General features: G+C 35.6%; 5 protein-coding genes and 1 non-coding gene across 8 annotated transcripts; all 6 read left to right on the plus strand.

Moving 5' to 3' along the window:
- The first annotated feature begins 6,211 nt into the window (after window positions 1-6,211).
- Window positions 6,212-13,383, plus strand: LOC113782882 (pyrophosphate--fructose 6-phosphate 1-phosphotransferase subunit beta-like). The gene is made up of 16 exons (XM_027328828.1): window positions 6,212-6,491; window positions 7,764-7,919; window positions 8,082-8,203; window positions 8,795-8,848; window positions 8,946-9,052; window positions 9,202-9,307; window positions 9,593-9,656; window positions 10,513-10,601; window positions 10,858-10,989; window positions 11,216-11,386; window positions 11,475-11,590; window positions 11,768-11,879; window positions 12,068-12,152; window positions 12,319-12,363; window positions 12,567-12,635; window positions 12,863-13,383. Exons 1-16 carry the CDS (start codon window positions 6,305-6,307, stop codon window positions 12,937-12,939), a joined length of 1,692 nt encoding a protein of 563 aa, XP_027184629.1. The 5' UTR covers window positions 6,212-6,304; the 3' UTR covers window positions 12,940-13,383.
- Window positions 13,384-13,977: 594 nt separating this feature from the next.
- LOC113748551 lies at window positions 13,978-14,128 on the plus strand. Its single transcript, XR_003464404.1, has one exon. It is a non-coding gene; the product is annotated as a U4 spliceosomal RNA (small nuclear RNA).
- Window positions 14,129-28,306: 14,178 nt separating this feature from the next.
- On the plus strand, window positions 28,307-29,871 carry LOC113782823. The gene has a single exon (XM_027328752.1). The coding sequence runs from the start codon at window positions 28,551-28,553 to the stop codon at window positions 29,634-29,636; it is 1,086 nt and encodes a 361-aa protein (XP_027184553.1). The 5' UTR covers window positions 28,307-28,550; the 3' UTR covers window positions 29,637-29,871.
- Window positions 29,872-35,639: 5,768 nt separating this feature from the next.
- On the plus strand, window positions 35,640-42,282 carry LOC113783731 (ATPase family AAA domain-containing protein 1). 2 transcript variants are annotated; one of them, XM_027329947.1, is made up of 14 exons: window positions 35,640-35,851; window positions 36,698-36,837; window positions 37,144-37,311; window positions 37,533-37,663; window positions 37,867-38,005; window positions 38,141-38,400; window positions 38,850-38,974; window positions 40,099-40,142; window positions 40,407-40,538; window positions 40,633-40,710; window positions 41,208-41,290; window positions 41,372-41,494; window positions 41,888-41,948; window positions 42,035-42,282. In XM_027329947.1, the coding sequence occupies exons 1-14, from the start codon at window positions 35,734-35,736 to the stop codon at window positions 42,218-42,220; spliced, it is 1,788 nt and encodes a 595-aa protein (XP_027185748.1). In that variant the 5' UTR covers window positions 35,640-35,733; the 3' UTR covers window positions 42,221-42,282. The 2 variants fall into 2 exon arrangements, with proteins under 2 accessions (XP_027185748.1, XP_027185749.1); XM_027329948.1 differs by having other exon boundaries at window positions 41,399-41,494.
- Window positions 42,283-43,165: 883 nt separating this feature from the next.
- On the plus strand, window positions 43,166-47,705 carry LOC113782945 (plant UBX domain-containing protein 4-like). Of its 2 annotated transcripts, XM_027328927.1 has the most exons (5): window positions 43,166-43,411; window positions 45,959-46,244; window positions 46,492-46,587; window positions 46,991-47,399; window positions 47,433-47,705. In XM_027328927.1, exons 1-4 carry the CDS (start codon window positions 43,251-43,253, stop codon window positions 47,369-47,371), a joined length of 924 nt encoding a protein of 307 aa, XP_027184728.1. In that variant the 5' UTR covers window positions 43,166-43,250; the 3' UTR covers window positions 47,372-47,399; window positions 47,433-47,705. The 2 variants fall into 2 exon arrangements, with proteins under 2 accessions (XP_027184728.1, XP_027184727.1); XM_027328926.1 differs by having other exon boundaries at window positions 43,167-43,411; window positions 46,991-47,705.
- A 13,494-nt stretch (window positions 47,706-61,199) lies between these two features.
- Window positions 61,200-66,147, plus strand: LOC113748446 (homeobox protein knotted-1-like LET6). The gene is made up of 4 exons (XM_027292001.1): window positions 61,200-61,646; window positions 62,117-62,360; window positions 65,403-65,647; window positions 65,944-66,147. The coding sequence occupies exons 1-4, from the start codon at window positions 61,200-61,202 to the stop codon at window positions 66,145-66,147; spliced, it is 1,140 nt and encodes a 379-aa protein (XP_027147802.1).
- Window positions 66,148-68,284: the final 2,137 nt, after the last annotated feature.

A 68,284-nucleotide genomic window follows, 5' to 3' on the forward strand; every position in this document is an offset into this window, starting at 1 on the left:
AAAAGTCAAATCCTACTTTTTAATGGCAAAAATGAACATAGATTGGTTTAGATCTTACCTTTTTTTTGGGAAAAAAAATGGATATGGTTTGAGTCAAATCTTACTTTTTGGGGCAAAAATAAAGATTGATTAGGTCATTTGTTTAATTACAAATATGATCTAATTTTTTTTGCTCCTAAAAAAAGACTATGTGTGGATCACATAATAGATTTAAGATAAAAATGGTTGAAAATCTAAGTTGGAAACAAATTTTACTAACCCGATTTTGTAAGAGACGTAAATTTGTCGTTTTAAAAATGAAAGACAAAAAAATTCATTTGATAAAATGTGATAAACATTTTGAATAATTTTTCTTAATTTTAAATACTAAAATGATTAATGAATTACAAATCCAAGTTGCTGTCAAGTCATCTATACAACCTAGAGAGACTTAATTAGAAGGATTTCACATTATTCTTAAAACCCTCAATCGAAATGTTTAATGCATTCACGAATCAGAAGTTGAATGCCAATGCACTTTGTTCCTGGTTTTGGTTTAGTTGATTGGATGATACGCAATTACTTGCAGCGTGATGGGAAACTCAAGATTCAAAGTTCAAACAAATGAAACATATCTTAGGCTTAGAGCATTCATAAAAAATATTAAAGTTGCGGTTGAATGAGCTACTAAGCATATAAATCCTATGCCGGCATTTGAAACAGGAGTAGTCTGCCTATAAAGATCATTACAAAGTACCTCTACACAAATGGTGTTTACAAGATAGGAATAATCTAGTACATACTTCATGAAATACCTCAAGTATAACACCTTGATAGTCTTCAGAATTCATTGAGACATAATAATTCAAGAGGCGACGTAAGTCCCTAGGTTCATAAATCCGATTAGCTGTTATCATCTGCTCAATTGACTCTCTAAAATCCTCTCTTGGATCATAGGAGGACTTCTCCATGGCTACCATTACAACGAACTTCGTTCCTTGAACACCTCTTGATCGTCGCCTCCTCTCCTCGTTTCTTGTTTCCTGCCTCTCTTTGATCATTTGGTCTAATCTTTCTTGTACCATGGCATGTGCAAGGCTTGAAATTGTTGGGTATCTATCAGAACTGGAAGAGCTTTCAGCTTCTTCGGATGATGAAACACTCAGCCTACAACTGCAGCACAAGGCCTTGCATCCTCTAACTTGAAGCTTTTGCTTCTTGGCCTCTCTGGTGCTTTGCATTCTTAGGCATTACTGCAAAGCCCTGAAGAAGAATGCCAGCTAAAGAAATCATTTATGCAATGAGAAAGTGGGGCGCACTAATTGTGATTATGTCTCCACAAAACTGTAATTTATATCCCAAAAGTTGCAGTCTGGCCGTAGTGTGAAGGTCAGGTGGGGAAATATGTAGAAGGGCTTATGATCATGATGCATCAGGATCTACTTTAATTTTGCTGCTTGGAGTGCATTAGATGGGAAGCTTTTGTACGTGAGGTCGAGATGGAAAGAGCACGTTCCATTAACACTAAAATACTACTAAATAGGGAATAGAGGGAAAAGGAAAAAGGGATGATCTATCGGTTGATCAGTCTAAACTATCATGCACTTGTTGATTTAATATAGTCTAAGTTGGTATCGAAGTTGTAAGTTTAAGTTAGGGGAGACACTTCTGACGTTAAACCACTTGGTTTCATCATCAAAGGCACGATGAATTACACCCTCTTTTATCCAGTTCTGGAAAACCTTCATAGTCCTCCATCTTGCGTCGCTGTTTTGATGCTCAAGCATGAATACCTACTGGGGATGCCTTTGAATCCAATCTACTAGATATCCTTGCTTTGTTTTGAGCCTATTATGATTGGTGATAGATCCAGGACCATTTGAAGTCTAGGCAACAGTAATAAAAAATGGTACATTAATTATTCGAGATCTTCAAGGATAGCCATTTGAAACATTGAATAGCAAAAGAAATGTAAGCTTAGTAGCATTTTTGCAGTCCTCAAGTCCAGCAGTAATTACATTTGTGGTTCCATCAGTTTTTCACTGCTAAACTTAGGGATTTATGCTAGGTTCAACGCCAATTGACATCTTAGTTGGACTTATGTAGATACATTACATGATTTGACATGCATATCACTGAAAGACAAATGCTGAATATGTCAAAATTTCATGTACCTGGTATACTACGATTTTCAACCCTGAATTTTAAGAGCATGCCGATTGAAGTGGCTGCTCAAGGAATCTATATGTGGGAATATATCAAGATCATTGGACATGACGTAATCTTTGATTCAGTTGACTTAATTGGTTTGGCAACTTGATCCCTAATCATTGATTAAATTAGCGTAGAAACAGTTTTGAACACTCGGTAGGTGCAAAGATGATTGCTGAGAAACATGTTCATGAACAGGAAAGGACCACATGCATAACACTTAGGCTAGTTAAATGAGCAGCAATTTAAAGTTGGAATTTGAGAATGTAGCCTTGTCTGCCTTTAGGCATAAATCAATTATGATGGTGCTCGTGATTCAGTACTATTATTAGTAAGTTTTACCCTATCATGTCTTCGCTTTTGAATATATTAACTAAAGAAGAAGAGAGAGTTAGTTTATCTTGATGTCCTAAGAGTTGATACAGTTTAGGAAGCCAGAACAAATGTTTAAGCAATTGTTATAATCATGGAAAGAATCGAGGCATGGATTTCACAGCTCAAGGGAATTTCCACTTTACAGATCCTCTTTGTACTACGGTTGCTTCATGCGGACAAGAGGAATAAAACAAAGTATAGCAAATAAAGATTTAGGCTTGTTTGATAACTCAATTCAGTATTTGAATTTAATAGATTCAGATCTTAACATGTACAGATCATTTGATAACCAAAAATTGAACATCTAAATTAATTAATTGGCACTGAATTTCTTAAGCAAAACTCGTTCAAATGTATTAGATTTAATACTTAATAATTCAATAATTTAATTGATTGAGATTTCAATTTTTACACTTCAGTTTTATCAAACGCACCCTTAATATATGTGTCATTGTTTAGTGGATATCACTCATGATACAAAGCATGCATGATATCAAATGTTTCTATCCACTAATTAATCTTCCTATTTTTCTTCCAACCAAGTTGTTATACAGACATGGATTCTTGGTGGGTGCAATGATCTCAAACTAAAAGCATACCCAATAGGAAAACTGTCTTTTGGCTGAGGGTTGGGGTGGGAGAGGACATGAAATCAACTACTTGGACTAGTTTTATCGGAATTTGGTTATGATAAACAAGAAGTTGATTGTTTAACCCAAGTTGTACCTGCAATATATATGTACTTTCAAGCTTTAGCCTTACCATATAGAAGTTGCTAACTTATCACTATAATTAATACAGGAACGTGAATTATAGGCGACTTAGTTGCACCTATGCAGCAAGCAAAGGTACACTAGGATTTCGAGTGTTTGTTTTTTGGTTAAAAGGAAGACAATTATCATATAGAGTATTTCCAGTTTAAGCAAGGACCCGTTCTGCATACTGTAACTTTTTATTCGTTTAACAATTCCGAATCAGCAATATAATGTCGAAAGGGTGATAGAAGGGTACTTCGTTGTTTCATCTATTCAGGGAAACATATCTAATACATCATACATAATGGGCTGAATTTGTAAACGTGTGGACCGAACCGGGCATTAGTTTAGAAATGTAGGGGGTGGGGGAGGAGGGGGGGAATAACTAAATACACAGAAATAAAAAAAATAATTTACTAACTAAAATATAACAAATTTAAATTCAACCATTAGGGTTAGCTCAGTAATTAGAAGAGGGTTTTCAGAGTTTTTTTTCCACTATCAGGTTCAGAATTCAATTATCAGAATTAGCAATTGAGGGGTAGGAAGGGTGTGAGAAGGGTTGAGAGCATAATAAAAAATAAATAAATTCAAAACTTACAACACAATAACTAGCATTCAAAAGCTTATACTAAAAGAGAAAGTACAAATCCAAATAACAAAACTTAAATTCACGAAGTGAAGATACACTAATTCTATGGTAGTTTATTAATGATTTCCATATCAATATGGAATGTGTAAAATGACATATTAAAATAAAATTTATAATTTTCTTTAGTTCTTCTACATGAAAAAAAGGTTAGTTGTACCTTTATATCTAAAGAAAAACAATTATTTAAATAAAAAGTAAACTAAGACTTTAATACAATAGAAGAAATTATAAAGAAAAATAAAAGGGTCCTCGCAACAAAAGAGTTTGCACGAATGAAGAAAAGCCGATACTTGAAAACAAACTACATAGGCATAACAGTTGGTCCTCCCATTTTACATTTTATATAATTTCACAGGCTAATAGATATAATTTTTCTAATTTTGATGTAGCACAAATAGATTTCCCATGGAGTTGTATTTCCTTTCATATTTCTTTCTTTTTTTCAATTTCCTTGCATCATGAATTGCTATGCTTGCATTGTACCAATACGATATCAGATTAGCAGTTTGGTTGTCATACACAACTTATATATATATATATATATATTATATAACCAATAATTAAAAATTTTGCAGGGCACTAAAGTACTAATACAATTTAAATAAAATCTTGGAAGTCTTAATATGGTATTTAGGATTTGGATGGACTGGTGGGATCCCTCCGACCTCTGTGCATGTCAACAAAATCTTGGATTGGAACTCGATTAGTGAACTATACATCCCTATGGGCTATGCGGAGTGGCTAGGGTCCAAATGGAACCCAGTTCCATGTTCGTCTGATCTAATACTTCGAGAGGCCGAAGGCCCATTAAAGGGATCATGCTAATGATAAATTTTAAAGTATTGAACCTCGAGGACCGAAATGTGTAAGTTGGGAACACATGAACAGCTTGCTTCCCCAGTGCAAATAGGCCTGTCAAATTGTGCAATGAACAAGTCCATTTGAAATCTTAGAACACTCCCTTTAACATTTCATTTTTTTTTGTCTTTTTCTTCTTTTTTTTTTTTCGATATGAGTAGAAACTCCATCGAAAATGATCAACGAAAACCGTCACATATTGTGACAATTTTGGTGGGAGGCAAGAGTCGAACTCTTGACCTCCCAACACCACCAAGCCTTAGAAGGCTGGACAGTGACCACTTTCTTTTTCAATAAATGTTATTTGCACTCTATTTTTTATCAATTACAGTCTGACTATTTATTTTATCATAAAATGTAATAAATAAAAATTATATGATTTCATTTTTTGTCAATTACATTTTCACTATTTATTTTGTAATATAATCTAATAAATAAAAATAATATGATAAAATAATGATGGGAGTGCAAAAACATTTTTCTTTATTATTTGGTTGTTGGGTCTGTTTTCTAGTGTTAAATACCTACCCATCAAATGGGATCGAAGTTCCTCTGTTGGATGGGACTGTTTTTCAAATATAATAAAAATTTTTAAAAAGTACTCTAAAAGGTAATCTAAAAATTAGTTTAAATTTTTTTAAATTTTTAAAAAATATCTCAAAATATATTCTAGAAACTCTTTTACTTTTAAATATTCCAAAATATTTTCTGAAAATATTCCAAAATATAATCTAAAAACTCTGTTACAGCAAAATTTTTCAAAAACACTCCAAAAAATAGCTAATCTAAACGGACTTGTCTTTTGGAATATCCTTTCACACCCACCTGCACTTACCTACCAACCACAACCAAAAGAAAGCACCACCTTTCCTAAACAAAACCCTCCATCCCCACCACCAACCACTCCCCCATCAAACCAAAAAAACTCAAGAAAAGGTTTGGGTATTGCAACAACAATTAATCAATTTAAAAAGGTATACTATTAAAATACTATGATAAATATTTCAAATAATAATCTATGCAATTTCAAACGCACAAAAGTTAAAATGAGATGCTTCAAAAAGTAAAAAACTTAAAATGAGAAATTAGGAGTAAACATATTATAGCCTCTTCTTGAGTCAGATCATACTACTAACATTTCCGTACCACTAGCACTAGGAGGCATAGACAAACAGTAACAGACAATGAAGCGCGTGTTCAACTCGCGTGCGTATTAGGGTGATTGATTACGTAAAAGCCCTTGCTTCGTTTCCCAACTATACAGGGAATCCAGCGGAGACTTTGAGGACGTTTTTGCCATTTCGATGCGTGTCAAGTATAGTATTCACAGGCAAAGAAAGAGACAAACGGCGCAAAGCAAGCCCCAAAAAGCTATCACTTTCTTCTACTGCTAAGTTATCTCCCGAAAGAATCTGAATTTGGTCCTTGCTTTTTCAAAAGCTCACTTCTACTCCTCCTCACCCCTCCGATCTCAATGGCGGCCGCTGCGGCTACTCTCCTCTCTAACGGCGACGCCAAGCCTCAGAACACTGGCCGCTTCACCTCCGTTTACAGTGAAGTTCAGAACAACCGTCTTGATCACTCTCTCTCCCTCCCTGCTGTCCTTCGCAAATCCTTCCAAGTCGTCGACGGTCCTCCCAGCTCCGCTGCCTGCAATCCAGGTCAGCACTACTCCTGTATAGGAATCAGTCTTTTGTTTATTAATGCGCTTATATTAAAAAGTGATCTGTTCGTGGAAGCCAATTAGTGGTGGTGGTAGTAGTAGTCGGATTTATCTTCGAATCTGTTTTGTTTTGCTGAGCTCGAGGTCTTGGCGGCTTGCTTGCACGCGCCAACACTTCTGACTGCGTGTAGAAAATATAGCATTTCGTGATCTGCGCTAGTGGTTATGCTTAGCTTGGTAAATTATGGGGGAAAAGTAGTGAGTCCGGAAGTTCTGTGGACTTGTCTTTTGCTAATTGCAGATGTTTGACGACATATTTGTTAGTCTTGTTCTGCACCTGAATCTAATTACTTTGTGCAACTGGCGATTAGTATGTTGCAGTAGCTTAATCCGTGGTCATTGAGAGCAGTGAGTGATTTGTTGATCTAAGACTGTTCACTAGAGTGCTGAATGAAGTCAAAGTTTTGGATTTATTTGTCTAGCAAGGTAGAAAGAAAAGACTTCTAGGATTTGACTCAAAACTTGCACGTGAATTATAGATATTACCGTAAAGCTTTCAACTTTTCTGAAAGACTAACGTGGATTGCAGCAAGTTGGATAGGAATAAAGTCAAAGTCAGGCTAATGTAGATTTGTCTCAGTCATTAGGCCTTTCCTTCCTAGTTTTTATATCTATATGATTGTATATTCTTACAGATTTGCCTTGATAGTCTCTCTGATGTATATGCGTGCGCGTTCTTGTCAAAAGCTCAATAAAAGTTGAGCTTACGAGAAAAAAAAAAGATTTTGAGTTTTCCACTTTGATATGAAACAATTGTAATTTTGTAAGTTTATCTTAGTCCATGTTTTGTGAAGCTAACTTACAGGAAGGGCAAGAGGCTGTTTAGACAAACCTCTAGCTTCTTAACAAATCATAGTTTAACAATGAACTAACATTATCGCTGGTATCAGCAGAAATCAAGTGCACCTTCCTTTTTAGGCCCTGTTTTGTTGGAGCATGAAAGTTGACTCAACTACAAAGCTAATAAAAATCAGATTTTTAGTTTGAAGCTCTGTTTGGGCTACTTTGGATGTTCAATTGATGAATGATTTGGAAAGTGGTTGAAACTCCGTTTCTTTCTTTTTGACATTGGCTGCTTATGCGATAATTATTATGAGCTCTTGTGAGCTGCACCAAGACACCCCATGCTTGAGTTTGAACATCAGATCCAGAGTTTGTTATGTTTTGAGGTGTTGCTGAACTGAGTCTTTTTCTGGCTTTGATGACATAGATGAGATAAAAAAGCTGTTCCCATGCTTGTTTGGACAACCATCAGCAGTGTTGGTACCAGGTGATGCTGGAAATGCACCACAAAGCTTGAAGGTTGGCGTGGTGTTATCAGGAGGCCAAGCTCCTGGAGGACACAATGTTATTTCTGGAATTTATGGTCAGAACCTTTTTCTTCTTTTAATAGTAAGAGGGAATTACCTGATTCATTACTTTTCCAATTGCCTAGATCTGAGAGTATTCTGTGAACATTTGACTGTTGGCATTTCTATGATCTTGGTACATGGATGATCGTTGGTTTGTCTATGGAAATTGTTCCTAGATTACTTGCAGGATCGTTGCAAAGGAAGCACGTTGTATGGGTTTAGGGGTGGACCAGCTGGAATTATGAAGTGCAAGTACACAGTGTTGAATTCAGAATATATCTACCCATTCAGAAACCAGGTAAGCTTAAACTTCTGTTAACCAAATTCTGTTCAATGACAATGTTAGGATTTTAATTCTCACACATCAGAGTGATGCAACATATTCTGATATACATAACGTTATTCATCAAATGTCGATACGAATAGGCAAACAAATTTTGGAACCTATGATTCCTTACTGTGTCACTGTGTTTTTCTTTACAATACAAGGCACCAGACCTGGCATAATGCATTCCACACTTTTCCATGATGAATGATTTTGCTCTTAGTTTTTATATCCCCTTCTCCCTCTAATCGAGCTCTATACTTTTCAGACGAGATGTCTGAATTTCTGATTGAGCCTGCACTCTTAAGGTATCCTTATTAATTTATGGTAGTAATATGGTTACCACTTTAAGTTGATAGTGTGGTCATTCCTTCACATCATCCGTGAGATGTTGTGTCTTGATCTTTGTTCCTAACTCTATTAGGAAATTTTTTTTTACTCGAAAATGAAAGTTGAGAATGATGTCTGCAATTGGTCAAACATTCTGCATTTTACTCAGAACACAGTTCTGCTGTACATTTGCTAGTATAGTAAATCTTCACTAACTGCATGCTTTCATATCAGGGTGGATTTGATATGATCCGTAGTGGTAGAGACAAGATTGAGACTCCTGAACAGGTATTGACTCGGTTCTCCATTAAACTATCTGCATTTGTATCCATGGGGTGTCGAGGTTTAGACTGATGAAGAGGTTACATATGAAACTCGTTTTCAGTTTAAGCAAGCTGAAGAAACTGCATTGAAACTTGATTTGGATGGGCTTGTTGTGATCGGTGGTGATGATTCAAATACAAATGCATGTCTCCTTGCTGAGAACTTCAGGTAAATTGCTTTTAATTGGCCATGATAGTCTTTTATTCTGAAATCCATTCAGGATGCTTAGTTTTCTTGATACTAGCCATCACTCTGTAGTGATTAGAAGTTGTTGCAAAATTTCGATATAGCTTGTTTAACTTTTTCCAATACTTCAGGAGTAAAAACATGAAGACTCGGGTGATTGGATGTCCAAAAACAATTGATGGTGACTTGAAATGCAAAGAGGTTCCAGCAAGTTTTGGATTTGATACTGCCTGCAAGGTAATATTAAATCTGATCTTCAATATTAAATCTTTTACATTTTTATGCATCAAAGTCTTTGTCAATTATGAAACTGAAATCATCTTCGATGAATTTTTTATTTTTCATGTAGTTATAATTTGATTTTAGCTTGATATGCTATCTGGTAATAGACGTCAGGTTGCATGCAAAATCTGTCATGTCTTAGGCACTGTATGTATTGTTCTGGTTACTCTCCTTGTCAGTCAAGATTGTGATTATTTCTCAACTGCTGATGATTGGTTTAAATATGTATTGTAAATGCAGATATATGCTGAAATGATTGGAAATGTCATGGTAGATGCTCGCTCAACTGGAAAATATTATCATTGTGAGTGATGTAGGCCTAAAAATTCATTCTATGACATTTTTTTTTTACTTTTATGGATATTATGAAATAGGAAGCACTGTAGCATGCTCAATCCATATTTGCGTTTAATATTTCCATTATTGGCCGATATAGAACTTTAGCTTGTTGCTTGGTCGTGACCACTTAAGTAATCTGATCTTCAAAAGAATTGTCTGCAAATTCCTTTAGCCTGAAGCAGAAATAGAAGCCTGTCCCTAATGTCAATTACACTCAGCATTTTTATCAAAAGCATATTCTGCTTTAGGATTTGTATGTAGTATATGCAACTTTGACTTTGGCTGGAAAAACTATTTTAGGAATCTGGGAAGGGAAAATAATGAATTGCCAGCATGGTGCCAGTATATGGTTTCTTGCATAATTTGTTTTGTCCATCTTCATGTGCTTCCACTCCTGTAAATCTTCTTTTACTTTGTCTTATCTCCTGCCTCTGACCTTGTCATCCTGGGTTGTTGGATGTCTTTTAATGCTTTTAATTTCTTGTGTATTTTCCAACCGCTGCTCAGTTATTTAAAATAGCATAAATTCAGGTGTTACTTGAATTGTGTCTTGGATTGTGTGTGGGTTTGCTTGTGTATTTGTTCCAGATGATCACATAACACTAAATACTAGAACCTTTTCATTCTGGCTGATATTGTCTATGTCCATATTTTTCTTGTCCTAAATATGTTTTTTGATCAGGCTATTACATATAAGTATTTAATGGTAATATCTGATATACAGTTCATGGCTGTGCATTCTCTTTTCAGCCTATGCATAAGCTTTTGTATTTCTCTATTATTTTGTCTTATACGTGTTGTTGACTTTATACCTTTTGCAGTTGTACGTCTTATGGGGCGTGCTGCTTCCCACATCACTTTGGAGTGTGCTCTGCAAACCCATCCTAACATTACTCTTATTGGAGAAGAGGTACTTCTTACTTAACCTAGCTTTATCTTGAATTTCCTGGATCACCATACTCGTTTTAATGCACTGCATATCTATCATATTGTGAGGGGGTGAATGTCTAATGAATCTTCTCTTAGTATGGTAAATAATAATCCTAAAAGCTTGAGCCTTAGTGTGATTTAAAGATCGAATTATTTGTTCCTATCCAGTTTATTCTGCCATTTCTTTCTCAAGTTAGAAGCTTGTAGCACTTGTTGAAAAAAGTTCTATTATGCAGGTTGCAGCTAAGAAGCAGACGCTTAAGAATGTGACCGACTACATTGTAGATATAATAACAAAACGCGCAGAATTTGGGTACAATTATGGCGTGATTCTCATCCCAGAAGGGCTTATAGATTTCATTCCTGAGGTAAAATCATCACTTGTGCTATTTTGATTGTTTGTTCTTTAGTTGGTGATCACAAGCTATTGAAAGTCTTTTTTGTAACATTGCTCTTCCTTCTGCACTTCAGTTTTTCTCTTCCTTAGCCTATCAGCTTGGCCTTTGATTGGCTGATTCTTTGCTTGCCATGTGCACTTTAGTTTTTTCTCTTGCTTGGCCTTGGATTGGCTGATTCTTTGCTCGCAAATTTCAGGTCCAGCTGCTCATTGCAGAGCTTAATGAGATTTTGGCTCATGACGAAGTTGATGAAGCTGGTCTTTGGAAACAGAAACTCCAGCCTCAGTCCCTGGAGCTCTTTGAACTTTTGCCTGCAGCAATTCAGGAACAACTGATGCTTGAGAGAGATCCACATGGAAATGTCCAGGTGCTGATAGGGTTCACTGCTGCAGTATGTCAATCCGTATACCTATGTTACGATGGGCATCTTAGTTATGGTTGTTACATGGATGCAGGTTGCGAAAATCGAAACAGAGAAAATGTTCATTCAAATGGTTGAAACTGAGTTGGAGAACAGGAAGCAGGCTGGTGCTTACAAGGGTCAATTTAAAGGACAATCTCATTTTTTCGGGTAATTGTCAGCTTTTTATATGTTGATGTCTCAACTTTCTTCTTCTTCTTCTTTTTTTTTATTTAAGGTGTTTTGCTCTTTGAGTTGTGTCGATTTTTACCATGACTATCACCTTGTCTTAGCAAGTTTTGACATTTCTAAATTGTTGGCTTTCTGTTCCGTTTTTCCACATCATAGATACGAAGGAAGGTGCGGTTTGCCTTCTAACTTTGACTCTACATACTGCTATGCACTGGGTTATGGTGCTGGAGCACTGCTTCAAAGTGGGAAAACGGGATTAATTTCATCAGTACGTATTTCTTGACTCTGTTGCCCAATTTCTTTTACTACTATTTGTATCATTAAGCATGTTTAGCTCCATTCTGGCTGGATTTCCTCACAATAGTCTTCTTACAAGTTTGTTTCCTACTGGTGTTCAGAACTTTTTATTTACCCTTGAACAGACTTTCATGTATCAGTGGTTGGTTGTTCTTCTAGGTTGGGAACTTGGCCGCTCCAGTTGAAGAATGGACTGTTGGAGGAACGGCATTGACTTCATTAATGGATGTTGAGAGGCGACATGGTATACAAATCAACAGCCATTTATAAGTTGTCTGACAGCTCGTGTCACAGAACATCATTCTACTAAGAAATTTGGCCTGCAATAGGAGCTTTTGCTTTTTTAACCTTGTTGACTCTGCCAAAATATAAAGCGTTACATTTTATATTTTACTTCTACTTCTGTTTAGGTAAGTTCAAGCCAGTGATTAAAAAAGCAATGGTGGAACTTGAAGGTATGAAAATCTTCACATACAAGCGTTTTTCTTTTTCCCTCTTGTGGTTCATCAGTCCATCATGCTGGCAATGTTCTACAACAAATGTGGTGGTTCTTGTTGCAAAATGCATGAACAATGAACTTATGTGATTTTCATTCAGTTTTACTTTCTTTTCTGACCTTCTGTAACAGTAAACTAATTTCTGATCGCGGATATTTCAGGTGCACCATTCAAACAATTTGCTTCGCTGAGAGAAGAGTGGGCTCTCAACAACCGATACATTTCTCCTGGTATGATTAAGATATCATCCTTTGTTCTGTTATTGAAGATAGGTTTTAAGTTAATCTCAATGTGCTTAGTCTAGTTATATCATTTGCCTCTGAAGAGATGCTAGCTTCTATTTTCCTCTAATCTGGCTTATTACCCAGGAGAACTTAATACCTGTTTTTGTTTATTTTTGCTTTTTCGCTGTTAATCGCTTAAATTTTATTCTTTTTTATTTTTTACTTGGTATCAGGTCCTATTCAATTTGTTGGCCCAGCATCTGACAAGGTTAATCACACATTATTGTTGGAATTTGGTATTCAAGCTTAAGTAGGTATATCACAGAGTATCTTTTTGCTTCTTTGAAAGGATGAACTGCCAGGTTATGCACCCTTCTAATGTTCAAGCAACATCCAATTGTTCACCGTTCCTTTTCGTTGCTTTCTTCTCAAGGACGCTTGTCCCTTATAATGTCAACAGCCTAGTTTTGACTTGTTTTTTTGTTGCTTTTTGATCTGAATAACATTCTAGATTTCAATCATCATATGCAATCAGAAGATATTAAACTGTTAATTAAAACCATCAACTGATGTCTTCTTTGCTTTCATTTTAGGTTCAGATTTCTTCTAGATATTGTGCTGTAATTGCCATTCGTGGCCCTAAAAAGATTTCTGCTTGGGGCTCTTATATATACATCTTGCAGTGACTGTTAAGATATCCCTTTCCATTTTCTTCGGAGGACAGTGAAATACCAAGTTCTGCGCCCATTTTTAATCTTCAGCGAGAGTCCATCTCTTTCTGTTAGCTTTTGTTGCACTTCTTTGCTTGATGTCTGGTTATAATGTGAAGGCTGAACCCCACTCTTGGTTTCGTAATATTGGTGTATGATCTAAACAGCGTTCTAGTGTACTGCAATCTAAAAGGATCACAAGAAATTCAACTGCTAAGCTTATCATCAAACTTTACTCCTTACTGGGGGTTTCTAGATATTATCAGTGAATCTGATGGCATTTTGGAATAGGAAGCTAGTGAAACTATCCTTATCTATGAGCGCTGGATGCAATCTTGTTCTCAATATAGTATCTAGACTGCGAAGTCACTGGCGCCCTTAATGTTAGAGTGCAGCCTGCTTCTTGTCGGTAACTTCATTGAAGGATTTTGCTGGAGAACTGATGGTTGCTTTAAATAATAAGCTGAACTTAAAATTTAGAAGTCTCTGATTTAGAAGCTTCAAGTGGGATTGATTGGTGTGTCTTGCCTCGATTACATCTATTTGTAGGATTTGTCTTACATCCCACATCGACTTGGTATGGGAGACCCAAGAGAGCAGTGCAGTATAAAAGGCCGCCGGGGGACTGGGTACTTTCTATCTTTGCGCTTGGGGCAATGACGCAGCTAGTGAGGTTCTAACCGAGGCGCGTCTATTGCTGGTTGAAAACTATTTCCAAACCCCCTCTTTGGCCTGGGTTTGGCCTAGGCCATTGAGAATTTCTGGAAGGGCTCCCTTCGGGGTAAAGCCCTACAATCCTAGTTAAAAAAGTTTTATGTATCGTATAACCTAACATGATTGATCATTGTCTGTCCTAATTTGATATGATCGTCCGTCTTAATTTCATAAGCATGAGAGGATGGGGTAAATTTTGGCAAGTGGAAGCACCAGGGTCAACAAGGATCTGTATTTACTGATGCTGCATCTTAGGGTTTAGGTGGAAGAAAGGGTTCAAATTGTCATGCAAAGTTAGATAGGGAGTAAATCACCACTTAGTATTTTGGTCACAAAAAGTCAATTGCTAAAATTTGTTGAAGCCAAAACATTCTCAGCTTATTATTTAAAAAAAAAAAAAAAAAAAACTAGGCTCTAAGTTCAGCTTATTCTCCAGACTATTCTATTTCTATTTGATGGGACAAGCTGTTTGGTAACATGGTGCATGGTTAGTAACATATAGGCGATCGAAGTAAATGCCCGCATTTGTGACTTGTGTGGGTCCCTTCATTCTCTTACCTGTTATGGATGATGTAGGTGGTTTTTTTTTAAAATTATTAGTATTATTATTTTAAGGAAATGTGGATGGGGTTGAATACCAAAAGGAGTAGGCTCTTTTCCAGAAAGGTTATCCAAAGTGGACTATACATGGGATATTCCAATAATCACATTTGTTTGTTCGGTTCGAGTTTCGTGCCTAAGTTAAAAAAAAAATTAAGAGAAACGCCTGTGAGGTCAAAAAAAAAAAAACTTTCGACGCGTACTTGTCTATTGCTAGTTAAGAGGAAAAGAGGTGTGTATCACTACTGTATTTCTGTAGAAAATGTAAAAAACCTCCCCTTTTTGTATCTTTATCCATAAGATGCATCTTATTCTTATGACGTAGTATATGATCGCTCGATTCTCCGTCTCGGCATCTCTCCTGTCTGACTCATTGATCAAGGTAATTTCTCCACAATTTATACCTAAGCATAGCACTCCTTTGACATTGGATGTTTGAATTTGACATTGGATGTAACGATTAGTGGAATTCTTCATTCCATTTCCATCTTCGGCAGAAACAAATCAGTACAACAGTTAGATATCAGTTAGGGTGTTCAGGTGGATACCTTTTCTTTTCTTTTCTATTTTTTTTTTCTGTCTGGTGGATACCTTGATTAGCGGAAGAAGTAATTAAAAGGTAAGAAAAATGGAACTCTAGTAAAACGCTAATTTGTGTATATTAATAATTAGAGTACTTTTATCAGCAACCCCACCACCAGGCGGCAATCACGACTAATTATTTTTAGAAAAGAATAGAATGAAAAGAGAACATGATTCTTCCTTAGGGCTCCAAAATAGATTAAAAGATAGGGAAGGTGGCTTGTGACGGAACATCTGTCAGTTGGATGAATACGGGCACAAAGCCTACCATAGGAATTAGTAAAAGCGTTTTATGGAAACGTGTTTCTCACGTACTAGTTCAGACTCCTCGTTGTACTCAGTACCCTTACTATACTTACTATTGCTGAAAGAGACCCATTTCTCTTTAATTTTGTAGATTTAACTTTCTGCCGTTATTCAAAGACCAAGTAAATCAGGCAGTTGAAAAAACAAGCCTGGCAGATGTAATCAAACCGATACCTTGATGAATTAATTACATGAAATTATCGGCAAGCTCTTCAAATAAGGAGGCAAATTCATTCACAAGTTTACTATCATATATGGATTTGCAACACTAGAAAACGTTCTACAATGATTAGAAAAACTGTTTGGATTGCATTTTTCTGAATTTTTTTTAGAAAAAATACTGTGGCGATTTGATATATGTGAGATAAAAAGGTGATAGGAAAATGTGTTCACGAAAAACGTAGTAATTTTTCTGAGGAAAATCATACCGTGGACTTGCTACTAAGTTCTGTTATGTCTACGATGCACGATTACGATCAATTTCCAAGTGGGTCTGGATAAGGAATGCATTCATCAAGATTACTGCATACGGTCGTAATCTGGATAGGTTCTTTCTTTTTTCTTGGGAAGGAGATTGGAGGACCTTTAATCGGTCTGACTTTAGCCATGCAGGCATAGGATCCTTCAAAATAATCGAAATCTTGAGTTGAGGACTGGAAAATGTTACATTGGCACGTCTATTTTTTTTTTTTTTTTTTAGCTCAGACAAGCAATAATTGATGGGGATGGTAAAGTCTACCAGCGAAATGCAGAGGTACCTTTTTTGCATGTGAGCATAGCACCGAGAAGAGTGAAAGGCAAATGGGTGCAACTTTAAAGAGAAATGCATAGTTTTTATGAAACAGGTACAGGTCGGTGTGCATCACATCCTAACAACCCAAATAAGAAGTCCCAACCAATAGTCGTGTTTCGTAAAGACAACCTGGAACTGCATAGAACTACAAGTACTTTGGTGCAATCAAAAAACATTAAAGAAAGAACTCCCACGCATTTTATAATAATTTCCTCTTCAGTCTTGATCATAAACAGTCGAGTCGAGTAGTAGAAACCAAAGTGAAAGTACCTGATACTGAACTCCACGAGAAGAGAAGCATCAGGTTCGAGATGCTACAGACGACACCAAGCAATGCACCAGAAATCTAGGGCATCTTGTGCTACGAGCCTAAACCCTAAAGGGTTGGGGTCCAAAGCCCAAACACCAGAATATTTTCTTTTTAACCAAGAAAATTGTTGTAGGCCTAAAAGAAATTATTTTTATTTGCAAGAAATTAATGGTGTAACAAAAGATAATATATTATGCGGTGATCAATGATCATGCCATTTTTTAAAGTAAAGTTTGTAGAGAATTAATTAGAAACGAAACATATTTGTATATTGACTAGTTTTTTCATATTTTGTGGAGTAATCAGACAGAGTCGTCGCAGGACATGCAAGTCCATCAAGTCTACCTAAGCATATGCTATGGTGGGTGCTTTTTCTAGATTTCTACTCCATCAAGTATTTATTAGATGATTTTGACTTTTGAAGAAGGAGCAAAAAATTGGGAATTGATTCATCTTGACACCCGCTTTTCGTTCACAAGTTCACGCCATATGATCCATCAGCTTTCCACGATTCTGAGTTCTGACAGCAGGTGCATTGGTTTGAGGAGAACAAAGACAAAAACAAAGAACCAAGAGAAAAAGGAAAAGCTTCTTCCTGCAGTTTGTGCATATATTTCATACTGGAATTCAAGTTATAAATTTGTTCCCCTTTTATGTCATTGATTCATTTGCATGGGGGCTGCTACTGATCTTAGTTAGTTTTAAGTTCCTAAGCAACTTTGTAGGAGTTCATACGATACACTACACCAGCTACTGAGGTCCTACATACTTCTTAATAAATTCCATTAATTTATTGCTCCTAATATATATATCAATCGAACCAAAAAAGTAAAGTTTCGGTGGTGGCCTTGTTTGGATTGCTTGTTTCCGTCGGAAAATATTGTCGTTTTCCGTGATCATATTTTCTTATCACCTTTTTCCCTCACATATATCAAATCGCTACAGTAATTTTTTCATGAAAAATGACGAAAAATGCAATCCAAACACAAAAATTTACAATTATACATTCTTGAAACTCTGACACCGGATGGACCTAGAAAGCTATTGGTACTTTCCAGCTCCATTTGGTATTACTACATGTTTTGTATGATTATTTTGCAAAAATCGATGATAATATCCTATTCTTTCCTCTCTTTTTTTTTTATCTTTTAGTTTTCTTTATAAACTTGCTTGAACTCTTTGTCCTTTTTCAACATTTCATGAAGAGATGAAAAAGTCACTTATCTAATCCCTAAAGTTTTTTACTAAAAAATATTTAGTCTCTAAACTTTTATACTAAAAGCTTTCCAAAGTAGAAAGCAATACAACAGTTACCAAAGTACATAAAGCGAAAACAAATTAATAAATGAAACTACAGTATACATTTAAGCGCAATCATTAGACTTGAGGGTGCATTAAGAAATAAATTAGCTTGTTAATTTTTTATTATTATTATAAACATAACATTTTAGATTTACCAATTTCTGCGCTGAAAAAGGCAATAATACTTCTGAACTTTGTGATGTGAATGTGATGATTTAATTAAGAGCATTTATCTATTAGATACTCATGAGGATGAGACGAAATGGTATTGAATTCTTTGAGAGATAGTATATGAGAAATAATGCCATTATTGTCATAGAAATTGACTTAGCTGTAACATCTTTGGCAGAAAGCACCAATGTTGCAGTAGGTACAAAATCAGCTTTAAAGAAGCCCTAGTATAAATTTCTGTATTTGCTAACATTCCTTGAGGATAGGTTCGCCCATTTCTACAACCAAGCCTACCTGCTAGAAAAAATCCAATTCTTTTTTCGGTCTGTTTAACGGGTGTCCATAAGGCACTCGTACTTAATATATATTTCGAGTATTATATATTTAGAAATGTAAAATTAATTTAAAAAATATATAAAAATTATTAGTTTTTGTATATACACGGCAGGTTGAGTGAAATATGGACGTGTTCATAGAATTTATTTTCACGGATAAAATAGGAAACATTACTGTAGATCCATTTTTCGATGCAGACATTGACCTTGACCTTAACAGCACATCCCCATATATATACATGTCTTAGCATATTCGAAATAGCTGCTTACCACTTCAGCATGGTAAGTCGCGGGAAAGCAATCCATGGTAATATCTCATTCATGGTAATATCTCATTAGCATTCGTAAGTCTCTGATCCTCTTATTAGAAAGCAATCCATGCGTCGCGGGACTTACCATGCAATTAATGTTGCCTTTTCAAACCTCTCGTGCGGCCTATTCTTTATTACTAAATAAAATTGTATTTTATTTCCTGCTTTATTATTTTGTTGATACGTGTTTGTCTCTTGTGTGGACAAAATTGTCTAGGGGAGGTTTCTCTGGCCACCATTATTAAAGAGTTAAATACTATATTAATGATTCAGGAGTTGGGAGTTGAATCTGGATTCTATAATTGGACAGACAAACAAAAGAAATCAACAATCTATGAAGGAATAATTTTTTTTAAAAAAAAAAAAAAAAAAAAGTGAGCAAAGCAGCCTCCCCCGCCACCAGCTGTGCACTTCTCGATCTGGAGAGTCTGTAGTTTGCCGTTGAAGTGTAGAGTATAATAATAATATCTTTCGTACTGAAATAGGCCAAAAGATGGTGGAATTTTATATTTGTTCGTGAATACAAGAAGGTAAAGTTTATGAAGAGAAGGCATCAAAGGCAACACCAATCAATATGGTAGGTTTTTCCCCAATGAAATATTTGTCATTCCGTTTTGGTAAGGTAAATTCGGTCAGAATTTCGACATTTGAGACCTCAAAGCCCGTTTTATATGAGTCGTCAGACTTGCAAATTTCACTCCAAAAGTGGAGTTTAATTTCTCTCTAATCCAAAAAAAAAATCCGAAATTAAGACCAGAAAAGAAAATTAAAAGAGGAATAGGTTAACCAAGATTACGTACGTAACGGTGTTGTTTGAATTGTAATTTTTTTTTCATATTTTTAATTACATTTTTACCTCACAAACAAATATGATACATCTAATAACTGGGGTACATTATTGTTCTACCAAAACTCCAAAAAAAAAAAAAAATTCCAAATGGGACCAAATTTGTAACAATTAATGCTAATAAGAACAAGAAAAAAATTGAGGAAGGCAGCAGCAAGAGGCAAGAGCAAGCACCGGAATGTGGATCTTGGGAAGCAAATTGCTGGCACGTGGCAGTTACCATCAAAGGAAGAGGGGCTGTTTGGTATGGGGGGCCCAAATGCATTAATGAAATAACGCTGTTTTTGCAATCACATGACACCGTACCATTTTACCTTTGCTTCCAAACAAACGCCATCAATCACACATCCTTCTCAACAATCCTCAGCCCCTCCAATCCCAATCCCAATCCCAATTCCAACTCCAATTCCATTCCTTGTCCGTTTGGATTCTTAGACCCTACCAAACACCGCCCGCTCCATATTGATCCTCCCGAACCAAATCCTATCCATCCACCCATCATCTCCTGGCCCCCACGAGAGCTGTCACCTTTGGACGATCTTATTTATCATCATCTTGTGTGCTTCAATTTCACCCGTTTTCTCCCGATTCATGGAATTACACCCATCTTGCTAAGGTCAATTCGTTTTGGGTTGTTTGATAAGGAGATTTGCTAAATCGACAATTCAATTAGATGGTGACGCATCATTTGGGAGGATTAAATGATTTGAACCCAAAATTAGGCTTAGGCCCAAAAAAACTATAGAATTCTCTTTCTTTTTGGTGAAGAAAAGTCAATTTATCCAGAGGGACATATATTGTTGTCTCTATGAGAGAATAATTATTATGGTATCAAACCTTTCTCCTGTGGGCATAAGCCACAAAACTATCCCTTTCACGATTTATTCTCAAAAAAAAAAAAAATCACCAATTTATGTCCATTTTTTCCCCTACCTTCAATTCTTCTCTGTCACAGGGTTTGCCTTATCCTCGTATTATTTTTCTGCTTCTTTGGCCTCTGCCGTCGACATTTTCGATTTACTACACCAACAAACTTTTAGTTAAACATATCCACGATTTTATTTTATTTTTTAAAGTTTCTTGCACATCTCTACTGCATTTAACTTATGATACATGCTTAGGGCTGTAATCGAACCGAATAACTTGGTCAAAAACTTGACTCGAATTCAAGTTGATCGAATTCGATTATCCAGAAATAATGTTCGAAGGCTCGCCGAACCTTATCGAACTTTTTAATTTTAATTCTTTAATATATTTTTAGTATTATGAAATTATCCTTATACCCAAAAGAGTGGTTGAATTCACGAAATGTTTTAGATCGTATGAAAATTTTTAAAGGACAATAATATCTTTTCACTCAAAAATTATCAAGAAAATGGAATTTTTTTACTCGAACTCGATAAAACTCGCGTTGACTCGAATCCATGCGAGTCAAGCTCAAATTCTGTGAGTAATGCATCGACCTCAAGCATGAGTTCCAATAATACTACTCCCTCGAGTTTAAACTCGAGCATCCATCTTGCATGTCGAGTCCAGTTCGAGTATGGTGATAGTCGAGTTCGACTCGACTCGATTATATCACTGTACATGCTTGTTATTTGACTTGAAAAATATTTAAATAGTATGTTGAAAAGAGTACAGAATTTCGATATCATCTTTCTTTTCTTTTGCCAAACTCTAGATTAACCTCAACACACGAATGAAACTTGGTGAATTCAACTTGCAGGGTCAGCCATTGGAGCTTAATTGAAAGCATTTAATCATGGTGTTACAACTGCAGAAGTAGTTGGCATAGATTACAGTTAGATCAGAGACATTTAGTTACTTGAGCCTTTTACAGACGGATTTAATTCTCTTTAATTGTTCATGCCTTTTGATCCTCACTGCCCCACCAGATTCTTCCAGCTCTGTCTCCACAGTAGTAATTGCATTCTGCTACACAATTAATTGCCTGAGTTGAAGTTAAACGCTCTGGTGAGTAGTGCCCTGTTGCAAATTAAAGTGATAATAATAACTGCTAGTGGTGGGAAATCTGTCAATTATCACACTTTATATATACAAGATAAGAAGATACTGTAATCAACTAGGGTGCGTTTCATAAAGTTGAAGTCTGACTAAAATCTGAAATATGAAATTTGAATCTGTTAAGTTATCGAATTATTAAATATTAAATTTGATATATTTGAGTATATATCACATTAAGACCATGTTTGATAACTCTATTCACGACTTACACTTAATAGATTCATGTTCAAATGTGCTCGATAACTAAAAATTGATCATCTAAATTTATTAAGTGGTACTGAATTTTCTAAACCAATTTGGAGTTGCGGTAATTTATTGAAAAATACTTCACCTAATAAAATTTTTAATAAAAGTGCTTATTAAGTGTTCAAGTACTTCTATATATATTGTCTGGATATATAGTTCAATAAGTACTTATTATATTGGATAATTTTTAATTTTTAAATATATTTATCTCTCTATTTGATTCATAATATAGAATAAGTGATTAAATAAACACAAAAGCCATTTTAAAAGGACCAAATTTTAGTTTTTGCTAATAGTGCTTTTGATACCAAAAATTTCACTGCGAAATTTATGAGATGATATTCACCAAACACCTTAAAAATAATTTTAGCATCCAAAATTGTTTTTTTTTTTTTTTATCAAAAGCACTGCATCTCCAAACGGAGCATAAATACTAAATTGAGTGATTAAACAGGCCGTCAGTTTCATGAACTGGTCCCTACGTTAGATTGAGAGGAAAAAGATAGCAACATGTTATTTGGATAGTAAATGATTTGAAAAAAATTCTTTTCTTTTTCATTTTTCCTTTTGGACCTAACGATTCAAAGGCAAAGAAAATTAATTAGGAATGTTTTCTTGAATTCACAAGCCGTAAATTTAATTAGGGATGTGGAGGAAAGGGATTAGTGAAATGTAAAATTCATATCAGCAAATCTGGAAAAAAAAATAAAATTTTTTTTCATTTTTTCTTTCAAACCTAATGATTCAAAGGCAAGGAAAATTAATTAGGAATGTTTTCTTGAATTCACAAGCCATAAATTTAATTAGGGACGTGGAGGAAAGTGATCCTTTTCGTAGTGAACAGAAAAAATTCATATCAGCAAATCATTGATTCGGCAACTAACTTCTCTCATGACAATCTTAGGTAAAGTAAATTATGATTATGTTCTTAATATCCTTTTTCAGAGGATAATGATTAGGTGAACATGGGAAACATTTTGAAAGACTTTTCTGGGAGATATTTCGGGGGACACCGCACAAGGCAATGACAAAAAACACAAAAGTGGAAAATGCAGCGACAACTTTTCTTTTTCTCGAAGCAAATTAAATATCGGGTATATTTACCGCGCCTAACTGCGGCATGTTAATTCATATTATTTAACCTAATTAGCTTGTTTTCATTTTTTAATAAAACAGAAGTCAATATTCTTAACACCAAAAAAAAAACCAGTTAGAAATCATTCCGCACGGTTTGCTTTACCAATAGCAGAAAATATATCACAGCTAGCATATTTTTATTAGTTCTCGGAATTAAAGATGCCTGAATCGTAAATGATTAATCTTGTCTTTTTCTTATTTCTAGGTAGAATATGATTTTCTTTTGTTTCTTTTTTCTTGAGAAAATACGAGTAATTATTAGGATCCATGGTCAGTAAAATGGACGGGGAGGTCTGGTCATCATTCACGTACGTTTGGTTGTGGTTCTGTTTACTACCAGATATTTTGGACTTTGGGTGGTTCTAACTTCTGACTGGGAGGCGCCATGAATGTCAGCACAATCCATCATATACTATCATATATACAATCTCTTTCTCTCGTACGCCATGTGAATGAAGAGTTATGACACAAAACATGACTTGACATCATCAGTTACTAAATTCCCTGGCGAGATAACTACAGTAGTAATCATTCGCGTGTCGTTGTTAACAACAACGCCGTATTTATTTTCATTTCATGGATGTTTCAAAATAAGAGTCACCGTTTCAAATTTATCACGTGATTTCTAATCTGATCATTTAAAAAAGTAAAAACATTTTAGAATCTCAATGCATATATAATAAAAAAAATATTTTGAGTTTAAAGAATATATATATATGTAAATTCATCAATCCCACCTCATCATCTTCTATATATAATACACTAATTACTATGTTATCAAAAAAAAGTTGAATTTCCAAAAATAGACTGTTATTTTGGTACGCCGTGGAGGGAGTACTAGCTTAGCTTGTGTGGTCGAGGTGCGTTTGCCCGCCATGCAATTTTGTTCACTAATATCAGGCATCCCTATGGACTTCTGGGAGTGGGGGGACGCTGTTTTTCTTCTGATTCATCATCAAAACCACTTTCCATGACAACACACAAAAATACAGTCCAAAATCGCACTAGCGTTACCGGCTTACAGAGACTAGAGATTTTTTTCGTCCTTTTTCTTTGTCGCCAAATATCCAGTGTGTTATCCAGATATTGAACATGCCCAGAATGCAGCGTCTAGTCCTAAGCGGTCTGGTTTTTAGATACATTTTAATTTGGTTGTTCCATCTATTTGGCCTATTCCGAATTTGTATAATAGGTCAAGATATGTAATGTCATAACTATAATTCCATTCCGTAGCAGGAAGAATTGGTATAATTAAGCAGAAGTGGCAATTAGGGGTGATAAGAAAAGGATGAATGAACTTCGATGGATGTCGTCCCATTCCTATGATCACATGGTTGAGGGAGTCGGGAGAAGTTTGATACCATGATTGAGAATTCGTGGCCGAAGGGTGTTTGTTTAGGACCAAACCAAACCTGTACACTTCCAATATGTGCCAATTTTTGGAAGAGATTCATTAGTTTCATTCACTAATAATACAAACAAAAATCGTCGGTTTCTGCAAGTTTGGGGCGAAATTGAAGAAGAGCAAAGGCGGTTTTATTAAGGTCTGAGGGTCAAAATAGGTATATCATATCAAATTTTGTTTTAAAAAAACTATTTTTCGGAAGAATCACTCGCAGCTCCAGCGTGTTTACATCAAATGCGTTAGATCTAAAGATTTTTTCGCCTTATTTTAAAATCATAAGGTTCCAACAAATATGATTTGATACCACATGGAGCTTTTTTGTAGGATAACTATACCACAGTGGATTTTTAAAAAAAAAAATTTTACCCTTTTTTAAACAATAAAATTACAACAAACCACAACCGCATAAAAGAGCAACACAACAACTCACAAATTGTAAGAATTTGCAATTAAATAAAAGTACAATCTAAACTAGAAGCTCGTATATAATGAGACTTGAGAATTCACGATCTCTAATTTCTGAGTTAAAGTCTCATTAATAAGTGCAATTATTTATTCTAAACATAATCCAATTTGTTTGCCGACGAAAACGGTTCTGTCCCGAGTTTATACATTTTTGTTTGGTGTGTATTTTGGTGTTTTTAGTTTTTCATGTTTCGCATCCAAGGCTGCATTCTAAATTATACCAGAGGCTGCTTACTCGTCCGTCATCCAAAGGCACAAACATACAAGCGTTGAGGTCTTGCAGATAAAAGTTTCAAGGTAAATTCCCATTTGTGATTGGCTAAGGCCAATCGCGTGTTGTGGTCATGTGACAATCGACAGAATATATTATCCTTTTCGTGAGTAGGTCAAATTTTATTGACGCTTCGATAGCTGATCTTCTAATGAAATTTAGTTTTATTATTAAAAACAAATGAAAGAAAAGAAATAGAAGTCAACCTTCGAGGATTTGACATCCATCAATTTCAAGGTGCATCTCCGTTATCTTGTTCCATTACTACTTTTTCTTTTTCTTTCTCTGCCCTTAGCATAAATCAGAGCGAATCGATTTACTGACCATTTCAAAATACAATTGGTAATTTGAAACCGGTAAAGTGGGATTTGATACAAAAATTGGTATGTAGTACGGAATTGGTAACTGGATTCTCAATTTAGTAACAATCTATTTCGAATTCAAATATGATGGTAAAATGGGATAAGGCATCGTTTTGCTTCTGCTTTTATTTATCAAATTAGTTTTTCTTTAATGGTCAGGAAGATTCTCTTTGAAATCTCTCTCGTGCACTAGGTCGGCAAGGTTTGATCTAGTGATTCTAGTATATCACACAAGAAATATAGTATTTCTTGTTTTTAAAAGTTTATAGAATGCATTAACACACCCAATTTCCTTACAAAAAAATTTACCAAATTAGTCTGCCGAATTATATATTACTATATAAGTAAAGGCTATAATAGTAGATACTACTAAATAGTGTTATCATGTACCTATACTAATATAAAACTATGTACTGTATAGTATTTTAATATTTGTGATATAACTATAATAGTACACTCACTATAATACATATTCTTCTTATATATAACTAGATAATAAGCGTAGTACTAAATATTAAACATAATTAGTAATTATACATTGATTCGTGTTGATTGCCTTTGAACTGGGCATTTTTGTGCTTTAATTAGACTAATTGGAGGAACTTGGTTATTGATTTACCTACCCAAAAAAATTGGTTATTGATTTATTGTTTTTGGAATAGTTGATAGTTGATTTTTTTTTCTTTATTTGAGTTGTTTTAGTTTTTTTTTATTTCTTCCCTTGAAAACAATATAACCCATTTTCATTACGATTTCCAAATTCAATTCAGAAATAAAATGAAATTAGTTACCCCCAATTTGAAATTGAAATAGATTTAAAAATTTAGAAGTCAAATAATCAAATTTACCAAATTCAATATACTGCGATATTCGATTATGCACCGTTTCTCACCCTGACCCCCTACTTAGCCATATCTTTTTTAGTCAATCATCAACAGGACCAAGGAGGCTACCTACTCCTAATCTGACTTATATTAGGGAAGGTCTTAATTAGATCAAGGAAACTAAAGGGAGAGGATCCTGCGTTTTGATCAAAAAATTGAATTTTATTATAAGTGCAGAGATTTGAATCCTTGACCCGCACTTTATGTTCACCTATTGGCCAAGTCTCTTAATAAGAGTTGATTCTATTTAGCCATATCATTGTCTTAATTGTCCCGCTTTTGCTTAGCTTTACAGCCTTACCGGCCACATGGAACATGGTCACACTAACGACTGCCTGTATAGATTGGAATGTCATTAATTTGTCATTTCTCAAGGTACGTAAGAGCTAGCGTAAAGACTCTTAATGATAGTAGATGATTAGATTTATGGCCAAATGCAATCACTATCTTTTCTTTTTTCTTAAAATTTTCCCATTTCCATCTTGCTTAGGCAATTTATCTTTTAACATGTCTTCTCAATACTAATATTTGGGTCAAAAGATTTTATGCTAATATTTTCACAAAGAAAGTACGGTAATTTTGGATTTATGTAGTTTTTACATATTGAGAATACGGTTTATAAAAAAAAAAAATCTTTTTGCATGAATGAGTTACGTGGTAGTTATTAAGCACCGAGGGCACAAGTAGTTGCGAGTTGACATTAACGTCTAAAAATTAATTTCGAATTTAATAATTCTTCATATTGCACATTTTGATGATGATAATATAAATGAAAAAAAAGTCACATTGCAGCTAAATATATAACTCATAACTGCAAATTAATTTTTTGTCACGATGAATCTGGCAACTATTCTAACACATCTGGCCTTTTCCATATATAGGGTAATACCCTATTAAGTATGCAATCAAGGAATTAAAAATAGGCCAAGTTAAAAATTTTAACTTGCTTGGCGAATTATTTTATAACCACAAAAGATGTTTATAGCGAAAAATAATAAAAAAAAGTCTATAGTTGATGCTTTTGAGTAACTATTCACCCTTTTAAGATTGGGTTGATTATTCACTTGATTTCTATATTATACATATATGTAGCAATTCTACGTGTTTTGACTTTTATAAAATATAAACATATGTCTTTCGCTCATAAATTAACTTGCCGTGTAATAAACCCGAAAATTTCAACTTTCAGCGCTCCTCTTGTAATTATGCGGGGAATTATTGTTGTTGGATTAAGTTGGGAGAGTTACCAAATAGCTTAATTATAACTGGAATACAATTTATGGTTGAAGATTTCTTTAAAAAAAAATTTTGATCGCGATATACTTTTCTTATTGTCTTTTTTGTTTTATAACCATCATTTTATCTCACATATATCAAACTACAAAAATACTGCTCCATAATATTATTTTTATTTTTTTTAAAAAAATCTTCCATCCCAACAAACTAGAAAGTACTATATAGTTATTCATTTTGGATAGAGGAATTTGATAAAATTTTTTAAATTCACCCAAATCACTCTAGTTATTTGTCTTATTTAAAAAGCATTTGAATTTATAATTCACTAATTATTGAAATACATTTGAAACACTATAATAATTTATGATTTACAAATCCAAATACCTCTGAAATAATTTAAATAATTAAAAAATTTGAAACGATTTCAAATCATTCATTAAATCCCTCCATCCAAACGCAAACTAAAATAATTTTTTAAATAATCGTCTATCCCAACAATCTTGTAGTGCCAATCTTGCTACTTTGCTTATTATTTATTTTTTTTTCTCAACCTTATTTTACCTGATTAACATGTCTTGTCCTCTCTCTCTCTCTCTCCCCTACGATGCAAACTTCTGTATTACTCTCTCATGGTTTGATTTGATCCTCTTGTCCTCTCTCTCTCTCTCTCTCTCTCATTCTTCCCCCCTATCGATCTTTATTCCATGTAATTGTGCTACTAACTCACCAGTCGCCACCCAACCCAAAGTCTCTCTCCTCTGCTCCTCAGTCCTCATTTCTTTTTATGCCAACACCAAAGCCTCAAAAACAAAACAACCTCCTCAATAGAGAAAATAGTGGAGCAACAAAAGCCCCGGCCAAGTACTCCTACTTACTCTACCATCCCATACCCGAATATTTCTCTCTGGAATGATGGAAGAGCCAGTTGAGCTACTCACGAGGACACCTCCTGTGCTCTCCCCCTGCACCAGCGCCAAAAGAAGAAGCACTTCTAGAACCACTACAGATTCCAACTCACCCGAATTTGAGTTCTGGAATATGCTCCGAAACCCGTCTTTTCCCCAGCCCAACCTTCTCTCAGCTGATGAGCTCTTCTCTGACGGTGTCCTCCTCCCTCTCCACCTCCTCAATAACCATTCCTCCGACGACCCACCCGACCAAAAGCCATCATCCGCCGACCCACCTGAAGCTTCCGGGTCAGACCAACCCGGGCCCGGATCGAGACCCGATGTCTCTAACGTCTTGTCTGCTTTGTCAGCACCCACATTCACTTCTTCCAAGCGGTGGAAAGACATTTTCAAGATTAGCGGTGACCGGAGAAAGTTAGAGGATGATAGTAGCCGGAAAGAAAAGAAGAAAGAGAAGAAAATCGCAGGTGGTGGAGGAGGGCCGAGTAATGGTGGGGTGAGCGCCGCGGCGGAGCTGAACATAAATATCTGGCCATTCAGGAGGAGTAGATCCGCCGGGAACGGCGGGAATAGGCCGCGGATGGCGGGTGCCGGTGCAACTCGCAAGGTGAGTAGTGCGCCGTGCTCGAGGAGCAACTCAGCCGGTGAGTCCAAGTCTAGGAAACAGTGGCCTAGCAGTCCAAGTCGAGGTGGGGTCCACTTGGGCCGGAGCAGCCCGGTTTGGCAAGTCCGCCGCGGTGCTGCCGGTGGCGGGAAGGGAGCCGCCGCCGACATCGTGGCAAGGAATGCTGAGAAGGGTGCTAAAAGAGAGGTTAGCAATGAAGCTCGCCGGAAAACGTCTGTTGCCGCCGTGTCAAGCAGTGGCGCAGCCAAGGCAAAGGCCTTGCATTTGAATGTTCCGATGTGTATTGGTTATAGGAATCATTTGAGCTGTAGAAGTGATGAAAATAGTGCTGTTGGTTGTGCGGCTGAAGGGGCCGCTGGTCTTGGTGGTGCTCATAGAGGAGGAGGTGGCTCCGACGAAGGCGTACGTGGCAGCAGTAATTTATTTAAAATCCGAAGCCTCTTTACCAAGAAAGTGCATTAGCACTTTCCAAAGATAATTGCCGATTTGCCATGTTACTATTTTAATTGCTTCTTGCCCCCCCAGCCTACCTTCCTCTTTTGTAGTAATTTATTGAAGTGCTTTTTTTTTAGACTCCATGTGTATCTATTAAAGAAAAGTTATAGGCAGCTACTAACCAGAGCTCCTGCTGTTCAATTTTAACAGTAGTGTATTATTGTAAATTATTATTAATTTTTATTGAGAGTATTATGGGATCGATCGACAGCTTTATTATTAATATACAGTGTACAGGCTAAGTACTCAGTATTTATATAATTATAGAATTTGTAATAGCCTAATACTACTACTATTAATCTTTTTGGAGCAAATTTGTAGTAATACTTGTCTTTTTTTTTTTTTTTTGAGGTTGTGAGAATAGTGGCGTTCAATTCTTCTTGCGGAAACATGTCGTAATTTTGTGTGGTTGTGGGAATATTTTATTTATTAACAGTTGAAAACGGATATATATATATATATATATTCTCCAGAGCATATATTCCTAGATTTTGTCGTCAACTTCTTTTAACATCCAAATTAAATTAGTTGTGCATGTAGTCCAAAAAAAAAAAAAAAGGGTACTGTCACTACGTGTCAAGGAGGAGATGTGGGAAAACTAAATGCAGCTATTTCAGGAAGACTATTTCAGGAAGATTACTACTGTGTCAAGCAAGGTGAGAAAATCTTGATGTTACATTGCTTGGGGCCACAATGGTTAAGCGACTCCGATCCTGTTTTGTAGTGTAGTCATTGTCAAGGTTATTGTGGTGTGTAAACCATCAAATGTACCCAAATCAATTATTGGTTCCATGTGCAGTTGACGAATAATGCAAGGAGGCTTAATGCTACTAGCTGGTAATTGATCATCTTGGGATGTAGCCAATACGAATTCGTGGTTTGGTTGATTAGGATGAATCACTTCCTTTTAAAAGATCATATATTCAAATTTTACTGTAAATGTGAGAGTTGTGTTAGCAGATGATTTGTAAGAATGGCTGTAAGTAATTTATAGAGATATTAAGAGAAACCTCATGGGATGAGGTTTCTCTTAACATCACTTGGCACTTTTAAGGTTTAAAAAATATCACTTATTTTCTTTACTTTTGTTATCTGTGTAAGAAAATTTTTAAAAATCCTAAATTACCCTTTCACTTGCTAAATAGAAATATTTCTAAACCACTTTATTCACTTCAAGAAAACCATCAACTCAAAAACAATCTCTTATAGTACTACCACATCACAATGCTATACCCCATAAAAATATAAATTTGAAAAATAAAAAAGATATTTGAAAAGAAATACACTTGTATCAATTTAATTCTATATGCTCAAAACCGATTTCTTATGAATTTATATTTTTTTTCTAACAACTTCCCAACCATTGCTCAAACTATTAAACTGTACCAATCATTATAAAAATAAACTCAAAATAAGCAAATAAATCATACCCCACTTTATCATAATCACAAAAAATAAAAGGCAAACAAAATTTAATTTATTACTATAATTTACAAATAAAATATTGCATTGTCATCCAAAAAATATGAGTAAGAGAGAATGATGAAGAAAAGGGAAAAAAGAAAAAAGTGACTTTTGTTTCTTTTTTTGTTTTTTGCAATTTTGAGCTCCATTTATTTGATATATTGTGAATTATGTATCAACTGAGGGTTAATATAGTCTTTTTACAGTTACTAGGAGGAGGTAAGTGATATTTCTAAAACCTCAAGGGTGCCAAGCGATATTAAGAGAAATCTCAGGGCAGGTTTCAGATATTATCCCTAATTTATAATCCCAAAACATGCCCTAGCTCGTGAGGAAGAAATAGAAGAGATCGAACATCATAAGACAGAGTAACACGTAGCTGAGAAAAAATCATAACACACTTGCTGCGCAGCAGCAGCAGTAGTATGAGGAGTTGCAATTTCATGCATCAGAAAACGAAAGTGTACCCATCCAATGCCAGATGATTGGCTTTCGGCTGTCTGTACAGCATGGAACATGGAAACCGCTTGTTGCTGGAACATATATGGTTGAATTCCATGGAAGGGATGATAATTGAGTCTCTTCTTTTATTTTGTAAGGGCTTCTAGGATCTCAATTAGTTCTGGTTTTTGTTCACTACTCTTCTTGTACACTATTATATATGTCTTCGTATCAATTTCTATCGTACAGGTACAATAATTTGTACTTACCCACCTACACTTTCCCCATGAATATGTCTGCTATACTCGACAACAGTCATTCATGTGAACTTGGATGCACTATGAAAATGTAAAAATGAAAATGTACAGTCTTCAGATCTGTTCTTTGATATCTTTGCATGTTTGATGACGTAGCTTCTGTCGCGTTATTAGTGCAGATTTTAATGAAATTATGATATTTTATTCAAAAAAAAAAAGAAAGAAAATTAACTTTTTTTCTTTACGGGACCATCTCTAATTGGGGAGGTTGAAGAATTCATAATGTGCATTGGAAAACGACATCACGCCATGGGGAATGGGGAAAAGAAAAAACTAATAGTATTTGAAAACATGGGAAAAACCGAGTTACATTTATACCAAGTTACAAGGTCACCATAGCATCACATAATTAGACTCCATTCCATAATGGAGCTTCAGTTTGGCTGCAGAGATAATTCAGTTACATGTGGGATGGTGGTGCAAAGACTGCACGTCTGATCTGATGACAGTTTTCTGAACAAACCTTAAAGAAGGCACGAGTCACATGATGAATGTAATGCTGTGGGAGTCCCAATACCCTCTTCTCTTCCTTCATTTATTCATTCTAACTCTTCATTTCCTTCGATTCCCTGATGATCCCTGCATCTGCTTCATAGACTTGAGTGTGTGTGTTCTACGAGGCAGAAGAAAGCCAGAAATTCGCAGGTAAGATGGAAACATTCTTCAATGAACTTGACCTGCGTATAATTATAAGCTTTTTTTGTTCTGTCTTTGACAAGCGCGAATTCACCTCGTCACAGATACACCCAAGCTGCCCGCCTTACTATTTACGCATGCATGCATGCGCCAGAGAGCATCAATGGGTAATGCCTGATGGATCATTCATAACTTGAAAGATACCATCATAAGGACGTCCCTCCACTTCCAACTGTTCTCAAACTCAAACTAATTTCTCCTGTAGTGTAAATTAAAACGAATGCACGACGCGTAATCTTTATTATTCGAATTTGAAATTATTAACACACGCACATGCAGATTCAACAGTGTGTGAAAAAGAAAAATCACAGGTTATTTACGCTGATAATGTAAAAAAGATGAATCGAGAGCTTCAAACTCCACCGAGAGTTGCTAGATTTATAAAGCATTTCTTTTCCGCTTTATTCTTTTTTGTTGTCAGCCCAGAGGCCAGTTTGTTGATCTAATGTTCTGGAGCAATATGATGGAGCAGTATGCATATTGTGACATTGATAGAAATAGACCTATTCTGGAGGGCCGAATTAGAAGCCAACGACATGCTATGATCGAAACCGGTAATTCTTTTCTTCTGCGTCACAAATAGCTATTGTAATTAGATATTTACAGAATGGGAAACAAGATTTAAAAAATATATATATATGTTGCAAGAAGCCCATTAATTGCTACAAACCCCATTTGTCTCTCTCCCCAGTGATCCTAACAATGGCTGAAGCCCATCAGAAGTTTACAGGAGCTCCTTCGAGGCCACTTGCCATTCGGAACAGACTCACTCCGTCCATTTATAAGTGAAAGTGAATTAAAGATTCTCCTTTTCCACGTGGACATATCTTGATAGAGGCGCACGTGAGTCTAATTAAATCGAACACTCTATTATTTAAATTTTTTTTGATTATTTTAACAAATTTGAAAATTTGTTTGCACTTGACTTGTTTATTTGCCGAATCAAATTCGAACGAGCTTTCTATCGAATTTGAATACTATTAAATATAAGCGTTGTTCAAATTTGATTTGACTAGCTGACGAACCAAATTCGAACGAACTATTACCAAATCATCATGTTTGATGTAAAGTTAAAATTTCAGGCAACTGATATGAGAACGTACAGAATATAAATTCTGTCTTGATAGTTGGAACCTTTTTTGTGCTTCTAATTTTCAGTCGGATCGAGATTCATTTTTTTTTTATATATATAATCTACTACCCAACAGCTGCACCATGCGTCTGGTCACTACAGTCACTCAAGTATTCGTAAATTAAGACAATGGTGGGACAATCCGCCCGCTCCTGCTGGCTTGGCTTAAAAGGAGAAGAATCTAAGCAACCCAAGTGTGCAAATTCCAACATTTTTGGGTTCGTTTAGATAAGAACAAATTATTTGAAAAATATATATATCTGAAATAATATTATGACATTTTTTGCCATGTGATGTAATGGTGTTTACAATTTAAGCAAAACAAATTTAGATTTTTCTTTTTTGGGCAAATCTTGACAAGCAAACAGACCCAATGTGCATGGGGGAAAAGGGCCAAGCCCAAGCATTTAGGGTCTTTCGGGCCAAAATTTATCCTGGGCTTGCCAACAGACTTATCACGCCGTAAAACATTCCCCGCCATCATTAACGTTTGTAAGCTAATCAGGTAAGACTTGCATGTTTCTCCAACTATCTCCTTGCACCATAATTATATGGAGGGGATGAACTCTGGTTTGGCATGAAGACTGTACATGTTCAAGTGTATGGTGTTCTTGTTTTCGTTGAAACTCCGATAATCTTTTGTTTTTAATTTTAATTTTTTTTAGCAGGGAATGGATGTGACTTAAGAAGTAGCGAGGGAATAAGGAGATTTGAAAATTTAGAACCTCTAATTTCAATAATTTGTTAGTCGCGTTAAATTGGATTTTACATGAATGATGCGTCCCTATGATACAAAATATAGTCAGCTAGTTCACTCTATATTTTATATTTTGTGTTTGGATAGGAGATTATTTGGAATGATTTTTTTTTAATACTATAGCACTTTTTTTATGTGATATATGTAAGGTAAACAAGTGATTAGAAAATAGTGTTATGATATAGTCAAATAAATTTGTGCCAATAATGAGCTATTATCCACTCTTGAATTAAATTAACTTTAGACAAGAAAATAAACTTTAGTAGATATCAAAATTTTGAAACTAACTCTTATTTTGCACACTCAAGCTAGAGAATAGAAAAACGGTTTAGCATTATTTGCGAAAAAAATAACTTGTATCATAAACACAATTTCTAATTATTTTTTTATCTTACATACGTCATATTGTAAAAGGTGTTACAATATTATTCTAAATATTTTTCGGGAAATAATCTCCTATCCAAACATATCCTATTAATTATTAGATGTAATTTTACTTCTCATCTCAGGGTTTGTTTGGATAGAGTATTATTTGAAATATTATTTGGAATCAATACTGTATCACTTTTTTGTGACGTGATGTATTTGAGATAAAAAGGTAATTAGGAATATAAAAAGGTAGATTGAGAAATGTGTTTATGATGTAAGCGAAATATTATTTAAGATATTTTTGCTATCCATATTACTTGGGCAAAAATCGGGTCCCAAAGTTGTGCTTTTAGATGTGCGATAGTTAGATAATTGGCTTAAGGGTGCATTTAATAAAATTGAATTTTAAAATCTACATAAATTAAAGTACTAAAGTTGATACATTCGAATGTATATCATAATAAATGATAAGTAAATAGTATTTTAAGAGCAAGTTCTATTTAAAAAAATTTAATGCTACTCAGTTTAGATATTGTATTTTTAATTATCAGATGTGTCTAAATCTGAATGTACTAAGTTTAGATGTTAAATCGAGTTATTAAATAAGACCTAAAATCACGATTTTGAATTCTGGAAAATACGGTGGTGGTCACTTTTCAATCGCTGAAAACTCGAACGAGGCTTGCGCGCCACGAAAAGAACTCTACCCTCCCTAGCCTCGCGCCGTAGAGACCCGAAATAAAAAAAAAAAAAAAAGTAAAAGTAAAAGTAAAAGAAAAGCTGTGGGGGACGGGGCGAAAAAGTTCGCGAACTGCAGAGAACAAACAGTACGCGAATACTGACTGACACGAATACTGATCAAAGTCGACGAACACAGTCGGAACGGCCATGGCGTCCATGAGGCGTCTTGCCAGGGCACTTACCGCCTCCTCCAAAACCCTAGCTTCCTTTCCTCCCCTCTCCTCGCGTTCTTCTCCCCGCCTTCAGCTCCCTCAGCTCTACAATCGTACGCTTTGCTTCCCCCCGTATCTCTTGTTACAAGTACATGTGTATATATGCTTTGATCTCAGTTTCGAATTTCTGTTGTTTTGATTGCCTTTGAGGCCTTTATGCTTGCTAATAGTAATTGTTAAAGAAATGTTCATCTTTCATGCCATCCTTAATTTATGGCTTCACTTGGGAATTGTATTAGTGTAAACGTTGTAAGTTGTGCGATATTTGCACTTAATTACTCGTCTAACTGTCTAATAATCCTCAACTACAACTCAAGGAGGATGCTAATTGTCTCAATTCCGTGGTTCTTTTGTATTTAGGTTATTGCAAACAATGACTAATTCAGGGAAACTGTGTGAATATGTTTTGGATTTTGAAATTAGCTTAGCAAGTCCATTTCCTGTGCTAAAATGGCAATTAGGATGTTTCGGATAAGCCCTTCCAACATTGTTTTTTGAACTCATCATAGACAGTAGTAACTTCTTAAGTTTTGTAGTAGCTCTTTGCCTTGCATTTACAGATTAGTTACTCACTCAATAACAGTGTCTTTTCGAAAATCCCACTGTTTGCTTAGTCGATTGGCACCATCTACACATGCACACACACACAGGTTTATGAACGATACATCTTTCCAGTTCATGGGGTGTAACAGCATTGTTGGTTATGCCATGAAGGCTTCCCTATATAAACCTGATACGCATTAGAACTTCTTCTTCTCCTTCTTTTAAATGTTTTTAATTCTCTTCTAAATTATAAATGGGTACTTTATTAACTTAGAATTTGGTTGCTTCTTCACTTCGCAATTGCAATTGAGAACACCTGTCTTTCTGTGTGTGAATAATTAAATCGTGATTTGCAGGAGTTTTTGAGCATCGTGGATATTCCAATGCATCTGAAGGTCTTCCATCCAGATTAAAGATTGAAATGTATTTTCCTGCCATGTTAGCTGCATTGTTTGGAGGTGGGCTAATAAATGTGGCTTATGCAGATGCTGATGAGGTTATTACTTTCTTTCCTTCACTTTTTTTTTTCTTTTTTTGGTTTTAGTTTCGTGAAAGGCAGGACAGCTTTAGGATGGAAAGTATGTTGCTGAGTGTCTGAATTTGTTGGCAACTCTTGAAACCATTCTCAGTCAGTCACCTTATTTGTGGTTTTTTGCTTGTGCATGTAGTAAGTATGTGATTCTTGTTTGGAATGCAACACTTATTAGTAAAAAAAGAGTCTGCATTAAACTGATATAGTATGTGGGGCTTATATGTAATGCTGAATTAATGAATTCGTATGTTGTGGCTTCAATATCTGCAGGATGCAGCTAAAAACCCTATGCCTCCACAGCCTTCTCAAACTTCAAGTTATAGTGATCTCGAGGAAACTGCCAAGAAAGAGAGGCTTCGACTTGAAGAGCTGCTTAAGAGCAAAGGAGTGGGATATGGCTTTTATCCTCGATTTACAGTAGCTGTTAAGGGGCAAAAGGTTATTAGTACATCCCTCTCCACCATTTTCTTTCTTGTGTAACACTACATGGCACTACACAATTTTTTACCCCAATTTTGGTCTATTTATTTGGTTGTTTTAGTTTGATGCTGCAGTTTGGCAATTGTAAGCCTGAAACTGCCAGGGGTTATCTTTAGAGAATGGCTATATGATTGAAAGACTGGATTAATATCCTAATTAAATTGATGATACGTTGACAGGTAACCATTAGGTTCCAAATTCCTCCTGCCTGTGAAATTCCGCTATTGATTGCAAATCTAGTTTCACGTCTCGGAGTGAAAGTTGATGACAGTGCATCTGGAGCAGATATGTTATTACGGGCCTGGGACAGGTATAGCGGCATTTCTTATTGGTTTCCTAAGTAATTTATGGTTAGGTTATAGTGGCATTGTTGCTTTATTCTCACTTCCGTCCGCTCGTTTCTGACTACTAATCTTCTTCTGTGTTACTATTCTTTGAGTTTGTTCTTTGTAAGGAATTAGTTATCTATCACTATTTTGGTTGTAAAGATATTAATTATTTCCTTCATCTCAGTGGTGTAGCTTGGCAACTAACACTTAGCCAACCAAAACAAGAAAGTGGTGAAAATCATGCACAAGAAAAGGATACAAATGCCACTAAGGAGGATCTATGCATTCTTTTGTTCCGTCCTCTAATTGGATCTGATAAAGCAGTTAGTACCTTTTCCTGACAGTTGTTTGCATAAACTTCATGAAGTTACTAGTTTTATTCTGTTTCTTTATTTCAATTCTATATGAATGCTGGTGTAGTGCAATTCTTTCATAAGCAGTTTCTGCGATATGTGCAGGAAATTGAATTTATGAAGTCAGGAAGTTTAAGTCCAGAGGAGCTTGATGCTTTGGTATCTGTCCTGCAAATAGCAGGACAACAGAAAACATTGGCAGTAAGACCGAGGGGTGACGTTGCTAGGGCTCCTCCAATGGACAAAACTGTTGCCAGTTTGGAGGCCATGGGAGTGAAGATTTTTGGACTTACTGAACCTAATGTAGATCATGCAAAACAGGAAATCTCTTGGGACAACATTGCCGGCTACAGTCAACAAAAAAGGTATGGCAATGTAGCAGGAGTTTAAGTGGTTCCCCCCCCCCCCCCAAAAAAAACAAAAAAAAGCCAAATATATATACATATATATATATAAACTCTTTTGTACCGTTGATTGGCTGTATCTTGTACTGAACTCTTGTATCAGACATTGTCATATTTATCTGAAAATGTTGCAGATGAATCATTGTTAGACATTAGAAAGAAAAAAAATGTCTTGCTTATACATTTTCGTGTTGTGTCATGTCTCTTTTCTCCCCCTTTTTCTTGTTAAACATTTCTGGACCATTGATTGTGTTATACCAACTAGGAGTAGAAGTTCTCAAAAGAGTGAGAGTTTGTTATGCTGCTTCACTATCTTGGGAAGAAGCAAATGTATCTTATACTGCAGTACACATACATGTCATCTCTTATTTAGCAGGGATTACTTATGTTGTTTTTTTAATTTATACAAGAGAAATTGAAGACACGATATTGCTTGCACTGCAAAGTCCTGAAGTATATGATGATATTGCTCGTGGGACACGCTGTAAGTTTGAAAGCAACAGACCAAAAGCAGTGCTTTTTGAAGGTCCTCCAGGTTTGTTCCCTTTGCCAAAATATGTGCAACACATTTATATTGTTTGGTGCATCCATGAACAAAGCATCTACTCGTTGCATATAACCAACTCATAGGTCTCTATTGTTGATTCATTGTGACTAGCTTGAATTTAACCTGAACCAATCTGAGAAGGTATTGTTAAAGACGTTCTGTTTGGTGGTAATGAATTGGAGTGATGGGTTCTGCACATTGGTCTCTCTTAATGTAATCAACTGCAAGCAGAGATTGACGAAGGAATGAAAGGTGTGTCTGTGCTAATTATTGAAATTGTCTTTCTGATGCAAACTACAGCTATAAATTAAAAATCAACAAAAAAAAGCAGGCAACAAATACCTGGTAGGGGAGTCAAGGACACCACAAATTATAGCTGCTGATGTTCTTTTCATGGTGGCTTTTGGAGGTAGCATGTTGACATGCAGGTTGAGTAGATCGCTTGGTTCTTTTTTTCTTTTTCTTTTTCTTTTTTATACAAAAAAAAAAAAAAGATAAAATGGGGGAGGGGGCTGTGAGGAGCACGTGTCCAGTTAGTGGGGTACCATCCCAATAATAGATAGTAGGGTTGAATGGTATTTGATGGAGAGCATTTTGAGTGTGGCTGGCATAGAAGTGGGAATTTTTGGAATTTGTATTGTTGTATCACTTTGAGCCCCTTGTTTCTTTCCTTGATAGTTGTCATTCAATTATGCAGTGTTTTATTCTATTGCGAAGTATCTTTTTTTGGAGCAACAGTTTCCATTTAGCAGAAGGACTATGATGATTATGCTGATTTTTATGCATATTTCTGTCTTTTGAAACTCATTCTGAAAAAGAGAGTAAGCTGACCGGATCCCATGCTTCTAGAACTCTGAGTTGTCATTATCCACTTCTACTCAAAATCTTTTAAGACGCAAGTTTGGCATCTTCCTTTAGATGATTATAATAGTTCTGCAAGTCAGTTATGTGTGCATCTGAGAAAGCTGTTTGCCAAGACTGACATTTGGTGAGATTACACGTTGAGTTTCACTGACTAGCACTAGCAATGCATAATGCCACCTGCAATTACACATTTTGGCAATATATTTGCTGCAGAGAGTGCTACAACCATTCTAACTTTTTGGTTTCAGGTACCGGGAAGACATCTTGTGCTCGAGTAATTGCTAATCAAGCGGTATTTCACTACATACCCGTTCCTGATTACTAATTTGTAATTTTTAGATAGAGATGTTTTCTTTATTGTTCTCTTTGATTGAGTTTGGACATTACGAATATTTCTTACACTAGAGCCCATTTGATTTTTTTTCTTTTTGTCTTCATTTTCCCCCCCTTGCCTCAGTTCCCTTTGATGTGCTCTAAAATATTAAAAAGCCCTAGTTTGTATTCTTGTGTTACAGTTTCATTGAATAAGACACAGAGTTTTCTTCTGTCTTGGCAGGGTGTACCATTATTATATGTGCCGCTGGAGGTTATCATGTCGAAATATTATGGCGAAAGTGAGCGTTTATTGGGAAAAGCATTTTCACTGGCCAATGAGCTACCTAAGGGTGCAATCGTTTTCCTAGATGAGGTACTTTGCACAAAAATTCATTTTGGCAATTTTCTCTCTAATAGTTCTTTGCGGTCATGCTAAAACTGTAGTTCCTTCTGTCCTCTTATAACAGGTTGATTCTTTTGCTGTTGCTCGTGATGGTGAAACACATGAGGCAACTCGTAGAGTTTTATCAGTACTATTGCGACAGGTGAAATTGGAAATCTTCTTAACCCAGAAAGAAAGAAGCGATAATATAGAACCCCTTGTATGCAGAGACTCAGATTTTTTATGTTTGGACTTGAGAATGAAGTCATTTCTTTACTTTTGTTGCATTATCTTTCTTTGAAACAGTACTATCAACATAACTTATTCCTTTCTTCTTTTGCCTGGTTCTGGATTTTGTTCTCTGGGTTTGCACTTGTTGACATATGTGGGATTCATATCCTGTTCTATAACTGAATTAGCTACACTAGTAGGAACTTTCCATGACAGGCATCACTTCTGCTGTGCTCTAGTTTGCTGTTAGATAGATGTAGAAAGATGATTGGGCTACACAATACCTTTTTATTGTCTTCAAAATTAATTTATCTGTCTCAGAACTCATGGACGCTACAGCCCCCTATATGGCAGCACAATAACCTAGCAGGCAGCTGCTGAGGTGAACCTCCTTTTTGTCATATCATTTTTGAACGTTGTGAATTGCAGATCGATGGATTTGAGCAGGAGAAGAGAGTAGTAGTAGTTGCTGCAACCAATAGGAAACAAGACCTTGACCCTGCTTTAATTAGGTAAGTGTATGTGTTTTTCTCGGCAAAGCATTTTAATTTTTTTTTTCAGGCTTATGGCTGAAGTTATGAACATCCTTGCAGTCGGTTTGATTCTATGATAACTTTCAGCCTCCCGGATCACCTGACTCGTCGAGAAATTGCTGCTCAGTATGCGAAGCACTTGACGCAATCTGAACTAGCTGAATTTGCTAATATTACAGAAAAGTAAGTTTGTACAAAATTTATCACCTAAAAGTAGAAGAACGATAAAAAAAAAAGAAGCTAAATATGATGGATTACTGGTTACCTACTTAAAGATCATTGGACGAACGCAATCTTTAATATATATTTCTCAACCATGATAATGAAGCAACTTGACTTCTCCTATGTTTTCAGGAAGTATGATTGTTGCTTCTTGCAGTGATGGACTGTAACACGCTTGTGATCAGAAAATTTTTGTTGCCTTTGTTTAATCTATGGTTTTCTCTTCATGTTTTCAATGAGGTCGGCTATTCTAAAAACAGCATAAGTTCTGCTGGCTTTTGGAGTTTCCACAAATTAGACTTTAAAACATTATTAACGAATTAGAATTGTTGCTGAACTATCTGCCAAGTTCAGTATGTCAGGTCGAGATATCAGGGATGTTTGCCAACAAGCAGAGAGGCGTTGGGCATCAAAGGTATCATTAATCTTTTAATGAATTTGACATCAGTTGCATTGTGCGAAGGTCTCTGACAATCTATATGTTCTCCATTTGGATGATAGATTATACGAGGGCAAGCCAATCCAGGTGAAGGGCAAGCCAATCAAGGTGATGAGCAAGTGTCGCTTCCACCTCTCCAGGAATACGTCGACTGCGCTACAAACCGTCAAAGATCTCTACTCAGTATCGAAGGAGAGAATCGACGCCCCAATCCTCTGGGGAAAAAACCCCAGTTTGATTTTGTTTAAAGATTTTCTTCACTTGTAACATTATAAAAGATTAATCATCAAGCTTGTAGCGTGTTGTTGAATAGGTGATCTATCTGAAGCTGTCAAGTTCGTTAGTCTTCAGGAGGAGCTTTAGAACCGCCTGGAAGTATTGTACCAAACAGAAAAAGCCTAGTGACCCTTGAACTACTCGTTCGTGCTTACTGTAAATATTTCATTGTTGTTTGGATTGTAAATTTTACTCGTGAACATGTTTTTTAATTATTTTTTTTATTTTAAATATATTAAATTGTTATAATATTTTTTAAATAAAAATTTCTAAAAATAGTAATTCAAACAAAACTGTTTTCACCTTTTTTTTTAAAGATGAGTCCAAACCCTATAAAAGGAAAGTAAATGTGAGAGTATATTACTTTTGTATAACATACACTTAAATTTTGAAAATAATATAGCGGGTGCTAAATTAGGGTGCAATTTAAGAGATAGAGACGTTGGATTCAAATTTTTTCGTCCCTTTTTTTTTGTAAATATTATCCTTCTTTGGGTAAAAGAACAAAAATAAAAATAAAAATAAAGCGATATTGAAATCATATTCAAAGTAACTTTATTTAGAAGCGATTTCAAAATTTTTGCTTGGGGAATCATGGTTGGTATAAATCATAAAATTAATGACCATTCAATCTTGTTGGGATATAAAAGTAAATTTAATTCCTTTGATCTGGTAATATTGCTTGATTTTAATTTAATTGAAGACTGTGATCGAGAGCCGAACACGATTCTTCCATCTACTGTTATAGCGAGACATCAAGGCCCCACGGGGCCCCATTGCCAGCACCGGTTTTTCCGTAGTAGTACAAAAGTCTTCTTAATCTTTATTAAATGTTCAAAGCTGTAAACTCAAGCACCGAATATTACTTTGCTTGGTGCCTATTACGTAGTAGCTTCTACAGTCATTCGCTAATTTTTTATTCTATATATATATATACATTGGAAGTAAAAGATATAAGCAAAAAAGTATCCAAAATCCATCATCGTCTTTCAGACGGCAACCATGTCTTCGCGCGATAAGAAACCCTCAAAACCCTCCAGCAGCAGTCGTACCGGCAGCGGACGAATCCGAACTCTCTCCGATTTGAATCGCCCCTCCGCCGGCGACGATTCCGACAGCGACGATGGTGCTCCTCAGGAGTACTATACCGGCGGTGAAAAGAGGTCTACTTTGGAATCATTATTTGTCAATTAATGATGCTTGCATGTCCTTAAATTTGTTACGCCTATTTATTTTTAGGCTTATGGTTGGAGCTCTTGAAATTGTTGAATGAGTTTTTTTCTAGATTCCGTAATTACGGGAAGCTTCCACTGCAGATTGAATTTGATACATATAACAGTTGGATAGGTTAGGGTTTATGAAATTTGGACGCTATTGTTTAGTATGTTATTACAGGTTATAGATATTAGTATTGTTTTATTAATGATTTCGGCTACAAATTTTGTTCTGACCAAAAGAAACTAAGAAACTTGGGGCTTGTTTCAAATAACTTAAACGCCAATTTGTGCCAAAGTTGGTTGTTTTTTCCCCATACCAGTTCTTGGAAGATCACTCCCATTGTAGCTAAATTTATGTGTTGATTGGAATTGGGATATCAAGAGAACTGAAGACAGCAGTATTTCTGGGCTGCTTTCGATTGGATGTGGAATGTGCTCTTTTCCAAATAATTCCCTGGGAAATGAAGCATGAAAGTGTTTCCTTGCATTGCCACTTTTTTTTTGGGTAAATTTACGGTTATCCCCTGTGACCTTTGAGGTCATCTGTCATACAAGGAAATTTCCCATGTGATAGTATGTATAATGTTGCAAAACCTTTGGAGCCATCTGTGACACCACAAGAAAGGTGATAATTAATATGTGTCTCACGTATGTAGTTAATACATGTACTCTGTCTGTCTTGTCTGCATGCATTACTTCACTATTGCCTCTCGTAGTTGACATGATGGCTTGTAAACACGTGTTTGGCAGGATAGGATTTGCCACTATGTATGGTAGCTTTTACCTTGAGAAAGTAAGAAATGGAAAAAATTTGTATTTGATTGAATTATATACCATAGAGCTTTGTGGAAGAAATCTGTATCAGCTGGTTAATTTCTGTTAGAGGGAGAAACTCAGAGCATTTCTAGTTGATTAATCACGAGAAAACTGCTAGCTGGAAGCTGTAGCAGTTGACAGCCTAAATATTCCCCAGTTGTTTGACAGAAATACAGTCACTATAGTGTACTTCTATGAATTCATTGTAATGCCTTGTCCTTTCGCCTCTGTTTTATGTGCATATGCCATGATTTAATGTTCTTTTGGCGAATGGTATATCTCTTGCATTGTGTTGTCATCTGGCAAATCTTTTCATGCATACACCAAATTTTATGACCAGACCTCTGCTTAAATGTTTTTGTTTTTTGGCCAAATAGACAAACTTAAGAGCATCACAAATTCATTGTTTGAATATATTGTTTTGCTAATTCAATTTATGTTCAAAGAATGCTTTTGTTGGGTTGGTTTTCAGGGCAGCTTTATTTGGAATGCAAAACTATAATTTTAGTTGTTCAATTACTATTTCTGAGCATATAATAGATAGGTATATTGGTGATAGGAGCATGCTATCTAGGTGATCCTCAGTTTCACCCAGAATGTGTCGAACTGAAGAAGCAAGCAATAGCTGTTGATGTGGTCTGGTCCAACAAATGCATTAAAGAGCTTCCTTTTGTATACTGTCGCCCTAATGCACACCAATTATTCATGATTGTATGCTGAATGTGCAGTGTCAGTTATATTTTAGGTTCTCGTACAATTTTGTTTTAGTCAAGAAGTAAGTGATGAGCTATCGATAATATCACATTATGTAATGCTAGTGTATATTTCTTACTCAATGTGATGAGAATTTTAATGCATGGCATTAATCAATCAGTAGTACTAGTTATTTAATACTGATTACAGATGCCATAAAGTGGATTTAGTAGAATTTGATAACTTGTCTGTTAGTGTAATTTTGGTGTTAAAGATGTATGGTTCGCAGAGCCAACATAACTGGAGACAGTCAACAATTAAATTGGTCACCAGGCAACCTGATAAGCTTGGAATTACCTGTCTTTTTTTTTTGATGAAATTCTCATTGAACCAAAGGTACACGCCACAATAGTAAATATCTTATCAAGAGAGCATGCCTACTCAGACAGACACATCAAAAGTATGCATGCCTCCAAAACATACTGGATTGGTACCACTTCAGGGGTCAATACAAGTACTTGTTTCAAAGTATGTATGAGCTGTACAGCTCATTATTGATGGGCTATATTATAATCATCGCAAAATTTGTTTCTTGGTGCAGTGCTTGAAGAGCCAAATAAGACGCTTTATGTACTACCTACATATGAAGGCAGCTTTTGATTTGATATAAAATGGGTTCTTCAGGAAATTGTTACCATGTAGGATAATAATTAATAGGAATTAAAGTGATTCATCTAACATTGGTGAGCTAAATCTCTTAATATCTCTCTTATCAATTCGGTTTTCTTTGTTTCTTCCCTTCATTCATCATTCTTTGTTCTTCCTAGTGAGTTGGGTGAATGCTATGAAAAGTTCAATTTTATCCTCCGATGCAAACAATAGTGCTTTACATTGTGGTGTCTAAAAATGAGTAAATGTCTAGCTATATCTTTGATTCTTCTGAATGATTTGTGTGGTCTAACTCTAGTTATGACATGATTGCAGTGGTATGCTTGTCCAAGATCCTTCAAAGGGTGATGACGTGGATGCCATTTTTGACCAAGCTAGGCAAATGGGTGCCGTGCAAGGTCCCCTAGAGAATCTTCGTCCATCTTCAAGTTCAAGAAGCTTTTCTGGAACTGGAAGATCACTTAATGGAGAATTCGTGCCATCTGCACCGCAACAACCTGAGGCAGTTGTACACAACATTGTTTTCTGGAGAAATGGTTTCACCATTAATGATGGACCTTTAAGGAGGTTGGATGATCCTGAGAATGCACCTTTCTTGGAGGTAAGAGAAATACGTGTAAAAGTGCCAAATAGACTCTGGGAAAATTGAAAAGGTATTTAGGAGTTTCTAGATGCTATGCGACTATATATGCTTGTGCTTTTAAGAAGGTTTTCTTTTGCCTTTTAAGTTGCTGCAGAAGGCAAGTTGCTTTTCTGGTGCAGCCTTTGATTGTCATCTTGTAGTGTTTTGTTAATTCCGGAATTTGGCACTGATAAGGATGTTCTTATATGGCAATTTCTCATTTCAGAGCATTAGAAGGTCCGAGTGCCCAAAAGAGCTGGAACCAGCAGATAGGAGGTCCCAAGTTAGTGTCAACCTCACAAGAAGAGAGGAGAATTACCCTGTGAGCTCCTGTTCATCTCTGTCCTCTTTGCATTGTTATCAATATTCCTGTTGGAATCCTTATTTTTATTTGGTAAATGGTACAAATGTCGACAGTGGGGCATTGAGATTTAAGGGGGGAAAAAAAGAAAAAAAAAACAGTGGGCCTGATTTTAAAATAGCGCTTGCGTTTTACGTGCTAGTAGGGTACTCATATCTTTCTTTTCAAGATAGGAGCTATTCAGATATGTGACTTAGCTTTTGATTTGCCACAAACACCTGCCATAATCTCTGTGACTAGCTTTGCATGCATCTTTCCTGCCTTCCTGAAGTAGGAGTAGCGTATGATGGTGTTCTATTTTTTCTTGGTACGTGTAAAGAGTCAAAATAGTACTGAAGAAATTGTTTGCTGGTTGTGCTTGCAGGAGCCAGAGAAACGTCATGTCCCTTTCCAGGGTGTGGGAAGAACTCTTGGTAGCAGTTCTTCAGCTGTGGAAGTTCCTGAGCCAACTGTTAATGCCCCTCTTAATACTGCTCCATCCCCTTCAAGGGGTCTGGTTGTAGATGAATCATTGCCATCCACCTCCATTCAACTGAGGCTGGCTGATGGAACCCGCCTGGTTGCTCACTTCAACTATAATCATACTGTTGGCGATATCCGCGCCTTCATTGATGCATCTAGACCCGGCAGCGCTAGAGCATACCAACTACAGACTGTCGGATTTCCTCCCAAAGTCCTCACTGATGCCACCCAGACAATAGAGCAGGCAGGGCTAGCCAATTCAGTAGTAATTCAGAAGCTTTAACAAGTGGCATAGCCTCTCTTTTACTATTATCACTTCTGGCTATTCTTCCTCGTACCTAAACATCTCTGCATTCAGACTTCCATGTCTTCTCTCGGACATTTCATGCTTTGCGGGGAAGTGAATCTATAGAAGTTGTACAGGCTGGTAAGGAGATTCTTCTGGCCTGAGAAAACTTGATATTACATAGCAATGTTGCTGATCATATTGTTTTTAGGTCGTGTAACTTCCTACATGTGGAGTTGTATGATTAGTGATCATGGTTTTGTTGCGGGAACATGTTTTGATTTTGCAATTCTTATTCAATCAAAGCGAGAAGCAACCTTCATTTCTGAAATTTTCCAAATTTGGTGGTTGGAATTGGAGAAATCAAAGTCGTGGTATGCGAAGCCTCAATTTTCTTAGTTTGTGTCGAGAAGGGATGGGTTCGAGGTGATGCTATTGGATAACACACACAGATTCTGTTGCATAATATCGTAGTATTGAGGACCTCATTTGATTTGTATCCATTGGCTTTGCTTACGAGCTCATTTATCCCCCAATTCTGCAACCACGAGAGAGAAGGTGAGAAACGGAAGAACTCGCATAAAAAGGAATCCCAGATCACCAGGAAATTAAGGCCTATAGATTAGCTGACTATAAGTTTTCTCCTTTTCTTTTCTTTTCTATTTTTTTTCTTTTATAGTTTCTTTTGCTAGGTTTGAAGTTTTGTTCTTGCATGCCCACAAGCTGAGAGCTTTGGTTCAAAAACAAAGGGACGAGTTCACCAAATTTCCAGGATAAAAAAGAGAGGAAATGTGGAAAATTAAAAGAGCTCAAGGGCAGGGGAGATAGTAGAGTGAGGAATGATCGGTAAAACCAAAACGAAACAGAGGGTAGGTGGAGGTGGACTAGAATAGGTCACTAGGGCAGCGGCAGCAAGCAACCCTATGTACAGCGGTTAAGTAAAGCCCCTTCGCGAGAAGATATTCTGTATCTTTTTTTTTTTGTGTTGGCCAAAAAACAATAATATAATATTTGTATTGATATTAAAAAATTGTACACTTGGTGAGGAAAGGTTCCATATCTGTACAAAAGTGATAAGACGGCGAGGATTAATCCCTTCCTCATTATACATGAGTAGGCATATTTACTGATCACTTTGCAAATATTGGAGCTCTCCCTGTCGAAGGAAGGCAGATGGAGCAATTTTGAAACAAAGAGCTCAGGTTGTCATCTACTTTGACGGAAAAAAAAAAAAAGAGTTAATATCATCTATCAACGTAGCCGTCTCTATTTGAACTTGGGACACCTGGAGACCCACTGGCCCTAGCTTTGTGGGACAACATTCCTCCTCCACTTAGTTCTAACCTCTTGCTTTTGGATGACTATTACCAGAATCCATGACTCATTTTTCAATTGAATCTGCTACGATTTTTCCCATAATGCTTGTCCATGTTTGGCCCTCATTAGCCGATACCCTTTCAAATGGCTGATTGTATCTGTTGCTCTTTGAGACAACAAAATAACCTTTGCACAAGCTTAATACCGTTGCGGCATGTAAATTAGTAACCATCCTTGAAAATGGAAAAAAAGATGAATAGTGATTTTGTACTTAATTATTTATGACTGAAACTCATTTCCTCTCTCTCTCGATCACAAATGAATCGTTTCATCAATTGAATCGCAATTCGCTGTCTAGCTCTCTTTTATTATTAAACGCAATTTCTAATTGTTTCTTCAATAACCGAAAATCACACCTATCTTACCTGCATTCGTTAGAAAAAAAGAACTCAAATAACTCTCTATTTAAAAGCATTCGATATCGATCTTTTACTTACTAACCCAACTTCCAAAAGTTTCCTATAATTTATTCGTTTGATTTAAACTATATGCTTGTAAAGATGCCCGAATGAGCAAGTCGTGCATGTGGGTGCATGAGCCGCAATCTAAGGATATGCCGATCTCAAATATTTGCCTCTTCCTATGATCCCTCTATGCACTTAGGTTAACTTTTTCGAAAGAACGCTTTAGAGTTTAGGCACAAATGGTCGAGTAACAACAGGAAGGACTGAGGCATCTCTGCATCGCTTGGTGAAATAGTTCACGTCCATCCATAGTGGCATATAAAAATTAGACAAGAAAAAAGGCAAAATGTTTGTCGGCCAAAAGATAGATTAGTGTAGATATCCTAAAGACTTTTCTTATCTAGGGTTCGGTCCACAAAGGGTCCCTCCTCAAATCTCAATCCTTCGTGTAAGAATATAAATAGCCAATCTAAGAAGAGCTTTAGTGGTGTCTCCAGGAGGAGGATATATTTAGGTGTCATATCGTGCTAAAGAAAAAGAATACTCCTACCATGGCCAGCCATTAAATAGGCAGCCTGTCATGGCATAAAACGATAAGCTCTATGTTATTTGGAAACCTATCTTTCTTGTTATTGCAAACTTGCACTCCAAGTGACTCATCAGAGGCAACATTCAATCTCAGACACCTTCCGTCAATTTTGGTTCAGTGTTGAATTTCCATTGAAACGAATTACAAATCAACAACTGCTTCTGTGACTGAACCTTTGCCTCATTATTATTATGTGGTGAGAAGCTAGACTTGTTTCTCCTACAATTATTTGATCCCCTAGAGTGAATGAAACAAAAAAGAAAAACTCTCCTCCTGATTTCATCTCTCTAGCCTTGTTTGAATTGCAACAAGTTTTCGTTGAAAAATTCTCTCGATACATCTTCCAATCATTCTTTTACTTTATTACATTACATTATAGTAGTATTTTTCTAAAAAAAAAAAAAATTCAAAAACCTATAATCCAAATGGGAGTTATCCCACTTTCACTTATTGTGTTTTGTACATAAATGAACATTATGTGAATATAAATTAAAGGGAAAATTTGATAATTTTGTCAGGTATAGACAATGTACACAGGAATATCTGAGTGGTTGGATAGGAGATTATTTAGAAAATTTTTGAAATGTGATGTAGATAAAAAGGTCGTTGAAAAGATAAATTAAAAATTGAAAAGTATATTTAAGATACAATCAACTTTTTTTCCCAAATAACTATCTACCCAATGTCATGCATTTTTTCCAAAATAATTACCTATCCAAGATGGAAAGAAGATTGAAAAAGCATATTTGTCAGACGTAATTCTTTGCACTCACAAATGTTTGCTCTATTTTATTTTGGTTTATATACTATGCGATAAGTTAATGACAAATACTAGAGATCATTTGGCCAATTTCGTGTTTGGTCATCCTATATGTATTACATGGTGGAAGCTTAGAAAGATTAAACAATAATATTTTGAATAATCAATCTCAAATTGTTATTCCTTTTTTGTTTATCCTAATTCAGTTGGTGAATCAAATGGGACAAAATCATCTAAAGCGTGCCTTTTTTGCCCCACAAAGTAGGCACCATGCTGCTGCCTGCTTAGTGGAGAATTACGGTCTTATGGACGGCTATTTGCATGAAGCTAAAGTGCTCAACTTTTGTGTTCACGATTTATATTAGGTGTAATGTGACGATTTTTAACTGGCTACCAAGCCAGAGAAGAACAGAAAGAGAGAGAATTTTGTCTTTGCTGAAATGATGGGGATACATATGCTAATGGGGTTGCGCAATAATTAGGGCATATGAACTTAATCAATTAAACATGTGAAAGACCCCAAAGTGGAATAAAGAAAGGCTTAATCATAGATATATGAGTTTAATTTTATATGTGGAGCATATGATTAGATGGCTCAAAAAGTTAGATTTAACAGAGTAATTAAAACATCTACTCAAAACTCAAAAGGGCATTGGCTTTCTGACTAGTTTAGTTGGTACAAAGACAAGATTAAAGCTAGTTTAGCCATAAGAAAAGTACACCCCTGCACACTTAATTATATGTACTTTTTTTTTTCATTTTTTTCTTTTAAAAAGGAAAGATAAAGCAATCAAAAGACTAGCAGCACCTTAAGACTTGAGCTGGATTAAAAATATTTTAATTGATTGTACCATTGTAGCATCGAGTTGTTCCTCCTTTTTCCGTTTTCGATCATGGCCACTGCTGATGGAAATGACGTAAAGCGAAAATATATACTACTTCATGGTAAAAAAGCTTGCCTGGAAGGGCCTAGCTAGACACCCCACTTCCTATTCCACCATGTACCTCACACTCATAGTTACCCCCTCGGCCAGTTAGCCAAGCTAAGCTAGAAGGAGCAGAATATTTCTGGTCTCCTTCTCATCTTTCTTTTGCACAGATCTTGCCGTAAATCTTCCTGAGTCAGTTTTAAGGGCCCTCAGCAATGACATCTCACAACTTATCAAAATCCGCTGTGTTCTTTTGAGTTTTGACGGATTCTTGTACCATAACACTCCTTGTCTTTAGTCCTTTGCTACACCAACCAACCCTAACCCTACAGCTTCCTTCGGCTGCGTTCTCACTTCTCAGCTCAGTTTGTAGCCTTTAAGTTCTTAATGTCTCCACTCTGTAATGCAGTAGCCGTACTTTGGCTTGAATTGCTTAATGATGGACGTGGGTCTCTCAGTCTCTGAGGGGATGTAAATGTTTTGCAACTTACTGGGAGTTGTGCATGTCATTCCATTCCAGTCCAGTCCAGGGGTGGCCTTCTTCTATTTGAGTCTAGCTAGGCATAGATGATAGACCTCCTTAAGTACAGTAATTAATTAGTTGAACGAGAGGGAGTTTTAGGTGGAGACTCACGATTAGAAGTCTGGTTTGTCTTGTTGGATTGTTCTACTTCTACAGTTCTACCTGATTAAAAGTTTACCAAAAAGTTAGGTGATCATATCTCATTAAAGTTTACCACAAATCATTTTTTGTCATACATATATCTGTAACACATTTTTCTACAAAAATTTCAATCCAAACAGGAGTTTGTCGTTGTTTCTCATTGGTTTTTACAGCTATATTTTAGATAACCAAAAAATTCAAAAATTCAAAATCTACCAAAAGGATTTTAGGTGATTATATCTGAAGCTTTATGTGCGTCTGCGTTATTTTTTATAATTAGATCTTGTAGCGGTAGAAATAGCGCATCATGCTAGAGTCAGTATCTAAAAAATTTTCAACTTTCTTCAGAATCGCACTCTATAACAACAGACGAGTACAAGCTGATCATTTAGCCAATTCGAACTTTTCACCAAACAAAAAATCCGTAATAGTTGCATAAATAAATGGTATTAGTGCATGAATATCAAATCCGTTTCAGCACCAAGCTGCTCTATGAACATTCGAAAAAAAAAAAAAGAAAGAAGAAAATATGACTTTTCTGGTTTCCCTTTAGCCATGTCTGCCTCTCCAAAATCCAGCCCTTAACAAGTTTTCTCTGCGTAAATGTGTTTAAATTTCTTTTGATGCACATGGATGCGTGAGAATGATTGAAGGCACAAAGATAAAGCTTACAGCTGATCTGTGCACTGTTCCTCTGTAATAACCAGCGGGGAGATTCCTCGATATCGATCCTCTTCTCGCATCATCTGTAACATTCACGGACAAAAGCAATGAATCTAACACTCACGGACAAACCCCATCTTCTTCTTCTTTTTCATGATACAAATACTTGTCTTCTTGTACAAAATATATATATATATGAATAACCCTTTGTGACGGGGACAGTTAATTTTGAGATATTTAAATTGATGAAACATCTCCGCATTAATCAAAAAAAATGTTGGCTTGCATCATTAACTTGTTGTCTAATTGCCAAGAAGGTCTTGGTTTAATGGTCGAGATTGAAGTTCCAAGACTCAGCAGTATTGGATTTTGATCTTCATTTGCTCTCTCCATTTCTTAAATCTTACCGTTTTCCTGTTAAAAAAAATTAAAAGAAAAAACTCATTGTCTAATTAACTTTTCATCTCACATTATAAAAAAAAAAAATGCTAGAGTGTCAATTATTTCAAACAACTTTTTCAAATAGTCTCTCATCCTTGTGCGCAGTCAAAGTTTTTGGAGAAAAAAATTTTGTTGTATCATAAGCACACTTTCCACTCATTTTGTTAATCAAGCAGGCTTTTTTATTTTATACAGATCATGTTATAAAAAGTATTACGGGCGTTACAATATTAATTTTTAAAAAATTTCAAAATAATCTGTATCTAAATCATCAGCATTACTCATTTTTTTATAATACCCATTTTTTTTTTGTTACAAGTGGAAGAAATTGAAAAGTTACGAATATGGTTAACATCAAATTACGATAAAGAACAAAAACCCTTATTTATTAAACTATGAACACGTGTTATTGGTAAGTTCTCCTTCTCGTCCAATTCAAGAGCTTGACAACATACTGTACATAACAGGAAAGGATGAACCATGAGTAGTTCTGTTTCGCAGTACCAAAACTTCTGAGCAGGTTTTTTTGTTTTTAACTTTTGGGTATATAGCCTCTACGCATAGACTGCCCTTCTTCCATATAGACATATGTACAAATGCTAGAGAGAGATCAGAAGAGACATCTGGACTGTCCCACATATTTCCGGCTTTTTTTAAGTTGAAACTCCACTTTTTCTTCGGTAAATATAATTAGAGATCAGACTGATGGATGGTAGAGAGAAACCTGATTTTGTTGGCAAGGTATATTTTCCCCTGAGCAAATTCTATTTGGAGACAACTCATGCACGGTGATTTCAGGTTGCAGTCACCTTTCCACTCGACAAAAGTTGGCCATGTTGAAAATTTTTACCAGTTCATCAATTTACTTGTATTTTAATCTTCATAGTTAACTATTAGGCTTTGATCCAATGGTTGAGAAAATCCTCTTAGACCTCTCAGCGTGCGTGCGCTAGATCAGGGCGGTGAGTTCCAGGGAACCATTGTGCTTCCTTTGTTCCAAAATTCAGATGCGTGCAGCAGTGCACTTGTCTGCTTGCTTTGGAGGTTAATATCTCAATCCCCGTACAAGTTTAGTTCGACGCCTTCTTCCTCATGGTATAGAAATAGTGTAGATTATTATAGTTATGCCAAAAAAAAAAAAACTTTCTTGGTCAGACCTATTAAATTAATTGTACTTGACCACCCAGATGAAATGAAGGGTGTATTAACATAAAAATAGGTTGATCACAAATTGATAGAAGGTTATGAGGATGAAAAAACACAAAGGACTAGAAATGATGGAGATTCTCTCTTCCCTGATATACAACAAAGATCTAGCTGGAAAGGACGTGCAGGAGAGACTTCTCTCGACTTTTTCTATGATGTTTCCATTTCATTCTAATTTGACATATTGTATAAAATTTTTAGAATGACGGTACAAAACATTAACGCATAAAAGGTGTGGATTCAAAATAAAGAGGGTGTAATCAACCCGTCTTCCTTACTTGCAAATTTACGTAATCTTTTATTCCAGGCAGGGATTCCATTGTCATTTTTAATATCAATAGCAGTTCATCAATCCACCTTTTTTACCTTTTATGATGTAATCCAAAAAAGAATAAAGTAACTAATGATTCTTTCATTATGAACCAAGCAATAATTTTACAACATAGCTGTGGTGAAAACCTCTCTAAACAAAAATATATTATTTGCGAGTAGGCTTATTGTAATTTAATTCTCATCTCTCGTGATGTGTTACGGGTTCGTTTGTAGTTATTCTTCATTAAAACTTACAATAAAGTTCTTTTTATTGTTTCCTTGGCGGAGAAGGTGATTACCATTAAGACCGCTCGAGTTTAAGTTGATGACAGCTCTTTGATTGATGGAAGTGATTCATATACTCTTTACTAGGGGGAAAAGCCCACGCAACGCGTGGGAGTTTAGTGTCTATAATTAAAAATGGTTAATAATTATTATTTGGCATTTTCTAGTATAAGAATTGAAGCATGACAATTTTATTATGTGATATTAAATAAAAAAATCATATGTTACATATTGAGTTAAAAAATATAATATGCAATAAAACATAATTATAAGATACGATCAACTACTTTGCATCTAACTTAGTATAATAAAAGACCTATTTATATATGCCCATCCATTTTAGGGATATTAAAATTTGTTATTTAGTTTGAATTTGATCTTGATATGAGGGCAATCCACCACATTATCTTGTCATATAAGTGAGATTTGAACAATTAGCATACTTGAAGAAATCATTGTTAGTGGAATTTCGGTTCTTGCAAGCCAAAATCTTGAATTTATATTGATTCCAAGGACAAATATCATCATGAGACCTTCACATTGAGCAAGCAATTAATTATAATTTATTGTATGATTTAGGACATATAGCAAAGCATCTCCTTCTCGATAGGGGTTACAATCACGAAATATCAGTTTTGTGTTAGTTGCAAAGATATACAACAACTAAAATGCCAATTTAGAGGAATAATTACCTCTACAAAGTACTAAAGCATCTTAATCCACTCAATTCAAGAAAAACAATTAAAAGTAATGAGGTACATACTTTAGATTTGTAGCCAAATAGTTTTAAGTAGATAGTTAAACATATTGGCAAATCAGATGAAGTGAAAAATTGTCTAAATGGAATAGTCAATAAAGTAGCAAATGATTTGAAAATTACCCTAACTAATAGTTAAAACAACAAAAGAAGTAGATGCAATCTATAAATGGAAAAATTTATGATGATAAACTTATTTTAAACCATAAATAAAAATTAACAAATGTGGTCTCTTCCTTATCAAGCTTGTCTAACATGGACAATTGAATTAAAATACTAAAAAATTATTGCACATACAACTTGCAATATTACATATTTTTTACAACAAAAAAGTAGATTGGTTAAAGAAAACATACCTATTGAAAAATGTGTTATAAAATGGGAAAGAGGAGTAGCTAATATAGCAATGTCCGAATTCAATATGCTGCATGATTGTGGTGGAAAAAAACCTATAAGTAAATGAAATGAATTTGAATAGATGGGGGTTACTATGGTAACGGCCAACTTCTCTACTAATTGACATTAATAGTGTCTTAACATCTATATATCATAACTTTGCAAATAACTGATGAGAAAGGCTTTAAGAAATTAAAAGACTTAGATGTTAATACAATTAAATGATTAGAAGGGCTTTTATGTAATTTCACTAAAACACAAGCTGAATTCAATTGTACCCAATGTTTAATCGGATATCAAACACTGTCATATATCAAACTTACCCCTAGCTTTAAATGTTTGAAAGGACATCTAAGTAATTACAACAAAACTAAATTAGTTATAATGACTCATATTCAACACTTTAATTGCACTTCAAACACTCTCATATTTCCAAAAAAGCCCCACCCTTGCGGTTGAAATTCAAGCTCTAAACTCATTCTTATATAGTATAAGGATGTTTTGGAACTTACAATAAATTTTACGAAACCTATTGTTTCCGAAGTTTAACTTAATTATGTCTTACGTTAAATGTTTTTGATATAATTAGCGAATGAAATCTCGATCACTTGTGACTTTTAACGAGACTAATTTCAACTATACCAATCGAGAATAATAATTTTGGACTGTACCAACTTCTTGAATTAAGTTGGTTTTTGGACCACGTTAAGTAGGCAAAATACTATTTGTTTTTGACCATATCAACAGGATAATAGTTAGTTTTGGACGGTGTTAGCTTGAGTTAAAGTTAGCAATTAGACGCCCATGATTGATAGGAAATTTTGTATCCCGAACTTATGTGACGACTATAGTAGTGATGAATGGGGTATGCTTCTATGAGACTATGGCAATGCTTGGGGCTGCTAGACTTTGAGGGGCAATTAAGAAGTTTGATATTAATTAATGTGCACTGTCTATACTCGTAAGTTATCGATAATGCTGCTTATAGCTTTTGTATCATTGGGTTTGTATTATTTATTTAACTTGCATATTGTGAGGGTCTTCGCTCTTCTGTGGATTATGGTTAATGTTGACCTGAAAATTTATAAATTTACTTATGTGATGTTTGAAACTTTGTGCTGTTGTGGTTTATCCGCGAGACATGCCATCAATATGGACATGGTGATGTCACGTCTCGATAGGGAAAGGATTAAAACAAGAAGATTTGAGAATTGAATCAGGAATCCTTCTTTTTTTACAATGTCCGTCCGTGCCTACTAAAATAGTGTAGCACTTTTTATATTGTTATGTATCTAAGATAAAAAGGTAATTGAGAATAGAAAAGTGTGTTATAAATTATATTTATGATGTAAGCAAATAATTTATAGTCATTATTTGACGATCCAAACACACTCAGTTTTTGGGGAGACTTTAACGAATATTTATTTGTGAACCCAGTTTTTCCGGACAATGCTCTAAATAGGAAAAAGAAAAACAAGTAGTACCAAGTAGTAAGCCAAAAGCCCCCCACGGGTTGCTCGGGCGGACTTCGCGTTCCTTAGTTAAGGCGCCGGTCCTGGGTTCGATTCCAAGCTTGGGCAGCTCGGGGTAATTTCCTGAGGATCGGTGGGGCCTGCTCTCCTCGGGATTGGTGGGATTAGTCGGGTGGTCCCGGATATCCCCAACTGAAAAAAGAAAAAAAGAAAAAAAAGAAAAATAGTAAGCCAAAAGCTATAAAGAGCTGCCGTGAAGATTGCTAATTGGGTTTTATTTCCCCAAATTTATTTGCTTACATCATCATTACAATTTCCAATACACTTTTTTACCTTCCCAATTACCTTTTTATCTCATATACATCACATCACAAAAAGTGCTGTAAAAATATCTCTAATAATTCACAATCCAAACAGATAAAATAATTCATTTTGGTTCTACAAACCTTTTACAGCTTTATTCCAGCCACCTCAGATAGAGTTGCCTTTCATTCCATTTGTCTCCTCAAGCAAGCTACACATCAGAAAATGAAAACTTTTTTTTTTTTAAAGGTGGGTAAATAACTAGTCGAATTCTATCCACTTCGTAATTTGTGTAATAGTTGGCGTAAACTCGTATACCTTTACCAAAGTTACACGAATTTATGTTGTAAGAATTATATCAACTGAACAAAGTCCAAATCCCAAATATAATACCAGTCATATGTGCAAAAATTCAATCTACAAAATTGCTGCAGTTATGTGATAAAATAGTTATTCAGTGGTTTAAGTTATGACTGACCTACAAAATTTTGTAGGAACATGTTATAGATTGAATTTACACGTGTATATATCTATTTAATTTTACCTAACATTACGAATAACATGTATTATACGTGATTATTTGATGTCATCTGGTATTACCTAGTAAAAAGTATAGCATTCATTGTTAAGTTGGCTAATAAAGCTATTCCCGATCAAAATATATTCTTATTGTATTTTGATCGCGAATAGCTTTATTAGCCAACTTGACAATGAATGCAAGACTTTTTACTAATTAATATCAGATGAAATCAAATAATCACGTATAGTACATGTTATTTGCATTATTAGGTAAAATCAAATAGATATATATATGTTTTTTTTTAAAAGCATTCAACACATGGTTAGTGAGGGATGGAAATTTCATTTTGTGAAGTATGAGGAATAGAAAAATTCATTTTATGAAATATGAGGGATGAAAAAATTCATTTTGTGAAATGTGAGGAACTATGGATTGAATTATGTGAAATGCGATTTGATAATTTTACCTCTAAAAAATAATCACATGCATTCTGGCAAAAAATTAGTTGAAAACTTAGATGGAGACCAAATTTGATCGACATAAATCTATAAGGGACATAAAATTACACTTTTAAAAGTGAAGGACGAACAAAGTTATTTTTGCAAAATGTGAGAGATATTGTGAACGATTTTTTCAAAAAATAAATGCAAGATTTTAAATGTTAATAAAAAAGAAAAAAGTGAGCAAAACTTCAAAAATTGAATTTTTTCCAAGATAATTCGAATAGGTAAATGCATACAATAGTACTAAATACTAGTTCTTTTTTTTTTTTGTGAAAGGTTTTGAATTCAAAATCTCTTTCGTACTAAATATTAGTAGAATCCTTGCTTGAATGTAATTTTTGGAGAATATTTTTTGACACATTTTAAAGATATATAGTTTAAGTGTTAAATTTTTAGAAAACTAAAAATACTTAGAGAAAGTAAATAAATGAAAGAAAAAATAATAATTGTCAATACGTACATTCACATGTTAGGTTAAGTGTAATTTATGTATATTAATAAGTTAAGTGTGATTTAAGTACATTAACAAGTGTACATTTTCCCTACCGTTAAATTTAAAATTTGAATCTTGTGTTGAAGGTAGAAATGGTGTGAAAAGAGGTGAAAGGGTAAAAAAAAATAAAATGTACATTGAATACTAATAGGTACCTGTTAAAAAAAATCCTTTTTTTTAAATACATCAAATTTAAAAAAAAATAAAAATACCCTAATTTTTTACAAAAACTTGTGAAACTACCAAAAAATACAATGCAAATGGGAGAGCATTGCACAAGCACAAACAACACATGCTGATAGATTTTATATTAGGGAAAAAAATCTACTAGTACAAGAAAACTCGAGGACTTGGTTGGGCGTAATTGATCCTACTGGAAATGAAACAGCAAGAATCCAAATCCAGACCAGAAATAGACCAAAAAAAAAAAAAAAAACTTGCAAGTAACAATTAAAATCTTGGGTGTGAATGAGGACGTGGGGTCAGAGATTAGAGGAAGAGAAAAGAAATAGTAGACAAGAAAAATATATTATCAATAGATAAAGGTGCAGAAGAAGAAGACAACGTAGTAGTAAGAAGAAGGAACCACTTAATAAGTGGACAAATAGGTGTGAAGCAGGGGGAAGGCAGAGTACAAAAGGCAACAGAAATCGTGATTCCGTGCCCTCAAACACAAAACCTTTCATCCTCTCGTCATCCATCACTACTTCATTACTACACTACACATATTATACACTACATATTACACTACACTACACCTCGATTTGATCGTTCCTTCCTCTCTCTCTCTCTCTCTCTTTTTCACCCTCTATCCTTCTCTGTCTCTCTCTTTCTTTCTTTCTAGTTTGCCAGTAATGGCAGTGGCTCAGTGGCAGTGCAAGAAAAGAGGGAGAGAGTTTTCATCGGGAAGGTAAAGCTTTGCACCACAAGCCTCAAACATACTACTACTACGACGACTACTATTACATACTTCCCTTGCACAATTTACTAGTTGTAACATTTTCCCATGGCAAGGAGGAAAGACTACACAGACTCTAAAAACTCGCTCTCTTCCTCTTGAACTTCTCCTCCTCCTGCTCCTAAATTACTAAACCTATGCTACTACTACTATTAGTACTTGCTAAAAAGCTACTACTTCAATTCCCGCGTGCGCTCTGCAATGTCTAGTGTACTTACTACTACTCATTTGTGCTTTGTTTTGTTGGAAAAGACAGAGAGACAGAGAGTTTAGAACTAATTCTCATTTGCTGTTAAACGAGAAACGTGTTAGTATATAGTTATAAGCATAGGGAGGAGAAAGGAAAAAAAATATTAAATCTATTTCATTTCAACAGCCTTTCTCAGACCTTATCTATATTCATCCCAGAGAGCAAAGACTAAAGTAAAGAAAAAGAAAACAAAAAAATCCTGCTTCCACCAGCTAGCTCCGCTACTTACTGACTAACGCTACCACTATTTAGGATTTTCTGTAAAAAGGCTGAAACCAGTAGCATAAAACTCGGGAGACCCCTGCCCTCTGCCTAGCCAGCATCAAAAGGAGAAGCAAGATTGCTAGCACATAGTATAAGACAACAAGGGGAACCTCAACCAACCTTTATCATCACTGTTGAAGTTTTATGAGTAGAATAACAACAAAGGGTTAGGGAAGCCCTTGTCATACACTAGTACTAGTAGTATATAACAAGGGTAAACTGAAGACGCTAAAGTGAGGGTGTGCAAAAGAGGAAGAGTGTGTTGTGTGCGTTCTTATAATGGAGGGCTCAAGTTCAACTTCATGCTTGATGATGGCTTTTGGGGGGGACAACAGTAGTGGTGCTTTAGGAGGTCCTACAAGTCCTATGATGATGATGATGATGCCTCCTCAGATGACTTCTTCTACCCACCTTAATGCAGAGACCAATACCCTATATCTTCCTCTACCTCATGCTCATCCCAGCGACACCCAAGACCACCCCAATAATCGTCGCACTGCAGCTACTTCTGCTTCTTCTATGATGCAGCTGGATGATGAAAACCACAACAACAGTCATCATAACTTGAGCAGCAGCACCACTGGCGGTGGCAGTTATTTCGTGGATCACAGCAACAATGATATCGGTGGAAGCTATTCTTCGTCTCCTCCTCCATCTGTCAAGGCTAAGATCATGGCTCATCCTCACTACCATCGTCTCTTGGCTGCCTATATCAATTGCCAAAAGGTTTAAAGCTACATCAAACAACCTAAAAGCTTTTAAACCAAATTCACCGCTTTCCTCCTGTTGAGGAACAAGATCCATTCTTTCTGCATCTTTTCTTGCAAAAACGAAAAACTACCCTTTCATATTTACCTCCACATGTTGTTCTACTAGAAAACTTCTACTTGCATTTATGTCGAAATATTTATGTGAGTTCTTATGCAGTTGTTTATCTCACATCAGCACAGACAGAGATGGCTGTGATGGGAGGGGTTTTGTATTCTTTCTTTTCTTGCCTTAACTGATACTCCAAGGACCACATACTCTGTTGAAAAAGATGTGCAACAGGAAACCCTTTCGGAAATAACGATGAAAGAGACAGTAATATCAGCTAAATGTGTAAAACCCTCTTTAGCAAAAATGAAAACCATTATTGCAAAAGAGCTAATAAAAATGGAACTAACTCAACTAGTCATTGTAAAATTTTGCTGCAGATAGGAGCACCTCCTGAAGTGGTGGCAAGGCTAGAGGAAGTCTGCACTTCTGCTGCAAGTCTTAGCCGTAACAACACAAGCTGTATTGGTGAAGATCCGGCACTTGATCAATTTATGGAAGCCTATTGTGAAATGCTGACTAAATACGAAGAGGAACTCTCGAAACCCTTCAAGGAAGCCATGCTTTTCTTGTCAAGAGTCGAGTGCCAGTTCAAAGCTCTCACTCTTGCTTCTTCAGATTCTGGTAGATGGCCCTAAATACCTATTTCCCTCTTCTTTTTTCTCTTGATGAAGGACAGTTATTCTTCTCAGATCAGATCTTCTAAAACTGTTTGTGAGTTTGTTTGCTGGTCGATTTTGTCTTTTTACTCCATAGTTTAATGAACAAGTCCATCATGTGCATGTTCCAATAAGACGACCAAGATTTAATTAACTAAGGTGTGAGGTATAAGGTGCGGATTGTCTCCTCTTCCCTTTTGTAGTATTTATTTTTCTTTACTCTTGTTGACATTGATAAAATCTTGGGTTGGGCTTCTATTTATTGTTTCTTTTGCTTCACTGTTTTACTAGGGTATAAATATGACTGCAACCTAGGTCTCTCCAGGTCTCCTGTCTTAGGAGTAATATCTTAATCCAAATAGGCTTTGTGGGACTGATCCCTGCCTTTGTTAATTCCTTCTCGGTGTTTGCGACTCCTGGAGTAAGAACCTTTTCAGTTTTTATGCATTGTTCATCTCCAGTTTCGTAGTTACTTTTAAAGTTTTGGTGAGTGTAGACAGAAGCTAGCTTCATTTTGGAGCATGTTATGCAGCTCTTAGTCCGTGAGAAGGCATTAATAGAAGTTGCAATCAACTGGACAGTTACCAGAGTTTTTACACAGTATTCAAGCTAAGACAAGCTGAGTGTTTTCTAGTTGACTTCAGAAAATGAAAGGTTTTCTAGTTTCAACATTTATACAGTTTTTATTCATTTCAAATTGTATATCTTGTGCTTTTATTTTTTAACAAGTCGTAAAGTTTTGATGAACATACGGTATAGGAGAGCAAGGGTTAAAGGTGGACCGAAAACTTTGAACTTAGATTTTGGGCTTTTTGCATCTAGGTTTAAAACGGAGGAAGATAGGGTGAAGTCTTGCCTCTACGACACCATCGGTTACAAAGCATAACGTGTTGATGAACTGTTTACTAGCGTTCTCTTTGGGAGTTTCTTCATTGACTTGACTTCCTTAGCTGTCTCTTTTTGTCACCTTTTTCATTAGCTGTTTGCCAAAATTCAACAAGCCAAGGGGCACACTCAAATTTATGTTTCTGTTCAAGTCTTCTTATTATTATGGTACGTGCCAAGTTGCTTCAACTTGCACAATTTTTCATCTTTTACTCTTTAGGTTCCCATAATTGATGGGGTGCATTGGAACTTGCCTTGAAGTAGATATGTCTCATCTGTGAAAATATGGTTGATGATTTCACATACAGGTCAAGTTTGCATTAAATCACTGTACCATTTGAATCTAATCTCTTAGTTGCATTACTGCTGGGGAAATCCTCACTGAAAACTGTCTCTCTTTACCAACCAAAGAAGGAGAGAAAGGCGAACCTTTGCTGAACTTGGATGTATGAAAAGAGCTGTCTAGTTGTTTAGCATGAATGAATATGTGTGTTAAACTACTGATATTTTTTATGGCATGCACGTTTAGTGTGAGTTTACTTATCAAATCTCTTTTTATAGCTTGAAATTTTGGTGTAGTGCAGTGGTATTTAAGGAGAAATGCCTTCATGTGCAATTACTTCTCATTGCACAATGAAATGCAATAATTGGAGGACCTAGCAACATAGGTAAGCCCTATAACGAGACTTTGAGAATGATGCAGTAATTTTCAAAAGAGAAATACACAATTCTAGAGAAGTTTATAAGTTGAATTTTAGACTTTATATTGCATTTGGAGCTAATTACACTTGAAAGTTATAAATTTAATTTATTAAGATCGCTTCTTGAAAAACGAAAGGTAGTTCATTCATGCTACTTGTATTAATGGTAGCAAGCCTGATCAATATCTTATAGAATTCTTTCAGCGAATGGTTTCACAGGCTTCTTATTGGTTAGACTTGCTACTTAAATTCCAAACTTTGTGCGGTACACAATTTGTGTAGGAAGCAAATCATTGCAGTTACTACACAGTGACTTCTTATTGAAGTGGTAGAAAATGTGTCTATCATGATAATTGAAGAATTATGGTGAAATGACAAGCCTTGGGTCCCGTGCTTTTCACTTGAAATGAAGCAGAATGATGTGCCTCTCCTAGGACCGTGATGATGCCATTGTTTGAAATTATTTATTTCCACATTTTCACAAGTACTTTTCAAGAGTTCAATTAGCATGTTCAACTATTTACATAACTTTGTTTGCTTCTTAACTTGGGCTGCACTTTCTGCTGTGAAGTTAAAGCTTTTCTTTTCCTCCTTTAACATGGAATACTATGATGCACATTCTGTATCGGAAAACACAACACTAGTATCAGAAACATGTAGGTTTACTTTCCTACAGTGAACATTTTCATGAAATGATGTAATATGATTTCCTTTCATTGTTTGAACCTTCTAAAATTAAAAGGAAAGGAAAGAGGCGCATTTTTTTTTTGGAGGGGGGGGGGGGGGTTGTCATTATCCAATATGATTTTTCTGCCCTTCATCAAAATTTATGTATGTTTTGGGCTCTAAAATATGTTTATTCAGTGTTCCCCATTGAGGAGCAAGCAGTAAAACATGAGTAGAGTTCATGATTAAGGTGATAGATGGCTCATTACAGAAAATGCATAGGAAGAACTGATCTGTTGTTTATAAACTGACATGGTTGATTTACCTTTTTAGTTGGACAGTATGTCTGGCTATCCTTTATCAACTAAAACAAACAAAAGAAATCAGGAGGACAAGTGGCAATGGAGTGCTTCAAGTAATAAAGAAATCTCTTTTGATTAGAGCGGGATGGTCTTTAACCTTGTGAACAATAGCGAAGTGGTTCGAACCTTCGCAGATTTTATAACTTTTTAAGTCACCAATTTATTTTTCCTGCTGTTAAACTTTTTTTCCATTAGCCAAATGTTACTTGTTTTAATGTTCGAAGTGTTAAGCATACTTCATTTCATTTAAATTCCTTTATGTGTAGCTCATCAATCTTGAGGAACCTTATAGATAATGCATGGTCTGCAAGGTCTTCTCTCGTGGTGATTGTTGCAACAAGTAGTTCTTTTTGTTTCTAGATGCTCATGAGAACTCTCTTGAAATACTAGCAGCTTGTGGAGAGGCTATGGACAGGAATGGATCCTCTGAAGAGGAGGTTGATGTGAACAACAGCTTCATTGATCCTCAAGCAGAAGATCGGGAGCTTAAAGGTCAGCTTTTGCGCAAGTACAGTGGATATTTGGGCAGCCTGAAGCAGGAATTCATGAAGAAAAGAAAGAAAGGAAAGCTGCCAAAGGAAGCCAGGCAACAGTTGTTGGACTGGTGGAGCAGGCATTACAAATGGCCATACCCATCGGTAACGAATTCAACTTAGATCACCTCATAATTACCTGAGTGCATTCATTTGCTAAACATTTAGAAATTGTATTTCTCCCCGCATTTGTAACATCATAAATCGGTTGTGAACTTCTACTCTTTCCATAAAAGCATCAAGGAAGGCATTTGCACACCCCTTATTAAGCTATGATTTAAAGTTCAATCACAGTAAAGCATCTCAAATTGTGGGCAGCTGTCCAAATAATAAGATGACAATAACATAGATGTAGACTTATATTCTGTTTCTAAAAATGGGTCAACTTAATGCATCAACAGGAATCACAGAAGCTGGCGCTTGCTGAATCAACAGGTCTAGACCAGAAGCAAATTAATAATTGGTTCATCAATCAAAGGAAGCGGCACTGGAAGCCTTCAGAGGATATGCAACTTGTGGTGATGGATGCCACACATCCCCACTATTATATGGACAATGTTTTGGGTAATCCCTTTCCAATGGACATCTCGCCTGCACTGCTCTAATTGAGCTGTAAGGCAATGGACTTTGCATTAGATGCCATTAAAATTTATGAACCACTACTTGCTACTATCAACACCGGATCCTTGCTATATATGTTTTGTAACTGCATTCTCCTCCTGGTATCAAGGTTGCTACTCTTCAGTGTCTGCCTTGGACACGTAGTGGATAGGTACTCTAATACGATGTGCTGGAATATATATTTCCTTAATGCTTGCTGCTTGTTTCAGCAAAAATATTTGGGAGGTTAGTAGATAATTAACCATTTGCTGTGGTTATTTTCTGTGTTTTCTTGGCCATACTCGATGAATCCGACCCAGCTGCCCTCGACTAAAATGAGTACAAGGATGGATTACATTTTTTACATGCTAGTAATTTGTTGAATTGCCATCTGCACTTCCTATCTGTGTTAGCTTTTACTTAAAACTAAAAGATTGAAGCGAATTTGTCTCACGGGAAGACTCAGCAGTCATGATTGCTTGGATAAGACATGGTAATTATTGAATGGGAAGGAGGTTTCTATGCACTCTTGATCATTCACAGCCTGGTAAACACGATCCCCAGGTTATAATGTGAAATGTGCATTTAAACTGGCGACCATATTTACGTTAGTTTCGTTTGATAAACTACCAAGCACTTGAAGGTTACTTGGCATATTTTGACCCTAGAGCTTGAAAAATGAACCAAGTCTCGTTGTCTCTCGTTTTGCTCGTTTTCGGTGACTGGATTCATTCCGGAGGTCGGGATTCTGTATTTGTAACAGCAAAATTGAGAAGGGGAAAAGAGCCCATTTCTCTCATTAGCCCTGTCTCTCGTTTTGCTCGGAGTTAAAAACTTTTATATAGCACATATCTTGACTTCCTTTGTTCGGAAAACCCAAAATCTTCTTGCATAATTTCGACGCACTTAACGCATATGGACCGTCTAGATTTTTGCGATCTAAGATGACTTTCTGAGAAGGATCAAATTTGAAATCTTATCGTAGTATCATTTATGCAAATTTTTAAAGTACTTGTAACTTGAAAACTTTCTTTCTTTTCACATTACTCTTGCCGTACGTTTGGTACTCAGGAAGGACCTATGGTATGGCCTGAAAAGAAAGGCCGTTTCAATTTGTTCATTCCATTTCAATTTTGGTATGGATAATTTCAGTGGAAAAATCATTTTTTCTTGAAATGCTAATTTCAACTTTTTCCTGAAATTCCATTCTGCAAAAAAAAAAAAAAACGTAGGGAAACTCTTTCTAATTTCATCATAGAATCCCAAATTAGCAAGATGCCAAGTTTATCCTTCTAAATAATTTTACTCCATCACCATATCTTAGAATATTTGTGAGCTCAATTAATAATTAAATGTAATTTTTTCTTGTGTTTAAAATAAAATTTTCTTTTCTAGTAGCAAACAAATGTCTTAAGAAACTTTATTCTTTGACTTTTGAACAATTGTACCGAATTTTAAAATTTTTTTATATAAAAATGAAAAATAATAAAATTTAAAAGTATATTATATTCATTTGGCTTCATGTAATTTATACTTACATTACTAATTAATTAATTATATTGCTAGTGGATGTAAAATTTTAACATCAAAATCGATATGCTAGAATGAATTACAATTGAAAAATTTTAATATCAATAATCAATTATTTTGAAAGCAAAAACTGTCAAAATTCCACGTAAACAAACAAATAACATAGTAGTACAAATAAATATCTTATGTTCCAGAAACTAAATCCAGGGCAATTAAGTCAAAGTTGTATTTATTGTGTTCCATTTTTACATCTAACTATTGATAATACCAAATATTGGAAAATGAATGAATATCCTATTTTGACTTGGGTACCAGACATTGAAATGATAAAATTTTTTCCCCTACTATTCTAGGTTGAAAGGTATTTCGGGTGGAAAAACTTTTTTATTCTAACATTCTCGAATACCAAATGAGGCTTTTTTTTTTTGGTCGACACGACAAAATTTATTCTATACGTACTTTTATTCTATACTAGAGGAAAGGGGACCTAAAGAGATCCAAGGGAACCTGGTAAATCACCACCGGTCCAGATAGGTGCCTACACACCCATTGGCAAAATTTTCCAAAAAAGCCTGGATATTAGAAAGTAGAGAGTTAAACCTCTAGGAGTAG

This window comes from Coffea eugenioides, chromosome 9, assembly GCF_003713205.1.
Source record: "Coffea eugenioides isolate CCC68of chromosome 9, Ceug_1.0, whole genome shotgun sequence".
Lineage (NCBI taxonomy): Eukaryota > Viridiplantae > Streptophyta > Magnoliopsida > Gentianales > Rubiaceae > Coffea > Coffea eugenioides.

Bases quoted from the DNA above. Each gene is read 5' to 3' on its own strand.
- LOC113782882 (XM_027328828.1), top strand. From the start codon at position 6,305: ATGGCGGCCGCTGCGGCTACTCTCCTCTCTAACGGCGACGCCAAGCCT. The intron at 8,204-8,794 runs GTAAGCTTAAAC...CTTTCATATCAG, and splicing joins TCTACCCATTCAGAAACCAG to GGTGGATTTGATATGATCCG. The intron at 11,387-11,474 runs GTGCTGATAGGG...ACATGGATGCAG, and splicing joins ATCCACATGGAAATGTCCAG to GTTGCGAAAATCGAAACAGA.
- LOC113782823 (XM_027328752.1), top strand. From the start codon at position 28,551: ATGATGGAAGAGCCAGTTGAGCTACTCACGAGGACACCTCCTGTGCTC.
- LOC113783731 (XM_027329947.1), top strand. From the start codon at position 35,734: ATGGCGTCCATGAGGCGTCTTGCCAGGGCACTTACCGCCTCCTCCAAA. The intron at 35,852-36,697 runs GTACGCTTTGCT...CGTGATTTGCAG, and splicing joins GCTCCCTCAGCTCTACAATC to GAGTTTTTGAGCATCGTGGA. The intron at 38,006-38,140 runs GTTAGTACCTTT...CGATATGTGCAG, and splicing joins TAATTGGATCTGATAAAGCA to GAAATTGAATTTATGAAGTC.
- LOC113782945 (XM_027328927.1), top strand. From the start codon at position 43,251: ATGTCTTCGCGCGATAAGAAACCCTCAAAACCCTCCAGCAGCAGTCGT. The intron at 46,245-46,491 runs GTAAGAGAAATA...TTCTCATTTCAG, and splicing joins AGAATGCACCTTTCTTGGAG to AGCATTAGAAGGTCCGAGTG. The intron at 46,588-46,990 runs GTGAGCTCCTGT...TTGTGCTTGCAG, and splicing joins GAAGAGAGGAGAATTACCCT to GAGCCAGAGAAACGTCATGT.
- LOC113748446 (XM_027292001.1), top strand. From the start codon at position 61,200: ATGGAGGGCTCAAGTTCAACTTCATGCTTGATGATGGCTTTTGGGGGG. The intron at 61,647-62,116 runs GTTTAAAGCTAC...ATTTTGCTGCAG, and splicing joins CCTATATCAATTGCCAAAAG to ATAGGAGCACCTCCTGAAGT. The intron at 65,648-65,943 runs GTAACGAATTCA...ATGCATCAACAG, and splicing joins ACAAATGGCCATACCCATCG to GAATCACAGAAGCTGGCGCT.